The 72,089-nt window shown below is 49.3% G+C and overlaps 1 long non-coding RNA gene and 1 other non-coding gene across 3 annotated transcripts; both read right to left on the bottom strand.

Annotated features, from left to right (window-relative positions):
* Nucleotides 1-22,062: 22,062 nt before the first annotated feature.
* Nucleotides 22,063-23,769, bottom strand: LOC138581811 (uncharacterized). 2 transcript variants are annotated; one of them, XR_011304798.1, is made up of 5 exons: nucleotides 23,724-23,769; nucleotides 23,381-23,444; nucleotides 23,232-23,295; nucleotides 23,052-23,144; nucleotides 22,063-22,421 (listed from the first exon to the last, which is right to left on the bottom strand). It is a non-coding gene; the product is annotated as an uncharacterized lncRNA (long non-coding RNA). The 2 variants fall into 2 exon arrangements; XR_011304799.1 differs by having other exon boundaries at nucleotides 23,052-23,141.
* Nucleotides 23,770-52,357: 28,588 nt separating this feature from the next.
* Nucleotides 52,358-52,508, bottom strand: LOC138448127 (5.8S ribosomal RNA). The gene has a single exon (XR_011259987.1). It is a non-coding gene; the product is annotated as a 5.8S ribosomal RNA (ribosomal RNA).
* Nucleotides 52,509-72,089: the final 19,581 nt, after the last annotated feature.

Below are 72,089 nucleotides of genomic sequence, written 5' to 3'. Positions count from 1 at the left end.
GGGGAGGGGTGGTGGTGGAGATGGTACACAGGAGCGTGGGCAACCCATGTATTTATGGGATTCGGGAGCTGTGGTTAGACAGCCAAGGGGTGGGATGGGCAAAAGAAGGGGTTCTTTTAGATTCTTTTGCACTTTGTTCAAAACAGATTTCTGTACTACCAGATTCTCCACGCGCAAATGACGACATTTTATAATGTTGCACAGCAGCTCCACATTCTACCGTATTATACCGTGGAGAGGGGGGGACGGTCCAGACCTTATAAGATATCACCGTCATTTGGACAGATATGCCCCTCTCCCCCTGTTCAGGCTCTGAGAGGTGATGTTGGAGATCTTGATAATATTCCCCAAAGTGGCCTAGGAGTTGTGTTTGTGTGAACTATGACTGCACGCAACTCTCAGCATAAACCGGAAATGGGGCAAATGTGAAATACCAAAAGGTGGTTTACGTATACAGAATATATATTCATAATGTGCATGGATACATGCTTCTCCAGCCGTGCAGCATACATAAAAATGTCCCCTTTCAGCGCTAAATGCAGCTCCCCTCTCCCGCCCCCCACAACCACACAGGAGATAGCATGGAGCACCTGACATGGTCGTGCACGTTGTTGTACTGCTCACCACTGACACATTTCGCATGCAAGAACCCATCAAGTAAAATCAAGAAGCATGCTTTAACTACAATAGGAACATAAATTTGAAAAAAAAGGTGTACAAATTAGCGAAACTATACAGAGTGAAAAATAAAAATGTAAACATTGAGTATAATGGAAACTGGTAATGATGTGTTAAGTGGGCTTGCTAGAATCCTCCAATGATGTATCAACTAGGGAGAATATAAACTGGTTCTGGTGTGCTTACTATCTAGGGTCAAATATAAATATAGCAAAACATAGACAGAATAGTATGTATCCATTGTTTGGCGGCTTATAGTGGTATTGACATTATATACATTGGGCCTCATTATGGGTCTGGCGGTAACCGTACCGATAAAACCTGCAGGTAGCCGCCGGACCCGTAATGAATTACCAGTGCCTGACTTCCCGGTTCCACCAGGCTATTCCAAGTCCGGTGGCCGGGAAGTCAGGCGCTGGTTATTTTGTCAGTGCTTGGGGATAGGGGAGCACCGGCAACGTTAACAAAGGTGCTGGTGCTCCCGTCAGAACTCTGCGTGCGGGTGCCGTCCCGCCCAGCAGGTCTGACCCTGGCAGGTGGGACGGCACCTGCCCGCAGAGTTGTACTGTGCCGGTCCGATAACAATGGTGCCGGTAGGCTTACCAGCACCGTTCTTACCGGACCGGCACAGTTGTCATGAGGCCCATTGTCTGGGCGAGGACACAGTTGGGCCTAGTTCCCAAATAAGCCTGCCACTTGTCTCTGATGGCTCCAATCCTTGCTTGCAAAACACGCCCATAGAATATACTATGGGTACCTGAAAAGATCTGCAATTCAGGTGAGCAGATACATTTTCTTTAGTAGTGCATTACATGTAAACCCCACCGGATACTTCCAAGACTCCTTCTCAACTGACCAAGGATTATACATCAACACGTTCTTGTTTCATTCTACACTCTGCTTAACAATCCCCGCATTCTTACCCTAACATTCTACAATGGTAGGATGGTAAATATCTCCCTTTTCTACAATATAAAAACCAAAACCTAAAATGAAAATAATTAAAAGAACGCTCTATAAAACAAAATAAACTGTATATAGCACAAATGATGAAAAATAGGTAGGGGAAAATGCAAAGGAATAGGGAACAAATTATATACCACAATCAGTACTCAAAACAAAGTCAGAGAAAATACAAAGAAACAATGTACACATGGGATGCTCTACATTGAAACATGGTGTACGTTAAAACAAAATGTAGTCTTATTCCACATAATCTCTAAGATACAAAAGTCATCCACATCCCTGTACTGGGTGAGTACACCCTGATCCTTTTCTTTGTGGATCAAGCATCTTGACCGATACCTCTAGACATTTCAATCTTGCACAACCGCACCCTTCCTTTCACAAAGGATCACAGAACTCACTCCTCTCCTGATCTGCAATTCGGCAGGTTTTTCCACACACTTGCAAACTCTGTTGACATTCCAGACTCTCCCATCCGCTACCTTTACCACACCATATAACCTTTTAATGACCTCCATTGGCGTAGACCAGCTTATACCCCCTTCCATCCTGCTCTGAGGGAGTTTCACTCATACCCAATCTTTCTCTTGACCATACATTACTTTGTGGCATTTCTGAAGTCAGAACGGGCTGAATTATAAACCTGCTTCTTGCTAATGTTACCCTTGATCACATTCAAATCAATATTTTTCAAGCATGCTCTTCCTAACCAAGCTGGACAAACCCTGGTATTTGGCTTCCTCCCCCTTAAAACTTCAAAAGGGGATACTCCAGTGGTGGCATGAGGGGTAAACCTATAAGGTACAACTGTGTCCTCAGCAGCCTTCTTCCATTCACCACCTTCTGAATGGCAGACTTTTATTTTTTTATTTTTATTGGTTATTTATAACGTGCTTAATACCCAGAGGTTTCTAAGCACGGACGCAGGGATCGAACCTGTATTGCTCCGCATTGACTTGCTTCCTAGGCAAGCGCGAGACTTGATGCTCTCCTTGATAAACCTATTAAATTGATATATGGAACTGGTTTTGTGCTCAATGCCATTGTTTGTCAAAAACAATGCCATTTTCTCAGTGTCATGACCCACAGAACGCGCCCCTTCTGCACTTCCTGGTCCTTGTCACGGCAGGGCTTGCATTCATTGTTTCTCCCAACATGGCGGTATCACGTGACACGCCTCACACCAGCCATCACGGCAGACGTAGTACGTTCCATAAATATGCCACGCCCCCGCGGCCCTGCGCGTCTCAATCCTATTGCGAAGTAGCGACCAGACGTGTGCTCCGTAGCTCCCGGTATTGTTTCCCTTGCTTCTTCCACTCTAACCCAATTGTAGTCCCTTTCCTTCCTTTCTTGATTCCTGGACTCGTGTGCTAGTTGCGCACCCTGTTATTTCCTGGATTCCTGGACCCCTGCATCCCGGTACTTGAACGCACGCTGGAGTCGGAAGAGACTCGTGCAGCCTTATTCAAGACTCGAGCAGTACGCAAGAAGGCATCGATCAAGAAATCCAGCAAAGATCGAACTCAGGTGAGAAGGGGGGAACTCCTTGGACAGTTTGAGACGCCACCGACCGAACTCGATATGGACATGGAAGCGGCCGTCCAGGACCTGATGCGTGGCATGCAAGAGCTATCAACCGAGGTGCAGAATCTAAAGGCGGAAAACGCCGCTCTCAAACAACTAGTTCTATCCCGCTATTCTGCCACAAAAGAAAGTGTATTGCTGGGCGGTATAGTGGACACATATGATGGCTCACCAAAAACCCTTTGAGGATTCCTGGATTCATGTTTGGTTCACTTTACTTTTAAGCCATACTACTTTTCAACTCCCAGGGCTAAAGTGAGCTTCATAATTTCCCACCTTTCAGGAAACACCTTAACCTGGGCCACGCCCCTCGTTAATTCCGGCGACGTTCTTCTAGATGACTATGATGGCTTCATACAAGCCCTTAAGACCATGTTTGATCTCCAGAACAGGTCTATATTGCCCAGGAAAGCCTGTTAGATTTTCAGCAAGGATCCCAGGATATGCTCACCTATGTTACCCGATTCAAGCAGTTAGTCAAGGAAGCTGATTGGTCCTCGGGGCAAGTTTTACCCTTTTCAGGAGAGGACTGAATGAGGAGATTAAGGATGAGTTGGCCAGAGTGGCTCGCCCAAACTCATTCCAGGCACTAATGGACCTTGCCATGCAAATAGATTTTCGTATCCAGGAAAGAAAGGCAGAGAAGAAGAAATCCAAAGCTAATCCTCCGAAGCCATCCTTTGAGAGTACCACCAAGGCAGACACAAACCCAGGTTCAATCTCTGAACCAGAACCCATGCAGATAGGAGCATTCCGTGGACCTATATCCCCGCAAGAAAGAATGAGAAGGATTCATATGGGGTTGTGCGTGTATTGTGCCTCAGACAAACACCTAGTTAGGGAGTGTCCTCTGGCTCCTCCTCGGCGTTCGGGAAACGCCAGCTCCCGATCCTAGATGGAGCAGAGCTTCAGGAGAGAGATGTTTGCTCCACATCAATTCCATCCTTGAACTCTCCTGGAAAAACAATTTGGTGATACTACAAGCCTTCCTGTCGCCCTCCAAGAATAAGACCTATACCATTCTGGCCTTGGTGGACTGCGGAGCTATGGGAATTTTAATTGATCAAGACTGGGTTGTTAGTCATCAGATTCCGTACGAGACACGAAGCACCATGCAGCCGGTGGAAGCAATCGACGGAAGACCCCTCTCTTCAGGACCCATAAGCCTGCAAACAAAAGAGATCCAACTTTCCATAAACCATCACCAAGAGCGGATTACATTCGACATCATTAAGTCAGCCCATTACCCAATGGTATTGGGTATGCCCTGGTTACAGAAGCACAATCTGTATATCAATTGGACAGCAGGATCACTATTCCTAGGCTTAGAGTTTTGTATGTCCCACTGTCTAATCCTGGATCCCTCATCGACACCCCTTAAAGAACCACCAAGAGACCTGAAAACACCACTCATGGTTTCTAATATCATACAAGTCCCAGAGGCCTATCAGGGATATTCTGATGTATTTTCAACTGCCATAGTCCAGGCTTTACCCCCTCACAGACCTGAAGACTGTGCCATAGATACAGATCCCTCAGCAGTGATTTCTTTTGGCAGAATGTTCTTTCTTTCCGAACCTGAGAAAAAGGCCCTCAGAGAATACCTGGATGCCAACCTTGAAAACGGCAGCATAAGACCCTCAAAATCTCCAGCGGGCAATTCATTGTTCTTTGTTCCCAAGAAGGACACCAAGGAACTCAGACCTTGCCTCGACTATCGTGGCTTAAATCAATGCACCCTCAAAGATCGGTACCCAGTACCCCTGATCTCGGATATCCTGGAAGCTGTGAGAGGCGCTGTAGTATTCAAGACGTTGGATCTCCGGGGTGCCTATCATTTGATCTGTGTCCGGGAAGGAGACGAATGGAAAACAGCCTTTAGAACACCCTTTGGTCACTATGAATATCTAGTCATGCCCTTTGGACTAGTTAATGCCCCCGCGGTTTTTCAACGTTTTATGGACAGGGTGTTTTCTGACATGTTATTCATTTTTGTCATTGTCTATCTGGATGACATATTGATATTTTCCAAGTATCCTTTAAAGCATGAAGAGCATGTAAAGGCAGTACTGCAACGACTCCGTAAACACAAACTTTTAGCCAAACCCAAAAAATGCTTGTTTCACGTTACTTCTGTTCACTACCTGGGATTCATCCTCAGCCCAGAAGGAATTGGTATGGACCCTTCAAAGGTAAAGGCCATACTGGCATGGCCTACTCCCACCTCCGTGAAACAAGTTCAATCCTTCCTGGTGCTTGCCAACTTCTACCGGAAGTTCATTTCTACCTTTTCCGAGATTGTCCAGCCGATTGTTGCTCTCTTGAAGAAAGACACTCCCTTTATCTGGTCTACACCACAAGACAAAGCATTCCAACGATTGAAGACACAGTTCACGCAAGCCCCCATCCTGGCCCAACCAGACATAAATCGCCCATTCCTGGTGGAAACGGATGCCTCTAACTACGCCATAGGAGCGGTCTTGAAACAGGAACTTGAGGATAAACTGGAACACCCCATTGCTTACCTCTCACAAACCCTGATTCCCAGTGAGACACACTATTCTGTCCTGGAAAGGGGACTGTTAGCCATCTGCCAGGCCTTCACTGAATGGCAACATCTACTTCTGGGTGCTAGATATCCAGTTCAGGTCCGCACGGACCATCGGAGTCTTCAAATTCTACAATCATTGGAGTGCAGGAACAGTCGTCAGGCGCATTGGGCCTACTTCTTTGCCCAATACCAATTCCAAATAACTCATGTTCCCGGATCACAAAACATGATTGCTGACGCCTTATCACGATGTCCTGACTATGTAACTACTGAAGACAAGGCCTATCCTAAGATGTTTCCCCACACGATCTTTGTAGCTCAAGCAGTCAACCTCCTGGAAGAAATTCGAGTACAAACCCAATCCTCTGACCTCTGGAAGGATATTTCAAGGAGGAATCCATGGAATCTAAGACTTAAGGAAGGATACTTATTCAAGGACAATGCACTGGTCATTCCTACACAGAAATTACAACAAAGAATGATAAACCTCTATCATGATACCCTTCACTCCGGACATCGTGGAATAACCAACACCCTGCGTCTTATATAAAGACAGTTTTGGTGGCCTGGAATGAAGACCGACATACAGCAGTACATCAAAGCTTGTGCTGTCTGCAGTCAAAACAAACATGATAACAAGAGACCGGTGGGTCTTCTAATGCAACCATCGCTGCCAACAAGGCCATGGGAATTCATTGCTACAGTCTTCATTGTGGAATTACCACCTTCCCGAGGGTACACGACCATCATGGTAACCATGGATTTGTTCACTCATATGGCTCATTTTACACCCCTATGTAAGTTACCATCCTCGTCCGAACTTGCTGAAATCTTCCTGGAACACATATTTCGTTTCCATGGACTCCCTTCCAAGATCATATCTGATCGAGGACCTCAGTACGTCTCTCAATTCGGGAAACATCTCTGTCGCATTCTGGGAATCCAACGCGCCCTCTCATCTGGTTATCATCCCCAGACCAACAGGGCCACAGAACATGCTAATCAGACCCTGGAACAGTATCTTCGATGTTTCGCCACCAAGGTTCAGGATGACTGGTCGCTCCTGATACCCCTGGCTGAATTCGCCTACAACAATTCTGACCATTCAGCAATTAAGACCAGCACCTTTTATTGTAGCCAAGGTTTCCATCCATCAGTTCTACCCTCTGTTCTCCCTCATCCTACACCAGTACCTACTGTCGACTCCTGGATTGAAACCCTCATCAACGTACACCAAGAGGCCAAAGAAAATTTAGAGAAGGCCAGAACACAGACTAAGACGTATGCGGATTTAAAAAGGAGACCAGGTCCTTCTTATGCAATCAGTAATCAAGTCTGGTTGTCCTCGAAATTACTACCCCAGCACCTACAGCCAAAGAAGTTGGCCCCTCAGTATTATAGTCCATTTCCCATCAAGGAAATTATCAACCCAGTTTCATACCGGATTAGTCTACCAGACTCTTGGAAGAACATTCACCCAGTATTCCACACATCCTTATTAAAACCCTACCACCAATCCTCCCGGAAATCCCACCGACCTCCTCCTCTACTGGTCGACAACCAATTGGAATATGAAGTATCTCGAATATGTGACTCCAGGTATAAACGGGGTCAGCTTCAATACCTGGTTGAATGGAAAGGATATCCTCCTAGTGAAAGAACCTGGGAACCACTTTCTAATTGCAAGACCCCTCGACTACTCAGAAGATTTCACCTTATACACCCGGGCAAACCTGGTGGAACAGGTTTTCGGAGAAGGCATGCTGTCATGACCCACAGAACGCGCCCCTTTTGGACTTCCTGGTCCTTGTCACGGCAGGGTTTGCATTAATTGTTTCTCCCAACATGGCTATATTGCGTGACATGCCTCGCACCAGCCTTCACGGCGGACGTAGTACGTTCCATAAATATGCCATGCCCCCGTGGCCCCGTGCGTCTCAATGCTATTGCGAAGTAGAGACCAGACATGTGCTCCATAGCTCCCGGTATTGTTTCCCTTGCTTCTTCCACTCTAACCCAATTCTAGTCCCTTTCCTTCCTTTCTTGATTCCTGGACTCGTGTGCTAGTTGCGCACCCTGTTATTTCCTGGATTCCTGGACCTCTGCAACCCGGTATTTGAATGCACGCTGGAGTCGGAAGAGACTCGTGCAGCCTTATTCAAGACTCGAGCAGTACGCAAGAAGACATCGATCAAGAAATCCAGCAAAGATCAAACTCAGGTGAGAAGGGGGGAACTCCTTGACACTCAGAAATGAGCTGAACGCCATTGTCTGTAACAATATTAGTGGGATAACCTTCCCGCCTGAAAATCTCATCAAGAAATATAATTATGTCTTTAGTACAGACACTTTGCACCCCAGCAATTTCTGCCCAATGTGAGATCATGTCTACTAATATGATGTAATATTTAAGCAATCCATGAGATCTCACAGGTCCTATAATATCTAAACCTACTCCTTCCAAAAGGAAGGAAGGAAGGAATGGGCATGAGGGTCATGAGCTCTACCCTCGCGACGACACAACCTTTGGCTGTGATTTCACACTCTGTGCACTCCCGAATGAGCCTTTCAACCTGCACATCCATACCCGGCCACCAGTAATCCTGTTATTAGCTGCTTTATTTTTGATATGCCCTGATGTCTTTCATGTGCCACCTCTAAAAATCTTCCCCGAACTGCAACGGGAGGAAACAACTTGTCTCCCCTCAGTACCAAACCATCTTTTATTAGAAGCTCATCAAAGACATGTATGTTTGCATCCGGGACCAGACCTCTTTTAATTTGGTTACTCCTCACTTCACACCACCTTCAAGTCTTTAACATTAACCATCACTGTATCAGTTAATATGACTTTGCGCCACTCACTCTCCATCACCACATCAAGGTTGGCACTCAAAACTTGATCATCCTTATCACCTTCGTCACTCTCATTCTCCATCACATTCGTCAACCTTGAAAGACAATCCCCTGCCATGTTCTTTACACCTGGAAGATACTCCATCTCCCCGCAGTATTCTTGCAAACCTGCAACCCACTTGCAGATTACGATGACACCTTAGCCAAACCCTTCATGGTGACAATCTCCTTCAAAAGTTTGTGATCAGATCTCACAATAAATTTCACACCCCACAGAGAAGAACAAAACTTTTCAACTGCCACTTAATAGCTAATAGCTATTTTTCAATTGTGGAATAGTTATTTTCAGCACACCTCAATGCCTTAGATGCAAAAGCAACAGTACACTATCCTCCCTCACAATTCTGAAAGAGCACAGTGCCTACACCATGATTGCTGGCATCTGTTGTCAGTACACTTCTCCTGCTCGGATACGAAACTGCTCAACATGGAAATGTTTGCTATGGCTAATTTTAACTCCTGAAATTCGTGTTTACATTTTTCACTCCACTGAAACATGACCTCTTTCTTAACCAAACTTCTCATGTGACTGGATTTGCTCCCCAACCCTGGAATATGTTTGTGTTATATTGAGCCATACCAAGGAAAGAAACTATTTTCTATCTTCCTCTTGTCTGTTGGACTGGGAAAATTCACAATATTCAAATACATTTTCGGTTGAATACCTTGTTCAGAGATTTTGTGACCAAAGTATTGGATAACTGGTTTGCTAAACTTACATTTGTCCTTACTCAAAGTTAAAACTGCATTCTTGAATATGTCAAGCAGTTTTCTTAACCTGATATAATGCTCTTCCTAACTTCCAGCATAGACTAAAGCATCATCTTCAAAGCAAAGGGCTCCCTCCATGTCATGGAAAAGTTGGTGCATAATGATCTGAAAAACAGAGTCAGTGGACACTAAACCAAAGTGCATGTGCCTACATTTAAACAGACCCTCTGGAGTAATGAAGGCTGTAACATTTCTGGCAGAAAGGTGTAGAACAATCTGGTGATACGCAGACTTCAAATCCAAGGTACTCAACTTTCGTCCCTTTGATAGTTCCTAACATATCAGATATATTGGGTAAAGGATGCCTGTCTGGTATCACACATCGATTCACAGACCTAAGATCAACACATAACCATAGGTTTCTGGTTTATGCGCTTCCACCAAAGGAGAAACCCTCCCTAAGCCTCAATTCTCTTGATTACCCCTTGCTTTTCCATTATTTCCAGTTCCTCCTTTACAGCAGCTCTTACCGCAAATGGCACAGCCCTCATTTTTTGGACAACCAGGACTGAATTAGCCTTTACTCTATTTCTGTGCATGCAACCCTGCAGATTACCCAACTCTTCATGAAAGACTTTGTGCTGCCACAATTCATTCACACTTTCTATTGCGTAAACTGCCTCATCAGCATTGGGGTCAAGTTTTATCTTCAATCTTCTCTGGTGTGACCAACTAAGAAGTGGATTATTACCTTTCTTTGAAACATAAACTTTCCCTTTGGCAGACCTGTCCTTAAATTTCATAATCGCCCAAAACCAACCCTCAACCTCAATTCCTTTCCCTCTGTATGCTACTGGCCTAATGTCCACAGTATTGAGGAACATTTTTCCTTGTAACTTGGCCTTGAAAATGGACTTGGGTAAGTAGAGTATACTTTGCCCCAGAATCAATCACCATACTGAAATCTACTCCTTCAATCTCGATGGGGGACATGGGTTTCGCAATGTCAGCATCATCATCACCTATCATGGTGATATGATCAATTGTATTATCCACAAGGCATGTACATTCATCCATATCCTCACACAACTCATCAACACAATCAATATTTTCAGCCATGGTTCTGCAACAAGATGTAAAGTGGTCTCTACTGTTACATCTCTTGAATACAGCCTTGACAACTGGGCCCTTATCACGACCCATCAGATAAAACTGTCACAACAACAAAAATGTCTTCCTCTCATCTTTCCTGTCATCATCTTCCCTTCCTTCTTTGTGTTTTCCAAATCTCTTTTTGCCTCCATCCTTTTTCGTGTTCTGTTTCTTCTTGTCAGTTCTTTTGGATTGTACTGCAAATACTTCCATAGCTTCCTCAGTTCTCTTCACATCCGACTCAGTTCTTTTCTCTAGCTCATTCACACATTTGTGTGTGTGTTCTACTTCCTTTGCTACTCTGAGTATTTCATCAATTGTGGAATTACATTTGGACCACAAAGCCTCTCTCACCTTTTCATCACTTTAGTCCAACATAAATTGGTCCTGTGGTCTTTCATTCAGGGTACTGCCAAATTCACACGAGGCTGCCAATCCTCTAAGAGCCGTAATGTTTTGTTCCACTGATTCTCCATTCTGTTGCTTCCTTTTGCAAGTGGTATCATTCTTGTATAATGCTTACCGACGTTTCATAATGTTTGTGTAATATTTGTATGGACTTTTCATATTCTGTAAGACCTGTTGCTTCGTCCTGTGAGAGTGGAAGTAGGTTCGCAAATTGTTTTTGGCCATAGTTGCCTAAACAATGCATTAAAAGGCACTTCTTCACTCCCGGGATTCAAGATGGCCACGGTATACCAAAGACATGGTAGAATGAGCTCTGCGCCCCTAAGAAGTTTCATCCCATGGAATGCGCCCTTTAAAGCGTAAAACCTCTGCAAATAAAGCATCAGGGTGACAGAAGGTCCTGATCGTGTGAGGTCTACGAGAGGCAATCTCCCCTGAGAGGCGCTTTGCATACGCGAGACTCAGCAGTTAACTCTGAGGAGGGACGCTGTGCCTGATTGAGGGATAACACAGAGAGTATGACGGAGATCTGTGGGGGACAAGGGACACCCGATGGTCCTTCAGAAGGACTATTGAACATTGCCGCCAGGGGATGGTGTAGTTTGGACTCCGCTGAAGAATCGGCCCTAGGGAGAAATACTTTTGAGAAACGGTATAGGGGGATAGCTGGAAGCTGGAAATTGCTAACTTAAACCAATGAGCCGCAGGGGACTCCCTGTATGGCAACTATCAGATAACATGATTCCCCAAGCTGCAGAAAGTACACAGCGACTCTTCAAGCATAACATATCGGTGCAATCCAGACTTGGAGGGGTACTTGGTCAATGCCAGGGTCGAGGGGGGGGGGAGAAAGAGCGTACTCCCTTGCTCCCACATATTCCTAAAGAGAATCCAATTAGAAGCTGCTGGTTGAGGTCGAGCAGGGCTCAAACACACCCTGAGCAAGTCAAGCAGCCTCCAAGGAAGACGCAGAACAGTGTTTTCAAGTCTTTCAGGACAAACCTTCCACCTCCTTGCAACTTCAATTTGAAGCCTTTACTGCAGAATTTAATCAGCCCTATCAGATATACGGAAGGACATTTCTTCTTCTGAGGAAACAACAGATATAAACGAGAAGGCATTACAGGATCTGTCTCAGGACAACATAAAATCTGAAGAGCTCCTCGAGCAATTGGCCAGAACGACTCACAATCTGGAACTGCAAAGTGAGGACCTGGAGAATAGATCAAGAAGATCTAATATTCGAGTGTGAAATATTCCAGAATCAGTAAGTGAATCAGCTCTGAAAGAAGAAGTTATGGGATTGTTTATAGGTCTACTGAACACGGAAGCGGAGAGCACAATCCCAATTGATAGGATACATGGGGTAGGTCCAAAAATCCAGGAAGCGGGCGCTTATCTAGAGATATTCTGATGGCAATGGCTAATTACCCCCAGAAGGAACAAATCTTGCAAGAAGCTAGAAAAGCGACAACGAAATCCAACTATATCAGGATCTTTCTCCTCTGATGCTACAAAAAGGGGGGTTCCGGGTTATTTTGGGCGCATAGCGCATCTCCAGGGGCGTTTAAGGGGGCAGGGAAAGCTCGGGAGGAGGCAAAAGTTAGGGCGAGCGTTTGTCCAGGTCACCTGCTCCTGAGCCTTCCCTGCGCAGGGCCTGTTGTGTTGGTGGTGGTTAGGTGAGGAGAGTTAGCAGTTAGTGGTAGTTTCGGGGGGCGGGCAAGCATAGACAGTTTCTTTTCTAATTCACTTTCTTTTCTAATTGCAGGGTTACATAGCTGGGCGTACCGTAGATAAGGAATGCCCAACTGACCTCAGAGAGAGCAGTTTTCTGTTTAGGGCAGGGAGTTGGTGTCCGGCGAGGTAGCAGGTACAAGGTGCGTCTTTGGGTGAGGCGTGGTGCTGCAGGGAGCGGGAGTGGATTATGTGGAAAAAGGCTGCTGTGCCCGCCGGGGATTTTCAGGCGCTGTGTCCGCTAGTGCGGCCGCTTGACGCATCAGGGCATGTAGTAAGCGGTGGCCGCAGGTCTCGGCAGGCAGTGGACCCCCTTTGGAAGGAATTAGAGGAGGGAGCTGGGATCATCTTTTCGGCTTTCTTGCTGTGGGCGTTACCGCGCGCAGCTGCATCGCAGGTTGGGAGAGGCAGTGCTGATCCCTTGAAGGGGCTGCTCGTGTCTGTAGATGTTTGCAGAGCGTTCAGAGCAGTGACGCCTCCTCGCCAGCAGGGGGCAGGCCAAGTATAGTGAAGTGGTTCAGAGGTACCGGGCGAACTCACGGGGTGGGGGGCTTTGTTGGTTGTTCGGGGGTTGTTTAGTGGGGGCCAAAAAAAAAAAATATTTAATTGAAGTAACATATACGGCCTCAGTCTGGTTTGGGTAGTTTGTTGGTGGTTCCTCCCCCTTCTAAATTCATGGGTCTTTGATTTGGTCAGCGGCGTATAAGTGGCCACCAATATTAGTGAGGTAATTTAGCTTAGGTTGGGGATTTTTTGGGGTGTCTACTATGTCTGGTACGCCCTCTCGTGGCTGTTTGGTTCCCCCGGGTAGGTTTTGGCTCAGGGGCTAGTTATTTAGGGGAAGGACAGCAGGGGTTTATTTAGGAAAAGGCAGGAAATTAAAATAAAATAATGTATAGATTAGCACAGGATTAGTGACTGAGGGACAGATAATTGCTGTTATTTGCAGATGCTAGGTGTATACATTTATTTAGGGCCAATTTTGTAGGTTTATAGTTGCACAGGGAATTGCCAGGCTCAATAAGAGGCTTTTCTTCCCCTGTTTGGCAGCGCGCTAGTGAATAAGTGGCTAAGGTGCTGTGCACAAGTTGAAGCGGCACGTCTGCATATATTTTTAGGGCCAGAACTGAAGAGGGGATATATTTGCACCCAGTTAGAGTACTACTGGGCACCATGGTGGGGTAAGGGGCCAAGAGGAAGGGATTGGTGGATGCCAAGGCACTGAGGGAAGCCTTAGAGATCATTAGCAGGGCATCCAAAGCCTAGCTTGAGGGGGTTGTGGGGGAGGTTACGGGCGAAGGGGGGATGGTGGAGGAAGGCCGCAGCGGAGAGCAGTGGCAGATGGGGCTCTCGCGGTAGTGGTGGCATGTAGCCCCACGGCAGGTAGAGGGGAGGTCTGGGAGTTTAGGGGTAGGAAGATGAGGAGGGAGATTGACAGGAGAGCGGCCAGGGGGGGAGTGCTGTTAGGAGAGGGGTCAGGAAGGGGTTTGGGGGAAAATGACCTGGCGGATGAAGGGGACGTTAGGAGTTTGCAAAAAGGTGCAGGGCGGGTGGGGGGTGAAGGTGGGGGTGACGGGGTGCAGAAAGGAGCGACAGGGCAGAGGGGCAAGGGAGGAAAATACCTGCAGAAGAGTGCAGGTGGGAGGAGGAGAGAGCGGTCCCCTTTGATTAGTGAGGTAAGGGAGGGGCATGGAACGCCCCCCCCCAGCTAGGAGGATTTCGGGTGGAGGGCACAGAGCAGCCCCAGCTATTTCAGAGGTGGAATATGGAGAGGGTTTAAGAACAGCCCTGCCACAAAATTCGAGAGGACAGTCTATAGGGCACAGCACGGCCCCTAGCGAGGAGGACCACAGGGTGGAGGAGAGGACCCCTCGCCCGAGAGAAGAGGACCAGGAAGGGGTTTATGCGGCCTCGCTGAGAAGACGCTGATGGAGTGGTGGGGTGGACGCCCCGGGCTCACAAGAGGAGGATCTGCCCGGCCAGAGCATGTGCTCGCAACAGCAATGGTATTACATGGGCGATGATGAAGGGGTGGAAGAATACGTGGGGCAGTGGGAGGATGAAGGGTACATTGCTGTAGGGAGGAGGGAGAGGGCGAGAAGTGGCCTAAGATGGGAAGGCGAAAGACAGGAGCAAGGAGGCTCGGGGGAAAGAGGTTGGTGGGATAACTGGCTGGGTGACTGTTGACATGTTTTGTCCCCGCAGCAGGAGCCCAGTAAGGAAGGAGATGAGGAGCGTCGGAGGGGAGGCCACGCTGCAGAGGGGCGATGGCAGGGCAGAAAGAGGTGAGAGGGAAGGGGACTGGTCAGCGGCATGGCAGAGGGGGGACACAAGGTTGGGGCCAAGAAGGGAAGAGACAGGGTTGCAAGGGGTGAGGAGAGAGATTGGCGTGCATGCTATGGGAGCCTAGGTGGGGGAGAAGGAGATTTCTTCGGTGGAGGTGCAGACAGACAGGGTGATTGAGCCCTTGGCACCCCAGGTACAGGTTACAAAGAAGAAAGATACAGAGGGAAAGGGCAAGGAGAAAAAGCTGCCATACATGGGCATTATAAAACCCCTGGGAGCACATTTGATGGCAACGACAAAGGATAAGATATGGGCAGGGGAATTTGTGGACGTGTTCAAGCTGCTTCATAGGGAGGTGAGAGCCAAAGAGGCTTCTAAAGAGGAGAGGGAGCTGGCCTCCCGTCCAAAGGTACTGGTGACGATTGAGAATTGGACATCAGCTTTTATTGTCTATGCGAGTGAGAAATTTCCAGAAAGATGTGTGGCTCTGTTAAAGTACATGGATGTGATTAGAAAGGCATTCTCGAGTTTCGGGGGCTTTGCTTGGGTGCGTTATGATGAGAAGTTTAGAGCAAGGTTGGTGGAGGACAGTCAGGCAGTTTGGGGGGAGATAGATATGGATCTCTAGTTGCAATGGATGGCGCTGACCAGGCCTGCTCCAACGGTACAAACGGCAAGCGGCTTACCCGTGCCTTACCAGACCTTTCTTGGTCGCCCTGCCATAGAAGGGGTGGGAGGAGGAGGCAGAGGTCAGCCCTCAGCAGCATTTTGGGCATTCAATAAAGAAAGCTGCACAAGGATGATGTGCAAATTTAAACACGAGTGTGGCAGGTGTGCGGCACCCGATTACACATTGTTTTCAGGCAGGGGTTAGAGGGAAAGGGCGAGGAGCGGGGCAGGGAGGTGGGGGTGAAGGACCGTATGCCAGTTAAAGTGGGGGGTTCCTGTAGGTGGGGCATCAGTTTATCGGAAAGGGAGGGGGCGCAAAGATTGGGTAGAGGATTTGGGGGTGATCCCAAGGGTGTAGGAGAGGGGTGAGTAGGAAAACGTTTAGGTAGGGCACGGGAGGGCCGAGGGGGAAGATGTAACTGAAAAATGTTAGGGGGTGGTGGCCGTCATTGGGAGCACGTGGACGATGGTGATGAAGCCCTCACGCTTGCCGCACAACAAGGTGAGCAAGCTTTGGGGGGACGTGAGAGGGTTATAGGAGCACAGAGTCAATACGGAGAGACTCACAGAGGTTAAGAGGATATCGCAACTTCCTAGCGTACGGTAGTAGCCCCGGTTTGCAGAAGGGGCAGGAGACAGGACACATGCTAGGGTGGGAATTGAGTATGCACAGCATGGGAGGAACTTAGCTTGTTTGGCCCTTGGTGCAGTTGGGGGAATGAGGAGAGGTGACTGCATGGACGGGGGTGTGGGAGCGCCCCTGGTGCAGCCGGGGAAGTGATGAGATGTGACTGCATGGACGGGGTGCACGAGGGCCCCTGGTGCAGGTGGGAAACATGGTGTAATGGACGCAAGGTGCTGGAAGAGTAAGTTATATGGATTGGACTTCATGGACGGGGGTGCAGGTTTGGCCCCTGGTGCAGTGGTAGAGAGGAGTAATGAGGAAAAGGCCCTCATAGACACGGGTGCACGTGGGCCCCTGGTGCAGGGTGGGCAACACGGGGCAAACGTAGGAAGGTGATGGAGGGTGGGGGGCAAGGGTGAACAGGAGGGTAGTAGGATAGAGGAGGAAGGGGGTCTAAGTGGGGATAGGTGCATTGTTTAAAGGATAGGTGATAAAGATGCGAATTATAGGGGGCCAGGTAGGAAAGGACCGGGGGGTGTTTCCGTAGTGGGAATAAGGAGGTGGTCAGGTGAGGATGGGTTGTCTGAGGAATGCGTTGGTAGCGGTGGGAGCAAAGGTGTAGGAGTGTGGAACTCATTAGTTTAGGATGGGTGTGGCATCTGAAGGTAGTCGGTTGGGTTTATCTGAAGATAAGGTGAAAAGTTGGGGTCGGTGGAGGTCCGGGAAGGTCAAAGGGTATATTAGGGACTTCGGTAAAGGGGCTGTTTGAAATATGGATGGGGCGCAGCGAAGGGCTGATTGTTGTGGGGTGGTCATGACTGAAAAGTGACATTGTAATTTATTTTTTAGATGCAGTGCGGAGGCCGGGGGAGATGCCACAGATTTGGATTTTGGGCCACTCCATTGTTAAGTGGGTGGTGAAGGAGGCGGAGAAAAGGGTTTTTTGGCACCCAATTGGGGTGTAGCTACAAAGTGGGGCTGGTAAGGTGGTCATGTTTAGGGGGGCTTCGTTGGGATCAGCTGCTGCCTATGTTGGTGGGGTTGAAGGAGCGCTATGGGTGTCCAGAGGAGGTGATCATTGATGCAGGGGAGAATGACCTAGTAAGAGAGACAGGTGTGGCTCTGCTGAGAAAAATGAAGAGGGATTTGGTATGGGTCTGGGGTATATGGCCCAAGGCTAGTGTAGTGTGGACAAAACTGTTGCCAAGGAGAGTATGGAGGGGAGCGGTAAGTGAGGGTCCAATAGAGCGGACGAGGAAGGGTATCAATAGAGAGATGGTAAAATGTTGTGGCTTGGCGAAAGTGTTGGTTTTGGAGCACAAAGAAATAGTATATGAGGACTTCAAGATTTTTCGGGAGGATAATGTTCACCTGTCAATTTATGGGAACAGTTACTACCTTGTGGATTTGACCTTGCAGGTGCAAGAGATAATAAGGAGTTGGAATTAGAAGGAAGTTGGTAGGAGTGGGGCAGAAGGAACACCTCAGTGGAGGGTTTTTCTGTTGCTGGGGGCATGGCCCATTTTAGAGGCGGGAGGAGTGAAGCACAATGGGGAATAGCACAGGAAATTATGGGGGTGGTGCTGTTTGCACAAATGAACTACCCCGGGAGAACAGGTGTTGAAGATGGAGGGGCATGGCCCTGGGGAGAAAGCGGGACGCCTTGAGAAGATGGTAAGGAGACAGTGGGGGCCAAGGGACAGGAAGGGAGGAAGTGGAACTGATTTAATTATTTAATTGTTGGGGGGAATTGAAAGTGTTTAATTATTACATTTAGTTTTGTTGTTAAAACATCTTGTGTTAGTCTGTAAGGCAGGGAGCCAGGTTAGCGGTTATTTGTGAGCTTTGGCCTGTCACATTAAAGCAAACTTTTCCACTACAAGCGAGTCTGGGTGTTTCTGTGCAGTAAGCCCAAAAGGGGAGAGATGCTTGAAATCCTGCAACAACTGCAAACACACAAGATATTGTATAGGTATTATATAGGTGGACTTTACCTTTTGCACTTTTATTCACCTGGGAGGGCAAACAGTATCAAGTGACAACAAAGGAGGAGGGAGCACAAATTTTGCCTCTGAATCAGGAAGGTCAATGGGATTCAAATACTAGGGTTCGGGAACATGTTCCCCAAGGCCCACAATACTGAGAATGGACAGCGCTCCAGGACAAGAAAAGCGAGAAAGCCTCCTGCCCCTTGAACAAGCAGAGTTTTAACTCGTCGAGAGGAAGTTGATGCGGAGAAGCAAGGTACATTTTACAGAGCATGAATATCCTAATGTACATTTGGGGCTACGTAGAGGCTCATCCTGGATCCTATAAGAGAAACATAAAGAGGGTTTTAGTATACCTGCATTTGTCAATGGTTTGGGAGGTAGGCCATCTCCAAGGACAGAGTCCGAGAAGAGTTTAGCAATGATGGTTTACGCCAGGGAACGGGAAAAGATGTTGGTGAACTGTTGGGGGAGGGAGGGAATGGGTACAAGTTGGGAGTTAAAATGTAAATTTGGGGGGGGTGGGTTGGTACACAGAACGGGAATCTGAAGGTCAGAGGGTGGTCCTTGGAGGTGCATCCCAGAGGTTGTGACGCTGTTAAACTATTATACCATCCAGTGTTTGACTCTAAATATAAGGGGACGAATACCCCTGTTAAGAGAAGGAAATTGGAGCGATTGCTACACACGCATCAGCCTGATCTTGTTGCTTTACAAGAAACTCACATTAGATACCAGGATTGGCACAAGCTGAAGCTTAAGCAATATCCAATAACTAGGCAGGCTAATGCAAATGGGAAGACAGCGGGGTACTGATTGCCTTTAAAGCAGGGGTGCAGGTCTCTATTACCTGGGTAAAAGCTGATAGGTAAGGCTGCTATTTGTATCTACTGGTACAACTAGGATCGATGACTACCGCTTTAGCTTCTGTATATGCCCCTAATACAGGGCAGGAGGGGTTTCTGAAAACAATGTTGTCTAATTTGGAACAATGCGGTCAGGGAGAAATAATTTAATGGGGAATCTAAACATTGCATGGGACCCTGTATGGGAAAGGAGCTCTAGCACCATGCGGGCACGTCCCCTGGCCTCCTCTAGGGCTCCTACACAATAATTTGAGCAAATGACCCTTAAAAATATCTGGCCAACGTTGAAGGGAGAGGAGAGAGCGTACACTTATCATTCTCATGTTCACAAGTCCTTGTCAAGGATAGATTATTTTTGGGCCACGGTCCGATTGATAGGTAGAGTAACATGCATAGACACACACAATCACCATCTCAGATCATACCCCTTTGTCCATAGACGTTAAGCTTCCCAATATTGTTCCCGCACTCTGGAGTTGGAAATTCCCAAAAGGAATGTTAGCAGATCAGGTTCTCTGTGATGAAATAGACGCTAAAATCAAGGATTATTTTAACACTAACATGGGTGGGGAAATAAGCTTAGACATGGGGGGACATTCCGAGTCTGGAGGTAAGGGAAAAACGATGCCGGTAAAGGATTACCGGCATCGCTAACCGCTCCGGGCTATTCCGACCTGAGACCCCGCTATTAGCGGCACTGTTAATAACGGCATGGGCGCGAGCACGCGGCCCATCAAACCGGCAATACCGACATGCCGCTAATGGGAGGAAATCACAAGTCAGGCGGACAAGCAAATACCGGCATCATGAAGGCGCTATTAGGGGATACCGGCATCTCGAACCAACCGTAAAATGCAATGTGCTGTGTACCCAACTGCCACAGATGCACACAATCAGCACAGGTGGAGGCAATGGAGTCTGGGCCAGTACAAAAGGAGCATACCCACACACCACACCCCTTCCCACACCAAGATGATTCCAATAGTAGTAGCAATACTGGAGCTGGAGGACATGCCTGCATTGCAACACCAGCAACAACAACAGCAACAGCAGGCACCACAGAGGGGACGCAAGAGGAGAAGGAGGATGAGACAGGCCCAGCATGCCCCACCAGTGGAGCCAGCAGTACCATGCAGGCAGCCCCCAATCCCTCGCATTAGAGTCAGTCCTTTCAACCTAACCCCGGAGCAGACCCACACCCTTTACCGACTGGACCGGGACACCATCACCACCATTGTGGACATGATACACAACGACATTGTCAGCCTCATTGAAATACGCACCGCCATCCCCCCTCTGCTGAAGATAGTGTTGGTGCTCCACTTCCTTGCCACAGAAACCTACCAGCACACAGTGGGGCACATGCATGGCATATCACAACCCTTATTTTCTCACATTCTGAAGCAATTGCTGGATGCCCTCCTCAAGCACACAAGGGACTACATATCCCTACCACGGACTCCCCAGGAGATTCTTGATACCAAAGTTGGCTTCCATGCACTGGCAGGCATGCCAAATTGTATAGGTGCCCTCGACTATACCCACGTGGAGTTGGTGGTCCCGCATGCCATGGAGGTGGTGTACCACTCCATCAATGTGCAGATGGTATGCGACTCCAGCAAGATCATAACACATTGTTGTGCCCAATATCCTGGATTAACTCATGACTCTTTGGTCCTGCGAAACTCCACGCTACCCTGATACATGGAACGACATGCTGGACAACATGCCTGGCTGCTTGGTAAGTTGCATGACAGGTATATGGCACTGATTTGGGAGGAGAGATACAGACACCACCATGGTGCACATCACTAAACACTATGCCAAAAGCATCCCAAACAGAACATGACATCCAGATCCATTGGGACAGAAGAAAGGTCAACACCTATCACAACATGACAAACAGTAAACCCCACCCCACATCCCACTAAACATGCACCACTCATCAGCGGACCTCACCTTCCGTAACACCATCCAGCAACATGCAGTGAATATGCACTATGTAGCTGTCTCCAGCAAATCACCACACAGGACAAGCATCCATGGGAGTGCATTGAACCAAACCACAAGGGAATCCACTGTCTGTCACAGGGCCGCCACAACCACAGGAACGCAGCATGTCACCATGGCAAAAATCAGCGCTGAATGCCTAATATAGCAGAGCCTACTACCAACGCTCCCAGTCAGCAATTCCAACAGAAGACAACACATCACAAATTAGACATGAACACAGCTGTATGCGTGCACGATGCATGTGCAACAAGACGGCAGTGCACACCATGTATCATCTTGAAGATGCAACCCACACCATTAGTGCATGGCACAGGACACATTGTGGGCCTGAAAAGGGCGTGCACACAACCAGGGACATGTGCATGTGACCAATGATAATCTACAGGCATGTGTGACTAGTACAGCTGTCCATCATGATTCGACTGACATGTACCTTATGTGGCCTCCCATGCAGGTGACAGTGGCTATCCCTTGAAGCTGTGGCTCCTCACCCCTGTCCGAAACCCACAGAACAGGCATGAAGAGAACTACAATCGTTTCCACACCCGTACCCATGTGGTCATTGAGCAGACCTTTGGCCTGTTGAAGGCACGCTGCCTTAGCCGGTCGGGTGGGGCACTCCTCTACAGGCATGAGAAGGTGGCCAAGTTCATCATGGTATGTGTAATGCTGCATATATAATGAAATGGTAAATACCCAAATTTTTGTTATCGGGGAAACAATTCTCACAAGGGTAAATATATATGAAGCAAAAGGGTGCCGAAGCACAGAGAATTGATTACCCCTCTCTTAATCGAAAAAGGGAGTTGTAAGAGGAGAGTATTAGTCACACCAAGAAACAAAAACCAACAGATATATACAAATTCTTTAGCTTATGCAACAGTGACTGACACGAAAGGACAAAAGCAATGATTGTAGCTAAAAGACATTTCTTTTTAATATGATCCAAAAAATTCTATTAAAAAAATATGGTGAATTCATACATATTTGTTATTAAAAAAAACAACATATAGTGAAAAGGGGTATGTCAAAATAGAAATGACAAGGAGAAAGATTCTTTTGACAAATTAGTTAAAGAGACGACTAAATTTAGACGTCCCTTGAGAGATTGAGTGTCGACATGTTTCGGCCATCTAACGCATTGGACATCCTCTCTGTTGTCCATTAGGAAAAGGGTGTCAAGGCCATCTTCAGGACAAAGGATTTCTTCCCACATGTCTTCACGTACAAGGTATTACCCCAACAGGTGATGTATATTCAACATCAATGATCTAAAAAATATATATATATATATTTACAATTAGTTCATCCGACAAGTAGTTGGCATGTTTTTGAAACATCACTCATGTTCTCTACTGTGCTGCTGGTTGGTGCAGTCAATCAATCTTAAAGTTTCTAAACATTTTAACCAAATACCACATGCCCAAATGACATTGCACATTGTTATATTTAACCAAAAGAAATATTGTGTCAACCAGACGATCTATCTACATAAAGGTTAAAACATGACATATACATACAATAGTGTGACATGTAACTCTTGAAAATTCTCTTACTTTTTTCTCCAGTTCGAATGAGAAAGTGGGGACGATGATAAATAACGTCGCTCGAGTGGATGATTTATTTTCACCCTGCTGCCCAGGTCTAAATTGAAGTGATAGTACCATGTGGCAAAAGAACACCTTATTCTAAATTCAAAATTTAAGTGATTCAGACGACATTTTCTGTCCGTTTATGCTTTCCTCAACTATTTAAGTTTAAGCCATGGCCTATTCATTCTGAACAATGGACACAGTATTGAGTCCATTTATAAGGCTACTTCGTTGCCAGAAAGCGTTTACTATTACAGCTACAAGTTAGTTCGACATGTCAGTCACTGGACACTGCATGGTAATACTTACATTCAGGTCGTGGTCTTGATTCCACAGGACAAAGAAAACACCAGAGGCAAACGTGTTTGTTGGCACAAATCCAGTGGCAAAATTGTTGTCCTACTGGGATACATAAAGACTGGTAGTGAGGATTCATGTTTATTAAAAAAACAGGGATGTATATTAGAAAGCTCTATGCACGTGATTTACCTGTCTAGGATGAATTATATTTACGGAGGGTACCCTGTTTAGTTTATAAATTCCTGGTCCCCATCTAAATAAAGGTGGAGACGTTCATTAGCTGCAAGTGTACACAGTAACAGAGATAATTGTAGAAGCATCCTCATATGGATACATACCGATGACTGCTGAAGTAAATCAAGTATTGGCTGATCACAGGCTTCACAATGAAATGGTCCGGTGCTGAAAAACACAATGGATGTGCACAGCTGAGTAGTGCAGCGGTTGCTGTAAGGCTAACCTGACAAACACAACAAAACGACAGAAAGATGAAAAAGGTATGTGTGTTCCTCCGTCGTGAGTAACGGAATGGGGGAAATACATCAGAGTAGTCTGCACAGAGGTACGTCGTCATAACACGCTCGCTATTTAAACGATTTCCTAGTTTAAAAAAGACCCCGAGCTAAGAAATGACTAAAAACGTGGTTGCAAAAGACAATGTGCAGCCATAAAAGAATTTACTAGTTTCCTGCTGTGTTCTTGAGTGAAGCCGCCAGCCGAGTCAGACTCGATCTGGGGGAAGAGGTATTTATACGGTTGATACTAGTTCCCATCCGAGAAACGGACCATCGGTTGTTAGGGCCATTTCTCAGATGGGAAATAGCTGCTTCAGTGTGAGTGAGCTAGTTCCCATTAGAGAAATGGCCCTTTTTTGCCCCCTAGTGGCTAAGTCCTGAATAATAACGGGAACTAGCCCACTCACACAGAGAAGGCTAGTTCCCATTAGAGAAATGGCCCTTTTGCCCCTAGTGGCCAAGTCCTGCATAATAATGGGAACTAGCCTACTCAAACTGAGAAGGCTAGTTCCCATTAGAGAAATGGCCCTTTTTGCTCCCCTAGTGGCCAAGTCCTGCATAATAATGGGAACTAGCCTACTCACACTGAGAAGGCTAGTTCCCATTAGAGAAATGGCCCTTTTTGCCCCTAGTGGCCAAGTCCTGCATAATAATGGGAACTAGCCCACTCACACAGAGAAAGCTAGTTCCCATTAGACAAATGGCCCTTTTTGCTCCCCTAGTGGCCATGTCCTGCATAATAATGGGAACTAGCCCTCTCACACAGAGAAGGCTAGTTCCCATTAGAGAAATGGCCCTTTTTGCCCCTAGTGGCCAAGTCCTGCTATTTCCCATTAGAGAAGTGGCCCTTTTTGGCCCTAGTGGCCAAGTCCTGCATAATAATGGGAACTAGCCTACGCACACTAAGAAGGCTAGTTACCATTAGAAAAATTGCCCTTTTTGCCCCTAATGGCCAAGTCCTGCATAATAGTGGGAACTAGCCCACTCACACTGAAACAGCTATTTCCCATTAGAGAAAGTGCCCTCCGACCTGGAAAGGCAGAAAGGTCCTCTTGTCTAATGGGAACTAGCCCACTCACACTGAAGCAGCTATTTCCCATTAGAGAAACGGCCCTCCGACCTGGAGAGGCAGAAAGGTCCTCTCGTCTAATGGGAACTAGCCCACTCACACTGAAGCAGCTATTTCCCATTAGAGAAGCGGCCCTCCGACCTGCAGAGGCAGAAAGGTCTTCTCTTCTAATGGGAACTAGTCCACTCACACTGAAGCAGCTATTTTCCATCCCTCCGACCTGGAAAGGCAGAAAGGTCCTCTCGTCTAATGGGAACTAGCCCACTCAGACTGAAGCAGCTATTTCCCATTAGAGAAGCGGCCCTCCGACCTCCAGAGGCAGAAAGGTCCTCTCGTCTAATGGGAACTAGCCCACTCAGACTGAAGCAGCTATTTCCCATTAGAGAAAGGGCCCTCCGACCTGGAAAGGCAGAAAGGTCCTCTCGGCTAATGGGAACTAGCCCACTCACACTGAAGCAGCTATTTCCCATTAGAGAAACGGCACTCCGACCTGGAAAGGCAGAAAGGTCCTCTCGTCTAATGGGAACTAGCCCATTCACACTGAAGCAGCTATTTCCCATTAGAGAAACGGCCCTCCGACCTGGAAAGGCAGAAAGGTCCTCTCGGCTAATGGGAACTAGCCCACTCACACTGAAGCAGCTATTTCCCATTAGAGAAACGGCCCTCCGACCTGGAAAGGCAGAAAGGTCCTCTCGGCTAATGGGAACTAGCCCACTCACACTGAAGCAGCTATTTCCCATTAGAGAAGCGGCCCTCCGACCTGCAGAGGCAGAAAGGTCTTCTCTTCTAATGGGAACTAGTCCACTCACACTGAAGCAGCTATTTTCCATCCCTCCGACCTGGAAAGGCAGAAAGGTCCTCTCGTCTAATGGGAACTAGCCCACTCAGACTGAAGCAGCTATTTCCCATTAGAGAAGCGGCCCTCCGACCTCCAGAGGCAGAAAGGTCCTCTCGTCTAATGGGAACTAGCCCACTCAGACTGAAGCAGCTATTTCCCATTAGAGAAAGGGCCCTCCGACCTGGAAAGGCAGAAAGGTCCTCTCGGCTAATGGGAACTAGCCCACTCACACTGAAGCAGCTATTTCCCATTAGAGAAACGGCACTTCGACCTGGAAAGGCAGAAAGGTCCTCTCGTCTAATGGGAACTAGCCCATTCACACTGAAGCAGCTATTTCCCATTAGAGAAACGGCCCTCCGACCTGGAAAGGCAGAAAGGTCCTCTCGGCTAATGGGAACTAGCCCACTCACACTGAAGCAGCTATTTCCCATTAGAGAAACGGCCCTCCGACCTGGAAAGGCAGAAAGGTCCTCTCGGCTAATGGGAACTAGCCCACTCACACTGAAGCAGCTATTTCCCATTAGAGAAACGGCCCTCCGACCTGTAAAGGCAGAAAGGTCCTCTCGTCTAATGGGAACTAGCCCATTCACACTGAAGCAGCTATTTCCCATTAGAGAAGCGGCCCCCCGACCTGCAGAGGCAGAAAGGTCTTCTCTTCTAATGGGAACTAGCCCACTCACACTGAAGCAGCTATTTCCCATTAGAGAAACGGCCCTCCGACTTTTCTGCCTCTCCAGGTCAGAGGGCCGTTTCTCTAATGGGAAATAGCTACTTCAGTGTGAGTGGGCTAGTTCCCATTAGACGAGGGGACCAATTGATCTCCTGTTGATCATCAACTTGTCCCGAATGTCCTCTTTCTGATAATGTTCAAAGCAACACTTTATAGCCAACCCTCACAGTGCTGTAACAAACTCCTCAATGGTCTCACAACATTTCTGTTGTCTGATGGAAAATTGATAACAAGCCAAAATGTTATTCCCCTTCACCTCGTAATGCTTGTCCATCTTGGCTATGCATACATCAAGCTGGTTGCCCATCTTGATGCATTCAGCTAGTTTTAAGAAATTGTTGTCCAGCCCGACCTCGACAAAGAAACAGTGCCTCTTTCTTTTTACTCAAATAATTAGGACCATATACTGCTAACATATGCTTCTGGAATCTTTCTTTCGATTTAATAACCTAGGAATAACCCAGTGCCTGCTATATTTCCCATAATCTTTGAATTCATTTCTGTTGCTTCCCTATTTTTGTGCTCTTGGTATTTGTCACCTTGTTCACAGGGACAAATGTCTGTAATCTCCCTTTTAAAGTGCAATGAAAAAACACCTCTCAGAGTAACAGCCAATTGTGCTACGGCATGCTCCCTTCTTTATGTGTGCAAGTGTTTCTTTCGGTCTCTACAGTGCACGTGGGACAGGCACAGCACGGAGCGCAGTGTCCGCAGGCAGTGGAGGCCTTCAGCTTGTTACATAGCCAAGCAACAGACATGTCAACTCCTTATCATGTCTAAAATTGCCAGGTAACAACTTGCAACACCGGACAATGCGTCCTTGGATCACGTGTTCTGTCGTCTGCATGCACGGCTATGCTGCTAGGGTGCTTCCTGTGTCCTCATAGGCTCATGCACAGCCCAGATAATCCCCAATACATGCCTGGAGAGTCCCACTGAGCTACCATTTTGACTGTGGGATGCATCGGCAGGGCCAGAAACCGAAGACAGGCCCACTCAGCTTGGTATTAAGAGTTAAACCACAGTCAAGTTGGTTTACCCAGGGTACTGCACTTCTCCTAATCTTTCCAATACCCCTCTCTACTTTTGATGGGCTAGGTATTAGGTTAAGATGTACAACCAGGCACCAGCTAGCATAATACTTAATGGACACAGGCTTTCGTCCACAGCATTTACCTTATTTTCAGGGTCCACCTTCTGCACTTCTTCCTTCCTCCACCTTCCTTTTCTTCCTCAGTACCTTTCCAAAAATGTTCCTCCATCGGTGGCCCTCTTCCTACACCGATTTTGTCTGTACCTTTTAAACTGTTCTCCAAGTAATTTCTTCCTTTCTCTTGTGTCTCACCTTCCATCTCTGCTTTTCCCCCATTGCTAGTTTTCCCCTTTTTACGCTGCTCTCCACTTTCCCTTCTTTTGTCGCATCTTCACCTTCCTCTCCCATCCACCTCAAGTCTTACTCGCCTTCAACTCCCTTCACCTTCCTTCTTCCTCTTTTACTCCGCTCTTTACTGCAACGCTTGTTTCTAAACTCCCATACTAGGCCTTCTACCAAAGCCTCCCTGTATAGTCCTGCCCCTTTTTATACTGTAAAAGGAAAGGTGTTAATTAATGTGCCCAACTCCTTGTGTGTACGTGACAAAGTGATTGGCTCTTCTGAGTAACTCGCCATCTTCAGATCTAGTGATTCTTATCAGTTATAAATTGTCAGCTGCCACCTTGAAGTCAAGCAGCGCTGTGATGGTAGCTGCCTGACCCCACCATGGTGCCTCCTGCAGGCAGCTGCGCAATAACTCTGCCAACCTTGAACCTCCTCATATGCCAACTTCATTGCATACCCAAGCTCAAGTAGGTCTTTTCCACAGTCCATCCTGAAGACTGTGTACTCAAATGTACTTTTAGTGGGATCAAAGACGATACCCACAAAACTTTTGACCTTCTAATGCAGAGTTGTTCATTCTTCAAAACTCTACCAGGTCTTGAATTACAGACTGGTACCTGGCAAAGGATAAAGTGTATAGGGTATACGCCTTGGGAATACCTTATATACTGGCTATTATCTTTCTGAAAGTACAGGCCCCTCCAGGGTCTCGTAGCTCCATTCCCATATGTCCACCTAGAAACATGGTCACAGTTCTCTCCTTTTTTATGCTGTCACTCAGTTCAATGTTGTACTTAATATGTAATTCTTTTCATTGACAGTTTCATATTTTAAGTCGTTTATATTCCATGAAAGTATTTATATTGTTAAAGTAGGCCTTATTTTCATTTATTTTATTACTCGAGTTATTAGTTCATGGTTCTTACATATTTATCACATTCAACATTTATTATAACCATTTAATTGGACCGAAGTGTGAAATATCTTAGCCGTTGGCATAATTATGGATCTATGTGTTTAAATTGAACCTGAAGTAGTTGCATTTTTTCCAAATGTTTTGTACCCATTTTTTTAAATATCAGATTTTGGGGTAGGTCGCTCTCACTGCACTTGAGGATGGTGGACTCACATGGGAGACAGATGGCGAAGGCCGGGGACATCACCTCCAGCCGTCCTTGAGTTTTGGCTGGGCTACATTACAGCTTTTCCCTTCGTGGAGGTTTTGGCACACTGCCGGGGCTCCCTGGTGGGGGAAAGCTGTAACATAGGCCAGCCAGAGCTCCAAGATGGTTGCAGGTAAAGTGCCCGGCCTTGGGCGGCTGTCTCCCATATGGGTTGTCCATCCCGCAGCCCAGCAGCGGTTCCAGGAAGCACCAGAAGGGTGCCACTCCCTCAGGGTAGGAGAACCCTGTCAGTGCTCCCTGGGACAGCCGCTGCACTGCATGGTCACTCCATATGGGAAACAGCTGCCCAAGGCCAGGAACAAACTATCCTGGAGTTCTGGCTGGCCTGTGTTACAGCTTCCCCCTCTGGGAAAGGTCGGGGAACCTGCTGGGGCTCCCTGGGAGTCCTGCTGCACTTGGGGATGGTGGACCCACATGGTAGAGTCATCCAAGGCCGGTGACATCACCGCAGACCATCCTGGAGCTCTGGGTAGGCAGCATTACAGAATTTCCCCTCAGGGAACGGATGGAGACCCTGCTGGTGCTCCTTGGGAGTGCCGTTGGACTTGGAGATGGTTAACACTTTTTCACCCAGGTAGGTACACCCGCACGAGGTACTGTTTTCATCGAGACACCTTTGGGAAGGTAGGCCATGTGTTGGCGGTATGTTTCAGTAGTTTCCAGGTTGGAAATGTCTGAAAATTGTGTTTATTTTCCCTACATTTCAGACTTTGCCGGGCTTTTGGGGAATACATTCTAGGGCAATTGGCACAAGTCAGACCTCTGTGGGTTCCTACGGGAGTCTGCTCTCCTGAAACACGTGGGTTACCAGTGGTTTAGCCCTTTCCATTTGCACCCAGGTAGTTGCACTGACACATGAGGTACAGTTTTCGTCAGGACATGTGTGGGTATGTAGGATAGTAGGACATTTGTTGTTTTCTCTTGGTTTAACATTTTCATACATTTGCTATTAAACTTTGTTACACAACCCTTTAATTTTCCAAATGTGAACAACATGTAGTTGCCGATTTAAGCACTGTATGCTTTTGTAACCTGCTCAAGTCACCTACCCTTCAAAAGGGCTGCCTATGCTCTTTCAAAAATGGTATGCTTGCCATTCCTCACATTTATTTTCCTTATTTACACACGCTACGTATGTCTGTTTAGGCCGTCAGCATAAAATTCCTGTGTACTATGGCTCCGTTTTTGGCTTATGGTACATGCGATTTCCTAACTGGAAAAGTCAGGGGAATGTAGCGGGGCACTGCTTTTCTAAATATTCATAGAAGTCATTACCTTACAAGTCCAACCATGTCCAGCACATACCTTTTTTAACTGTAATTTTTCAAATCTTTCCCCAAACTATGGGCATTTTCCCTACATAGATGTTGCCTCACCTGCACAAATCACCCTTTCCTAAACTTGGAATTTTGTCTACTTTTCAGAAATGTATGCCTTGGTCTTCCCTTTCAGCTTTCCTACCCTCCTCTTCCATTCCGTCCCCGCATGGACTATTGGGGTGGGGTAGTGGGGGGGTAAACCTGCATAGCTCTCACAAAATTGATGGTAACCTTATTTTTTTGGTTTTCACTCAACCTGTTCTTGAAAGCCTGGAAAATGGCAAATTCAGCACAGCAAATCATTTGTTCCTAGCTCTTACAAGGAAACACCCACAGGCTTCTTTGTACATAATTTTATTGGCATTGTCTGAAAAAACACGAAATGTGCTCGTTTTCGGTTATTTTCTCTCACCCCCATACAGCAAACTAGGATTCCTAGGTGGCGTTATGATCACCTACATGTGGGAAGAAAGGGGGCCAAATTTGAGGGAGATATCACATGTAAATAAAGCATTACAAGGGATTGAATGGTGACATACCGAAACCACCAAAAAAGGGCTTGGCGCGCGGGGGGTGGGAGGCATTGGCAGTTAAGGGGTTAAAAACAAATAACACATTAGCTTAAAGAAATAGACAATTGGGTAACTGAAGTGTTTTTATTATGACAAGTGCTTACACTGTAAAGCAACAAATAATACATATACATGTGTAAACCAAAGATCAAATTGGTGGAGCCATATGGAGTGAACCTGCTTTACCTGGGGGATTGGAAGGAAAAAGAAGCCGAATAGTGAAACATTTATGGAAAAACAGTTCTCATAACTGCACATGAGTCGCTGCAAGAATTGGATAAAACAAAAAGTAAACTTTATTATTGCAAATGTTCACAATCTTTTGTCACAATATTTCCTGTAAGGGCTCAACAGATATTACGACTTCACACCTTCAGCAGGGGAACGATGATACACAGTACCGGAGGTTTGTGACGCAATTATCGATCTATAAATTATTTGCTTTTCATAATGGTGCTGTAGTGTGAATAAGTACAGGTAAACTATAGACAACTAAAGGTCTCAGAATATTTGCAAGTAAAAAATGTCACTCGAAATATGGATTTATAGGACAGTGGGCCTCATTACAAGGTGGGCGGAATGGGTTTAACAGCGCCGGTAAACCCAATCCACCCTATTACGAGGTTCCCTTGCGGGACCCCCCTCGGAACGTCTGGTCAGACCAGACGTCCTTTGCGGGTCCCGCAAGGGGACCATTCCCATTGAGCCCTGTGGGGGCTCAAATGGAAATGGGGATGGGTTTTTTGAATGAGGAATTACCGGATCCTCCAAGGTTGGAATGGCCTGGTAATTCCTCATTCAAGGAACCCGGACCAGAGTTTGGAGGCAGCCATGGCGCTAATAGCACCATGGCTACCTCCAAACTCGTAATGCGGCTCACTGAGTTAAAATAACATGAAAAGCAACTCACACTGCCTAAAATTAAAAATTCGATTAGAGTGGAAGGAACTCAGAAACACTTGACACGTTTCTCAAGCGCACCTGGCACTTTTTGAATCCGTTATACTCTTGGCACTTTAGTCAAGCATTTGCAATAGTTACGATTTGCCTTGAAGTAATATGCTTCTGCTTGGACTTTATGACGCATTTGCACACAGCACTTTTATATGGATGTATAATGGATTTATATGTACAAGGCAGTTTGTCAGTATTTAATATCAGGCATTCCAAGCAGAGTGGCCGAGCACGAATGTACAAACAGAATTTATCCTGTAGACATTCTGCCCCAGTTCCATAAAAGGCATGATGTACTATACATTAGCCCTTGACCTGAATGGGCTTGGCCATGGGTAGCCAATGAAGATGGTGCACACATGGAGTAATGTGAGCACAACTAGGTGTGTAAGTGGCTACTCTGGCTGCAGAGTTCTGCAGGACCTGAAGGTGCCATAAGAAGTAACCAGTTTGTGCCAGAAATGGGGCGTTGCAGTGTTCCATGGAGGACATAACAAGTAAGGCAACACAGGGGCACGTAACTGAGAAAGGAGTAAACAAAGAAACTTACTATGGGGTTTTCAGTTGAAGATGGCCCCTTTGACATACTAGACTTAGCTTTTCTGTCTGCGGAATCTCAGATGACATATTTACCCCTAAAGATGGCCAAAAAGAGGGGGTCCAAAAGGCAGTAGAGGAAGGAGGGCCCACCAGCAACACCTCATTTTTTCCCCTTGAAGCAGCTATTACACATCCATGCACTCACAGCTTCGAGACAGGTCCTAAATCTGGTCGCTGTCTCGACAAGAGAGAGATCTAAACGGAGCAGGATCTGTTAAGAATAACAGTGGAAGCCGTGAGAGCAGATAAGCTTGGTAAGAGGTTACATGTACATGTTAAACAAAACCTGGAAGATGGAGGAAACCTGAGGGAATCCACATCTCAAGGCAGACGGTACAGAGTGAAAAGGGGGGGATGGAAATTGACTGTTCGGTTAGAGGAAAGCAAAGAAAACCAGGAAAGTACGGCACCAGAAAGGCCGGCCCAGACGAGCAAGGCGGCATGGTCAACGGTATCAAAGGCGGCAGATAAGTCTAGTAATAAGCACCGACGCTGCCAGAGTTGTGCATCCAAGCCGCATCATCAGCGTTGGAGACCAGCACCCCCTCTGTGCCACATCCTGGACGAAAAATGGATTGAGAAGTGTGGAAGAAAGATTACTCAAGAAAGGGCAGACGAAGGTTCAAAAAGCTTCATAAGAAGATTCCAAAAGGGCCCCCGCGACCACCCCACCGTGAGGAGCGCGCTCCTCCCCGGCCATCCGAAAAAGGAGCAATAAGCGGCGTTACAAGACCCCAGGGCAGCAAAAGCAAAGGGGACGACCCGTGAAGCGAGCGGTCCCCAAGAAAACTTGAACTGCAGCGTTTGGGGGCAGAGTTAGTGGACCTGAGACCGCCAGCAGCGATGCCTGTGTGGGGACCGGCAGTCAAGCCGGAGGAGATCAGAGAACCCACGCGGGTGGTGCAGAAGACGCAGGGTGCCCATTCAGCCAAGGCAACATAGGCGAGACTGGGGAGTGTGAGCAGACCACCGCGAATCCACTGGCAATACAGCAGAGCCGGCGCAGCCCGGACACCCAGCTACAAATGAGAGGGAGCGAGTAGTATTCCCCTGAAATCCTGCGCCTGCCTCTGCCCCATACAGCAAGCCTGGCTCCACGCAGCACAGGGCCTCCACGAACCACGCGGCACAGGGCCCCCATGAGCTGTGATGCGCCCCAGCTGGCGCAGGGTAAGTAGGCATAATTAAGGGAGTTGGCAGCCATGAAGCAGGCGCACGCAAGACGCTCCTCTCACAAACAACGGACATGGAGGCTTATGAAAGCATCTGCCCCAGCGCACCATAAACTACACTTGGAAGGAGACCCCCCCTATGGCAGGAGACCCGCAGCATACCCGGACCCCAGCAAAGGCCCATGCCCATACCATTCAGCAACATCAGAGGCAAACTGCAGTAATAGAAGGGTGACAGCACTAAGTCTCCTGCAGCATCCCCCCCGCTAACGGCCAGGGAAGGAACCCGGGGCGAGGGGTGGGGACGGCACGTGCCCCCAACCCTCAGCATTTGACTCTGCAGGAGAGCGCTGCTTCGCTCCACCACCCACCCTTATGAAAACTAACCCTGCCATGCAAGATTAGCCGAGAAGGAACCTCCATGGGTTCAAGAGCATACTTAGAGGCTCAGGAGTGGTGGGAGCACGGGGGCCCCCCGGGAAGAAATTCAAGAAGCTCCTGGGCTCCAGGCCAGTGTGACACTGCGACCATAACCACTTTCACCTTTGAGCGTATTAGCCCCACAGCCCCCAGGGGGCAACCAACCCAGGCTCTAAAGGGGAGCTAGACCCCCGCTGCGCACAGGAGGGAGAGAAAAGCATCCCCTTCCTACAGAACAAATGGCCAATACCCCGGGGTCAAGAGGAACCTCAGAGGCCTGGGAAGAAGCCCCCTACAGTAAGGTGCAGGCAGGCACTCGCCATCAGCAGGCAATGTTGCGCAACAAGGCCAAGGAGGCCAAAAAAGGCCCCTCAAGGACCAAGATCTCAAGAAAACAGAAGGGACCCTCCAAAAGCTATGTAGAAATGAGGGGGAAGCCCCGGAGGAAGAGGATCCATGGGTGACAGAGAGGCAGCAGTTGGAGGAGCCCCCGACGCTACCACAGGGGCAAGAGGTCACGAGCAAGGGGCTGCAACAGTGCTTTAAGGCATTCAGTGACCAAATGACTGCTACCCTTCAGACACAATTAAGCCTAATACGCACAGAACTTGCACAATCCCTGCAGGAAATCAAAGGCGACAGTTGAATTGATACAAATGAAACGCAATTCAAGAACTCACTTAAAACACCCGGAAGATAGATGTATTAGCGAAGCTGCAGGTGATAGCGACACAACCTGGAGCTCCTAGCCAAGGACTTGGAGAACCGCTCGGAAAGGTCCAACATCAGGGTGAAGGGGCTGCCAGAAAGTGTGAGCGATGCCGACCTCAGGGAAACAATGCAGCATGTGTTCAAAGATTTGCTGGGCATGGGTGGGGGAGAAATTCTCAGAGGTCCGCAGCGAGAAGAACCCGGGGCCAGGCCAAGAGAAGTGGCGATGGCTTTACAGCGATACGACCGAAACAAATGGATCCTCCAAGCGGCAAGGAAAGCAACCCTGATAAAAGTGAACAGCGCCGTCAGAACTTTTCCAGGACCTGGCCAAATCCATACTATCAATGAGGAGGCAAATGGGCCCGGTGACCAAAGCCCTTACCAAAGCCCAGATAAGATCCAGGTGGACATTCCCCTTTAGAATAGTCTTCATGTGGGAAGGGTGCCAACACCACATCACTACTTTGGATGAGGGACCCAAGATCCTGAATATTGAAGAAGAAGGGGATGCAGGGGGAGGAACTAATAGGAGGCCAGAACATGAAAGCCACCAAGAGAAGCCATGGGAGTGAAGAAGAGTAAAGAGGTCAGAGCCGAGACACAAACAATTGCAGGGGCCGGGGGGGATAGCAACCGAAGCCCCAGGCTGAATAGGCTGTCCACTTAACAGCAGCAGGTAGGGGGGAAATCACGAGACAAGGGTTAAGACCCGGTGGGGTTACACAGGGAATGTCAGCCTAAGGGTCGGCTCCGGGAGACGGGGGGTTAGGGGGTGACGGATCTTGGAAACAGGGGAGAGCAGAGGAATGGCTCTCCCCGCACAGTTATTCTCTGGGATGGGAACGAGATCAAGCAACCTAGGACGACGTTACGGCTTGGGGAAGTTGAGCCAAGTCCAGCCGGAGGGGGATCGTTTCGACATGGTTACTCTCAGAACGTAACGGGGTATGGGTAGGGATCCAAGTACTAAAACTCAATGTTAGAGGACTAAACACACTGACTAAAGAGACAGAAACTGGAGAACCTCCTCCAGGATACCAAGCCGGACATTGTGACGCTCCAGGGGACCGATATCCGTAAGCAAGACAGATACAGAATGAAGTTGAGGATAACCCCAGGTTCTGCAGGCCAACGACAAGAGCAAAGCTTGAGGGGTCCTCATAGCATTTAGACACCTACCTGACATCGAAATAATAGGCACAAAAGTCGACAAGGAAGGTAGATTCCTCTTTGTCCAGCTACAATGGGGGGTGGCCTCTCACAATCGCCACAGTGTACGCCCCCAACTCAGGGCAGGAAGAATACTTGCAGGGGGTTTTGGAGAAGCTAAACCAGTTAACAACGAGCCAGCTAATACTGACGGGATTTTAACTTGGCGTGGCTCCCATCCACGGACAGAAGCGCAGACAGGACACCCACAGCTGAAGGCCCATCTAGTAAACTACAGGCTAGCATAACAGAATAGCATTAGCAGATACATGGCATGAACTTAAACGGGACTCCAAGGGGTATACTACTCACATGTGCACCGAACATTCTCAAGAATTGATTACATATTGATTTCGGAGACACTGCTCTGCCAAGTACGGATCATAGAAAGGGAAACCATAGCCCTGCCCGACCACACTCCCCTGCAGCTAGAAATCCAGTGGGAGGGGGGGGGGCTCTGGAAGTGGCGGTTCCCCTGACATCTGCTGATGCAGTAATTTGCGACGAGATACACAAGTCCATCCGCAACTTCTTTGGGGAAAATAAGACCCCGGAGGTGCAGGAACATGTAGTATGGGACGCCTCTAAGGCAACCATGCGGGGGGTGCTCATAGCAAAGCAGGCATCTCGAGCCAAACAGGAGAAGGCCCTCCAGGTGGACCTAGAACCGGGGTTAATGGAGACAGATAGGGGGGTAATGATCAGGAGGGAGTATAGGCATATCAAAGGGCAAATCAATATCCTTCTAGCTAAACAAGCAGTAAAATCGCTCCGATTCTTGAGGCAGAAGTATTACCTCCAGCAAACAAGACAGGCCGGCTCTTAGCCAGGTAGGTTAAGCAGAAGGAGGCGGCAGGTACAATACGCCACATTCAGATGGTGGAGGGACAGGAAACCACACGTACAGAAGAGATCCTTCAGGCGTTCAGAGAGTTCTATACAAGCCTCTACTCTGCGGAGGCACCGGAGAGTGACCTCCAAAAGGCCTTCTTAAAATCTTGCTGGCTAAAAAGATTAGAACAGAGCCAGCGTGATGCTTTAGAATGGACGATTACCTAAGACGAGGTGCGTGCAGCGATCCAATCGCTACAACCAAATAAAGCCCTAGGGCCGGACGGGTACCCCGCCACATTCTGTAAAGCATTCCATACCACATTAGTCCCGTTAATGGCATCCCTGTTCAACTCCTTCTCCGATACGGGCCGCATCTCCCAGTCCATGGAGGAGGCCAAGGTAATCCTCTCCCCTAAGCCAAACAAGAAACAAACCCTCTGTAGCCTACAGCCCTACTGCCCTAATAAACCTTGATGCCAAAATCTTTACAAAAAATTCTAACATCTAGAATGGATAAAGTAATCACTGACCTGATCCACCCGGATCAAGCATGCTTTGTCAAGGGGCGACAAACGTTTGTCAACATTAGGCGAATATCCCACCTGATAGAGAAGTCAAACAGGGCAGTCCTGAGGGCAGGGAGTGTTAGCACTAGATGCAGAGAAGGCATTTGGCCGAGTGAAATGGTCATTCTTGTTTGCTACGATGATGGTTATGGGGTTTGGCCCAGGACTTGTCCACCTGGTCAAAGTCAACTATGGAGCACCACTTATCAGGCTGGCTATCAATAGGCATGTCTCCCAGGCAATAAGGATCACTAGGGGTACTAAGCAGGGCTGCCCATGTCACCATTCCTGTACGCAGACTTTCTCGAACCCTTCCTAGCTAGAATTAGACAGGAGAGGGGAATAAAAGAGATTACATTCGGTGGGGAAGACCATAAGGCAAGGGCCTTTGCCGATGACCTCCTAGTCGTGCTAACAGACATGGACACTTCCCTTGGCAGAGTGGCAGACCTGAAGACCAACAACCAAAAACAACAGTAGATTAATGAAAACATTATTGGCTAATGCTTTCACTTTGGTTCGTCTTGCGCTGGTCCAAGAATGTTACCTCTAGCGGCACAATACGAATGCCCCCGGCCGTCCCTCTTAATCACGGCCCCAGTTCCGAAAAACAACAAAATAGAACCAGTGTCCTATTACATTATTCGTAGCTTAAGTATTCAGGTGACCAGCCTGCTTTGAACACTGTACTTTTTTCAAAGTAAACGATTCAGACCCCCAGGACGCTCAGGCAGGGGCTGGGACAGGCAGTGGTAGCTCGCCTCACGGCGGACCGCCAGCTCAATCCCAAAATCCAACTACAAGCTTTTTAACTGCAGCAACTTTAATATATGCTATTGGAGCTGGAGTTATCGTGGCTGCTGGCACCAGACTTGCCCTCCAATGGGTACTCGTTAAAGGATTTAAACATTGTACTCATTCCAATTACAGTGCCTCGAAAGAGTCCTGTACTGTTATTTTTCGTCACTAACTCCCGGAGTCGGGATTGGGTAATTTCGGCGCCTGCTGCATTCCTTGATGTGGTAGCCGTTTCTCAGGCTCCCTCTCCAGAATCAAACCCCGATTCCCCATTGCCCGTGGTCACCAAAGTACCATCAAAAGTTGATCTGAATGCATCGTCACGGTCACATGGATGTGCGATCGGCCTGAGGTTATTTAGAGTCACCAAAGAGGCCAGGCGAGCCCGGATTGGTCTTGGTCTGATAAATGCATGCATCCCGGGAGGTCCGCGCTCGTCGGCATGTATTAGCTCTAGAATTACCAGTTAACCAAGTAACAGATGGCACGATCAATGGAACCATAACTGATTTAATGAGCCATTTGCAGTTTCACTGTACCAGTCGTTTGTACTTACACGTGCATGGCTTAATCTTTCAGACACGCATATGCTACTGGCAGGATCAATGAGGTAGCCGCACCTGATGGAGGGTGGCAACGGGGGGAGCCGCGCGACTGCCTCAGAGCCAACCTGCGCACCCTCTTGGGCTGTCTGCAGGACCCGAACGCCAAAGAGCATCCCTAGACGTGTGCGTGTCGGGTGGACAGGTTGGTCACGCAGGCGCCGGCGGCCGGGCCTGCTCAGCCATGCCACAGGGTGGGTGGGAGGGAGAGGCCTGGCACAACTTGAACCGGTAGTGGGGTTTGCCAGCACGCTGCCACTGGTATGGCGACAGAGGGGGTCAGCAGCCAACGTGTGTTCCGAACTGCTGGAGAAACGTGCTTGGTAGAGGAGGGGCCGCGTCGTGGCTTGCGAGGGGAACCCCTTCTGATCTGACCACTGGGGAGCTGCCGGCTGCTTAGCCTTCGCTCTAGAGCTGCCCAAACGAGGGGGCCCTCCCCGAGGGAAGCAAACCCTTGACACGGTCCCAAGGCGGGTGGAAGCAAATTGCTTGAAACAGCCGAGGATGGCCAAGCAGTCCAACCCTAGACAGACCAAGTGCACCAAATCGATCCCATGGAGTGCTCGGAAGAGCACCCCCAGCAGGCCAGTCTCTGCTGGGGCATTGTGTGGGGCACGCCCCCCCGGCTGGCCCAGGTTTTCACCATAGAGCCCGGGTTGGCCAACGAGAACCAAGAGGAGCGCAGACAGGTCCCTCTCACCCAGTCTATAGTAATCCGGAGGAAGGAGACTAAGTTTCGTCATCTGTGTACCCAGAGTGACAGAGCGGGACCTCTCGGCAAAAGCCTCGGGCTCCTTAGAGACCCAACTGGAGAAACATTTTAAACTGACGCCCATCAGAACTTCCAGAGCAGCCAAGCCGCCTGGTCCCTGCAGACATTCCTCTGGCCAATAACCAGATGGCCGGGCCCGGAGAGCGGCCATCTGGTAGGTCAAAGCATTCCAATGGGCCTGGATGGGAAGGGCCTTTGGCCCCCCCACCTGACAAAGGACAGGGCACCGGAAGGTGCCCAAAGGCATGGGCCAGCACCAATCGTCATCCTCGAGCTCTGGCAAGGCCACCTTAGAGTTTTTCTCCCCCCCCTCCACATAAGAGGTTTTTGATCCACCCTGGAGCTTATCCCTCTGGGGAGGGACAGTCGCCCCACATGTGAGACAGGTACCCAAGGCTGGGTGCTTGGGGGGACCAGCACCCCCCCCCCCCAGCCATCCTGGAGCTTTAGCAGGGCCCATTTAGAGCTTCCCCTTCCAGGGCTCCCCGCAACTACCGCAAGGCTTGGGGACTCCACCCACACGCACAAGGCTGGCACCCAAGGCCAGTGGGGGCAGCAGCCCCAGCCACCGTGGAGCTCTGGCCCGGGCCGCCTTAGAGCTTCGCCCGCCACATTAGAGCTTTACCCTCCAGAGAGGGACAGGGCTCCCCACAATCACCACCAGGCTTGGGGACAGTCAACCCAGACGTCAGACAGGCACCCAAGGCCAGGACACCCCCACCGCCAGCCACCCCGGAGCTTTAGCAGGGCCCCTTTAGAGCTTTTCCCTGTGGGGAGCGATGCGACTACCACTGGGTCCGGGGGCTTTCACCCTGGAACTCTGGCCTGAGCTGCTCCCCCAACATTAGAGCCTTTCCCGCCAGGACTAACCCACAAACACTGTGGAACTCAGGGCCGGCCACTGCGAGAGCATTTACCCCCACGCGGAGGAAAGGGACCCGCTCAGGGCGCCCCTTGACACACGCACCTCGTCTTGGACCTGACCACAACTGGTTGATACTTGCCAGAGGACTGGGAGCAACCCACGAACGCCATTGAACTAAAGCTGGTAATTGCGCCAAGGCCGCCCTGAAGGCCGCAAGGTGGCACTTCCATGCCAACCGTAGACAAATGCAGGAGTCAGCCGTGGCAACCACAACTCGGGCCATCTGGGCCTACTCCCCGGGCCAGATGGCCCAGCGGCCGTACCTGCCCCCACCGCCCAGGGGCACAGGCTTAAGGGACCACCCCGCGTGCTCTGGGGTGGGTGCTTAAGCTGCTGCCTCTCTTCCCAGCCCTGGGTTTAAGGCACCAACTCAGCGCTCTCGGGCCGGGGAGACACTTCCACGCCGACTATTAAGCTTACGGAACCCGACCGGAGACAAATGCAGGAGTCAGCCGCAACTCGGGCATCTGGTCCACCAGCCACAACTTGGGTCATCTGGGCCTACTACCAGGCCAGGTGGTCCAGTGGCCAGCCGGGCCTGCCCCAACCCCACTTTCCAGGGGCACAGGCTTTAGCTACAACCCCGCGCCCTGGGGTGGCTGCACCCTCTCTTCCCCTGCCCTGTTCGGGGGCTTAAGGCACCACCTCGAAGGCCCGGGCCCAAGGCCATCTGGTCTGCCAGGCTGACCAGGAAAGGTGAGAAGAGTGCTCCCCGCCCAGCCCGCACACCCCCGCAGGTGCGCCCCTATGGTGGGTGGTATTTTCCTGTGCACCCTGCATGCCCCAGGAGGAAGGATGGAGAACCTTGGCAGTGCAGCCGCCTTGCAACAAAAGCTTGGCTCAGAGGATGACTTCCAATAGATCGCAGCGACGTAGCTGCTCTGCTACTTATGAAACCCTGAACCAGAATCAGGTTGTCGATGAATGATTTAGCACCAGATTCCCACAAACATGCGGTGCACTATGGGTGAGAGAGGTGGCCCCCATTCTGTCCACACTCAAGTCCTGAGGCAAGCGGCTCTACACACCGGCCCCAAGGCCGGCTGTCCTAAGCTAACTGATGCTCGACAGCGCTGCAGTATCACAGTCTGGGGTGGAGGGGGGATTTTGGACGTAGAGGCGTTCAGTCATAATCCCACAGATGGTAGCTTCACCCCATTGGCTCCTCAGCCAAGCATGCACACCAAATGCCTGAACCTGCGGTTCCTCTCGTACTGAACAGGATTACTATTGCAACAACACATCATCAGTAGGGTAAAACTAACCTGTCTCACAAAGGTCTAAATCCACCTCACGTTCCCTATTAGTGGGTAAACAATCCGATGCTTGGTGAAATCTGTTTCACAATGATAGGAAGAGTCGTCATTGAAGGATCAAAAAGCGACGTCGCTATGAAGGCTTGGCCGCCACAAGCCAGTTATCCCTGTGGTAACTTTTCTGATACCTCCTGCTTGAAACCCAAAAAGTCAGCAGGATCGTGAAGCCCTGCTTTCACCGTCTATATTCATACTGAAAAATCGAGATCAAGCTAGCTTTTGCCCGTCTGCTCCGCGGGAGGTTTCTGTCCTCCTTGAACCTGCGTTATCCTTTGACAGGGTGTACCACCCCAGTCAAACTCCCCACCTGCCACTGTCCCCGGAGCGGGTCGTGCCCGGCAGGTGCCGGGTGCTTGGAGCCAGAAGCGAGAGCCCCATGGGGCTCGCCCCCCGCCTCACCGGGTAAGTGGAAAAACAATAAGAGTAGTGGTATTTCACCAGCGGCCCGAGGGCCTCCCACTTATCCTACCTCATGTCTCTTCACAGTGCCAGACTAGAGGCAAACTCAACCGGGTCTTCTTTCCCCGACGATTCTGCCAAGCTTGTTCCCTTGGCTGTGGTTTCGCTAGATAGTAGATAGGGACAGTGGGAATCTCATTCATCCACTCATGCACATCACTAATTAGATGACGAGGCATGTGGCTACCTTAAAGGTCATAGTTACCCCATCCGTTTACCCACGCTTCATTGAATTTCTTCACTTTGACATTCAGAGCACTTGGCAGAAATCACATTGCGTCAACACACTCCACAGGCCTTTGCAATGCTTTGTTTTAATTAAACAGTCTGATTCCCCTGGTCCGCACCAGTTCCAAGTCAGCTGCTAGGTGTCGGCCGAGGCAGAATGCCGGCCCTGAACCCCCAGAGGAAGAACAAGATTGGCGAACCCTGCAGCTGGGGTGATCCCCAGGAAGGGACCGGCTCGCATCTAGAGGCTGACTTCCCGTACCTACATTGTTCTGACATGCCAGAGGTTGTCCGCCTTGGAGACATGCTGCGGATATGGGTACGGCCTGGCGCGAGATTTACAAAATCTCACCCAGATTTTTAAGGACCAGCGGGAACTCACCGGACGCTGCAAGAACAGCGACGCTTTGCAAAGCTCGGGCCCCTTTCTCGGGGCAAACCCATTCCAGGGTGCCCTGCCCCTCACAAAGAAAAGAACTCTCTGTGCAGCTGGGGGCGTGGCTACAGAGCCATGTAGGAGGACGCGTTTCCAAGGAGGCTCCTGATGATCTGAGAAAATGTGACACATTGAAACCATCCTGGTCTGAATACATCATTTGCCCGAGTTCATGAACTAACACTGCCCAACTGGAGCTGGAGATGGTGAGGATCGGCGCTATGATGCAAGCGAAATCAGCCGGAAGAATTTTGTGGCGGTGCGCTTGTGAGGAATCTAAAATGGCGATCCGCCAACAACAAAGAGATGTGGAGGACAGCTGACTCGCGAGCAGCCCGTTGTAGGAGAGAGAGCTGCGCTCAGATCGGGTCTGCCAGAAGGGGCCGCGAGTAGAGCAGAGCTGTGAAGACCCCCTGTGACCACAGCGCGGGACCCGGGGGAGAAGCCCGACGTCGGAGTAAAACGGCAAAAGAACAGTGCCGTGATTGAAAAGCGCATGCCCGGTGCGCGACGAAACAGGACTGGAACCCCAAGCAGTCCGCGTGTATGCGTGATAGACTACAAGGCTGCTCACCCATGAATAAGTGACAGTACAATATACACTGCAATACTCGGCAGTGTATGCGCAACACATACGAGGCACCGGCGTGCCCACAAGCAGCTGTAGCGAAGTGACGGCATGTGAGCCGTCCAAGCATTATGGGCGGTTTCGCTTGCAGCCGCAGTGGAGACTTGGCCATTAGACAGGCCTTTGACGGGGCAGCCTTTCGGGTCGTGCATGGTGTCCATGGCTGCAGGCTCCGTGTTGCGGCCATCCGGACCGAAGGTAACGCAATAACACGGATGTACAGGGCCAGCTTAGTATACGGAGTGCCACACAGGAAGACCCTGAAACGGATGCAATCAAGTTTCACTGATAATAAAGCCGAGCACAGCCTAAGGGTTGCCTGAGACCTGACGGAGGCACACAGGGGGACCCTGATTAGATGTGATAGCAGCTCCTAGCAAAACAGATGCCAGCTTAATCATATTACCCTTTGCAATGTGTATAACTTCATACATCCACCGGGGACAAGGGAGTTGATCTTGCAATTGCAGCACAGGGCAGGGTCATGCAGAGCGCTGACCCTGCAAACATGGAACTATTGCATGGTGGAATGTGGAACCAGTAACTAGAATGAACCGGTGGCGACCAGAGCACTACTGACTTATATTGACCTAACTATCACGTTGCCAAGCAATTCTTTGAATGGGCTACGATGCGGAGCTTGGATAGTGCATTCAAAATGGCGCCAATGCGCGCGTGTATATAGATGCAGGGAGCTGCCCGGTACGCTGTGCACCAAGCGGATCGATCAGAGGGAGGCGACGCTGGGAGCGTCCGTCTCCTTTAACGAGGTGACGGGAGGAGAGAAAAGAGCACCGTTGCCGCTCACAGACCGCTGATGATAAGCTGAAATGCCCATGAAACAATAAACCCAGCGCCGCACCGTGAGACGAAGAGGCGCAGGCACACATCGGCAACCCAACCTGCAACAAACTCCACCAAACCATACTGTGGAGTCTAGTAAACACAATAGCACAACGAAGAACAAGACATGCCTATGATTGATTTAGGAATGCTGATCCAGCCACCCGAGGGGCACAGACAGGCTTAGACAGAAACACAGAGACTTGCAGCCACCTGAAGTGGGAACAAAGCGACGCAGACAACGTGCCCGAGGTGGCCGCAAGAGGTAACTGCAGATGAAGGTGTACGGGGTTGCCCCATGAAAGTGGGGACCAGCAACAGTGGCCACCGGAGCCCGCAGAGCCACACCAGCGCCAGGCAGACAGCCCGGGGAGCTAGATCGACTGGGGCAGGGTCCTTAGTCCTGTGAAGGCTGAATGAACCCACGTGGGTACGTGGGAGGACACAGTCCATTCTAGAAATAGGGGAGGTCGCTGGAGGACACCCCTGAAACGATCATGCCGGGCCTAGACATTTTGGGCAACTTAGCACGTTCTAAAAGAGGACAGCACGTTTTGGGGCCGACTCACTTTACCCTGACGCAGCAAGATGTCCAACAAACTCATTAGACAGAAAGGCAAGCAGCCCACACTGGACGTTTTTGCCAAAACACCACCAGGTGCAGAAGGGGCCAGGAAGAAAGCTGGGGGCCGAGACATTATGGGCAACCAGGAGGTACTTGCGGCGATTGCTGACCTGAAAGTGGCCTTGGAGACCAAAGTGGGCCTGGCAATCAGTGAATTGAAAGCTGCACTTGAGCTCAAAGTTGGAGCGGTGCAGGAGGACGTAAATCTTCTCCGGCAAGACGTACGATTGTTGGCTGAGCGCACGGAGGACCTGGAAAAAGAGGTGGCCCCGAACACAGCAGCCTGTGCTGCCCATAAATCTGAACTTCACGCCTTGGTACAACGTGTGGGCAATCTGGAGAGCAGGTCGGAAGAGGCGGAGGGACGCACCCGAAGGAACAATATTCCCATTGTCGGAAGGAGCTGAGGGAACTAACCCTACGAATACATCTATTCTATGCTATTACAGGAGATAACCGGGGGAGCCCTGCCCTAGGGGTTCGCTGTAGAGAGGGCACACAGGGCCCTGATGAGGAAGCCCCACACCCCCCCAGGCCGGTGATAGCAAAGATCCTAAACTACCGGGATAAAATCTTTGAACACTTTCGGAAGGGCGGCACGATACAAAGAGGTGCTGCGAACATAACGGCATACCCGGATTATACCTTGCAAGTACAGCGCAGCCGCATGAACTTTGGGTCCGTGAAAAGAAGATTGCGGGATGCAGGCCATAGGTACATGCTGCTTTATCCAGCTAAACTGAAGGTTTTCTACAAGAGCAGAACCTTGTTTTTTGACACCCCAGAGGATGCCATGGGACGGTTAGATGCGCAGAGCTGTCCCCAGGAACCGGACATCCAGGAAGCAGAAGGTGGAGATAAGTAACATGCGTCGGTAAAGCGCCCTAGGTGCTGCAGCTCATGACAATGGGACGTGAATTTAGCATTGCATATACCGGCAGAGGAGTGTGCTCAGAGCTACATTTATAAATATGAGACGGTGGCACTGGAAACCTTGATATAGATATAGGAGCTATACGGAGCAGGACCTCACACTCCCATAGCAAATAGTTTAGTTAGGTCACTGGTAGTTCGGTGACACCCTGTTGGGTTCTGGGCTGGGGCCTTTTAGGGCAGAACCAAACGCAGGGGGGCCTGAGATCCAGGGATGGAGCTGGGCACTTGTTGGGGTTGGGGTAGACGAAGAGGGGGAGGTGGGAGGGTGAGAGGGGTGTGCAGTGGTTTGAAGTTGGGGAATGGGGAGTTGGGAAGGGGGTTGGAGGGAAGTTTGATGGGAGGGAAGTTTGATGGGAGGGAAAGGGTATTGAGCCAAAATGTGACCCTTAAGAGGCGTGATATCATGGTGATGGCGCCAGGGTGCCTTACAGTGGTTACCTGGAATGTCAGGGGCCTCAACAGCTATCTGAAACGTAACAAGGTGATGATGTATCTGAAAAGGATGAGGACCGACATAGCATTATTGCAAGAGACCCACCTCACTAGGGAGAAATTGGAGGTGGTTAAGAAGAAGTGGAGGGGGTGCCTGGTGGGATCCACATACTCGGCCTACGCTAGAGGAGTTATCATCTGGGTGGCGCCGCAGGTGCCATTTCAGCTGCTTCAGGTCACGGGTGACCCAGATGGCAGATTGACTGTTGTGAAGGGTATATTGGAAAACCGAGAAGTGTGTATTGTAAATTTATATGCCCCTAACCAGGACACAGCGGCTTACTTTAGGACCCTGTACGGTAGATTCGGCCCTCTGCTGGGTGTTGGGATTATTTGGGGAGGTGATTTTAACTGTGTACTTAACCCTAATGTTGACAGATCGGATAGTAAGATAGACAAACCAACCCCAGCAGCAAAGGTGCTACAGGCCCTCCCGAGGGACTTCGACCTAGTGGATGTCTGGAGGCAGTTGCATCCAGTGGATAGACAATACTCTCACTATACGGCACCACACGCCCTTCACACAAGATTAGACTGCGTTCGCCTCCACAGAGTTGGCAGGAGAGATGGAAGGTGCGGAATACAAAGCTAGGGTGCTTTTGGACCACTCCCCCCTGGTCCTGGAGTGGCGGCATCAACCTCCCAGGGCACGGATTCCCACTTGGAAACTCAGAGCCGAGGCTCTGCAGGACCTGGGATTCAGGGAGGATTTAAGAGAGGCGATCACTGAGTACTTCGAGATAAATACTGGTAGTGTAAGCTCTATGGGAACTGTTTGGGAGACGTTTAAGGTGGTTTTGCGGGGGGGTTGCCATTTTGAAGTCTAGGGGTAACCAGGGGGGCATAGAGCAGAGTGGAAGGGAATTGAGGAGGAGTTGGAGGGCAGTATGCGTACGGAAGGCACCGCTGATGAGGACAGAGACAGGATAAGGCAATTACAACAGGCCAGTGGGGACTGCTGGGACAGGTTATGTAAACTAAGCTATAAGAAATACGTGGAGAGACAGCACGCAGGGGGAGATAAGCTGGGCAGGTTGCTGGCCTGGCTATACAAGAGTGAGACGCCGCGAACGGTGATCAGGGAAATTAAAGGCAAGGGAGGGTGGGCTCAGAATACCCAGGAGGGGGTGAATGAGGAGTTCCTGAGATTCTATAAACATCTTTATGAGGACCCAGGTGGCCCTAGAGACCACGAAATTCGGGTAAGATTGGAGGACATGGGCCTACCCACCTTAGATGAGGCAGAACGCGCAGACGTAGATGCCCCTATTACGATGGAAGAACTCGAACTAGTGGTTCGCTACTTGCCCACCTGTAAGGCCCCCGGGTCCGATGGGCTTCCAAGTGAATTTTATAAAACCTATGAACAAGAGTTGCTTCCCCCGCTGCTCGCCATGCTTAACCAGTCGAATGAGCAAGACAGGCTACCAGAGACCCTGTGAGAGGTGGTGAGTATCCCGCTTCTGAAGCCGGGCAAGCCTATCACTGATTGTGGGTCGTACAGGCCCTTATCGATGCTCAATCAGGGTAGTAAAATCCTCACTGCTATACTGGCAAATAGGCTTAAGGCTGTCATTCGTAAACTGATACACACCGACCAAACGGGCTATGTCCCGGGCAGGAACATAACTGATAATCTCAGAAGACTGCATCACATCCTTGACCAGACAAAAAATGACCCAGGTGAACTGGCAATAGTTTCACTAGACGTGGTCAAGGCCTTCGAGCCAGTGAAAAGGCCCTAGTTGAACGCGACCTTTAAGGGCTATGGAATGGGACCGGGGTACCTCAGGTGGGTGACAATGTTATACAGCTCCCCGATCGCCAGGGTCAAAACGGGTGCTATCATTTCGGACAAATGGTAACTAAGCAGAGGCACTAGACAGGGCTGCCCGTGGTCGCCCATGTTATACATATGGGCACTGGAGCCATTGGCCACCTGCCTGAGACAGCAATACGAGGAGATAGGTATTCACACTGCGGATGGCATGCACCTTGTTTCTTTATATGCGGACGACATACTGTTATATTTACGCTACCCAGAAGAGAACATGCAATATATTCTAGACATGATGGAGCGATTTGCCGTTCTCTCTGGCATAGCGGTTAACCCCAAAAAGTCTAGCGTGTTCCCTCTGGGGAGATACAAGCTTGTCTTGCCCAGGAGTCTGCCAGTGTTGCCGATTACCCTGGCACACAAAGTCGTTCCGATATACCATATAGCAGAAGAACATGCACGCAACACGGTTAAAGCAGTAGAAGGAATTAAGAACAGCATGAGATTCTGGTCCAGGTTACCCCTGGCTATGGTGGGGAGGGCTGCTCTGCTAAAAATGGTAGTTTTGCCTAGACTGTTGCATTTCTTTGTTAACATCCCGCATGGGATCCTGAGGCGCTTTTTCGCTAGCCTCCATAGCATGTGTAGGAGCTTCATCTGGGGCAACTCCAGGAAAAGGGTGGCCCTCTGGAAACTACAGAACTCGTGTGATAGGGGAGGGATCAACCTGCCAAATTCTGAGCTATACTATCTGGCAGGGCCGCTGCAGTATGTAGCAAGTTGGCTGTCTGGCGAGAAGACGGCAGAAACCAGGCTGCTGTGCAGGGAACTGCTCCCCTTCTTTCACAAAGAAGTGGTGTGGCTGTCCAAGTCGAGGGCCCGTGGGATGGCGGGGCTGCTGGTACTGGGATGGGAGATATGGAACAGAACGTGGCAGATTGCGGGACACCCGGTTCCGTACTCTATGCAGGTGCCGCTTGCAGCACTATGTGGAGAGGATCCCCAGCTGATACAAGGGGTCCGCAAGTACTGGGAACCAGTGGGCCTGGCCACCCTGGGAGACATATGGCTGGAAGGGGAGGCATTAGAGTTCCCGAACCTGATCGAAGATACTGGGGTGCATAAAGGGCAGTACATAACTTACACCAGAATTGTCAAGAGAGTACGAGCGACGTGGCCAACAGAGGTGCTCACCGGACAACCGGATGCCACCATGGAGGCTATATATGATATTTCAGAGGGTGGGCATGAGATTTCCCGCATATACGAGCTGTTGGGGTCCAAGGTGGGGAAGGACTTGACCCAACAGACAACTTTGGGAGGATGAGGTGGGAGAGCCCATATCGGATGGGCTCTGGAAAAGAGCCCAAAGATATAAAAAAGTGTCCCGGAACGCAAGGCTCCAGCAGATCCAACTATATGTCACACATAGAGCATAGCTCACCCCCAGTAAGATCGCTAGGTTTGGTGGCCATACGACTCAGAAATGCCCTACGTGTGGGGTGGAGGAGGCTGGGCTACTCCACATGTTTTGGACCTGCCCTGAGGTGGGGCGGTTTTGGCAAGAAGTGAAGGCATGCTTAGCAGGAAACGGTATTACACTGGAGGTGGAGTCGGCCTCGGCATGCATGCTGGGGGGATTCCCTAGGCCACGTAACTTAAAGCACATAAGCAAAATGAAAGATCTAGCATATGTCCTGGCCAAACGAAGGATAGCAATGTGCTGGAAGGCAGCCCAGAGGCCGAGGATAGAGTTGTGGTGGGCTGACCTCTTAAAATGGGCAGAGGCAGAAACGGCTGTTTGGTGGGACACGGTTTGTAGGGGAGGGGAGGAGGAGGTAGGACCCCTAATTGAATGGAGGCAGCTGGTGGCTACCATGAGTGCCCCCCCAGTCTGATCAGAGCGATGATAAAACGGATAAAGAGACGACGATAAACCCACCTGAAAAATCACAGGATGATGAAATGGACATATTTGCTCAAGTTAGGGGGGAGGGAGGGAATGGGACTGGACAATGCTGATTGTAACACTCCGACGCTGAATCTGATGGTGGAAGTCCCAAGAATTGTGTGTTGTATAAAATAAAAATTGTTTAAAAAAAACAAAAAACAAAAAAAACTCTGTGCGGCTCCCGCCGGCTTCTCTGAGATCATTTGCATTACCGCACTGGACGCCGCAAGGCCCTGCCACTCTGGATTTGGGGATCTGAACCCGACTTCCAATGGAGGCCCTCAGCCGAACGGCGCTCGCCCATCTCTTAGGACTGACTGACCCATGTTCAACTTCTGTTCACATGGAACCGTTCTCCACTTTATTCTTCAAAGTTCTCGTTTTAATATTTGTTACTACAACCAACATCTGCACCTGCGGCGGCTCCACCCGGGCCCTCGCCCCGGGCTTCTGTGCATACTGCAGCAGCCCTCCTACTTGCCTGACTTAGCCCCCGCGGCTCTCAACGCCGGCCTGGTATGGGCCTGATGCTCCAGGGCCATCCATTTTCAGGGCTAGTTGAGCGGATTCCGACTACCATGGCCACCATCATGCTGTCTATATCAACCAACACCGTTACTGGGGACTTATGAGCATCTGCATCATGTGCCTTAACCCCGGGTGCGGTTCATCCCGCAGCGCCTGTTCTGCTTACCAAAAGTTGCCCACTGAGCACTTTCATACAATACCCGGCTCCACGCCAGCAAGCCGGGCTTCATACCCATTTAAAGTTTGAGAGCAGGTTGAGATAATTTTGGCCCCAAGACCTCTAATCATTCACTTTGCTAGATAAAACTGGGATTTCCGTGCGCCGGCTACCTTGAGTGAAACTACGGAGAGAACCAGCTACTATATCATTCGATTAGTCTTTTGCCACTATACCCAGGTCGGATGACCGATTTACACATCAGGACCACTACGGACCTCCACCAGGCCGAGTTCACCATCTTTCGGGTCCTATCACACACGCCTATGCATCATCTCTGACAGAGCGGGGAAGACGGGTCGGTGGAGAGCCCACCGCGACAGGATGCCACTGCAATCGCCGGCACCGGCCCTCAACATCATTACATCACAGGGTTTCATTCATCCCTCTGACTCGGGCAGGCGTTATATTGTTAGTCAGTGTTTCCAGACAGGTCGGGTGGTTAACCGACCCCTGGCGCCCTTTGTGGGCCTCCCCGCCTGGCAGCACGATGTGGTTGGGGTGTATTGAGGGCAGTCCACCACAGTCACATCGGGAGCCCCGTCTCCCATGGCCACTCTAGCAACCCCAAAGAAGGGCCAGGACAGTTGCCGGATAAGGGCCCGGTGGTGGTCTATCTCCCTCAGCCCCGTGGACACAGCAAAACTGCTGTCAGGGGGCTGTAGCACTCTCTGCTAGAGCAGAGAGCCACCTGCCTTCCCAAATGCACCCTGCTGGGGCTGGATGTGCCCGGGCCGCAGACCCGCAAGGGCCTCCACCGTTCCAGGTGACCAACCTGCCTGCCATGTTGAATCCTGTGGGTGGACTGCACAGACCCCACCAGTTTACCGCTCAACCGTTTCACACCCTCTTGAACTCTCTTCAACTTTCCCTTGCGGTACTTGTTGGTCACCAGTCTTGCGCCCGTATTTAGCCTTAGGCAGAGTTTACCACATGCTTTGGGCTGCATTCCCAAGCAACCTGACTCCAAGAAGACCTGATCCCGGTGTGCAAGAGACCGCTATCGGCCTAACACCATCCGCGTGGGGAGACTCAATCAGAAGGACTTGAGCCCCCTGAGCGATGCCGGGGAGTCGGTCTTCTGTACGCCACATTTCCCACGCCTGCTGCTGAATGGGGATTCGGCGCTGGGCTCTTCCCTTTTCACTGGCCGTTACTGAGGGAATCTTGGTTAGTTCCTTTTCCTCTGCTTAGTAATATGCTTAAATTCAGCAGGTCACCATGTCTGATCTGAGGCCGTGGTCGGGGAGCACAAAGCTCAGGGCAGCTGGCCTCGGGCCCGTATGGGGGGTTGCCCCAGCCCTTGGCGCAGGCGAGTGTATTCTGTCCCAATCTGTGACCGAAGCCCACATGGTCACAAGGTCCGTGCTCCATGGTCATCCTGCGCCCGCAGCCGTGGGACACCAAAGACAGCCACGCACAGCATGGCCAGGTGCCCCGGGGTAGGGTGAAGGTGCGCCAGGCTTTTTTAAAGCCTGCTGCCGCCACCACATCCGGGGCGCGTCGCCACCCGGCCCTCCCGAAACCAGCATGAGGTGGGGAAACTGGGGATACCAGGACGCGTCGGCAATGAGCTTGCACGCCAGATCCAAGGATCCAGCGACGGTGCTGATCGGGGTCTGACCTTAGGGGGATGAAGGGAATGGGGTCCCTGCGACAGCCCCAGCCACGCCCCTGGGAGTGAACCACGGGGCGACTGATGTACAAGCGACCCTCAGACAGGCATAGTCCCGGGAAAAACCCAGGGCCACATGGTGCGTTCGAAGTGTTGATCAATGTGTCCTGCAATTCACACTAATTCTCGCAGCTAGCTGCGTTCTTCATCGATGCACAAGTCGAGTGATCCACCGCCAAGAGCCACAGGCACCTTTTTTTGTCCTAGACGTCGGCCTGACCCTGCCGGTTCAGGAGAGGTTGGGGGAGGCAGCGCTGGCTGTGGCAGGACAGCCCAGCTCCTTGTCTAGCTCGGCCGAAACCATTGTGGTTTCAAAAGAAAATAATAATAATAATCCAGGTGCTCAGCCTGACCGCCAGCTGCAGCAGCACAGTGCTTCCCAGGGGGATGGAGGTAGGCCGCTCCGCCACCTGCCCACACGGCCCGGTCCACTCATCCTTCCCTGACCCCTTCCGCTTCCCTTTTGGGAGGGGGGGCTGGGAGATGGACAACGAGGCAGGCCAGAGACAGCACAGACAGGGGGTCGGGTGGGACCACTAGAGTCTTCAAACCCCAGCCCGGCCGCATAGGACCCAGCTCCAGGTACCTGGGCAAGAGGGAAGGTCACCCACTGTGCCAGCGGGCTTGGCCATTGCTCACACACAGATGTGGGCGGCTGGAACCTTGGCGCCCACCGTCAAGTGAGCCAGCTGCACCATGGCTCATGCCTGCCTTGCCCGGGTGCCTCTCTGCCTGGGGAGGCACCCCTAGAGAGCTGTCAGGTTTCCCTCGGCTCCCGGCTGCCCCCAGTCAGGGCTTCCCTGGTGACCGGGGTGTGCCCACCAATGCCCAGCCGCTGGCAGGTCAGAGAGAGGAGTGTGTGCCCCCGGCCAGCGCAGATGCGGGCTCAGTGAGGAGAGGGGGCTGGTTGACCACGCACACCGGACCGCTCTGCGAGAGGTGCCCCGGGCTGTGGGTGTGCACGTCTGGGATGCAAACAAGGTCGGGCCCACGGCTCTCCCTCCCGCTGCTCCGCTGTTAATGATCCTTTGTGCCCCCACCCACAAGCAGAAACCATTCACACTCAAATGCCCCATTTCTCCTTCCAAACACGTTCCAGATTCAAATGCCACCTCCCTCCTGACCTACATGCCACCATCCCTCCATCCGAACCCAAACAAAGACACCAACATCCATCCCTCCATATCTACACCAAGATGCTCCACCCCTCAGAGCCACACCCATATGCTTCATCTCTACCTCCACACTCAGATGGCGCCATTCGCCCTCTCTCTATACCCACACCCGATTACCCCATCCCTTCGACACACACATGCTCCCACCACTCCAATAAACCAACATCCTTCTCTCCCGATAAACATACCCCATCCCTCCATTCACACCCAGATGCCCCCTTCCTTCCCACCAGAGCGCTCCAGCCCTGACCCACATGCTCCACCATTCCCTGACATGCTCCCATCATATGCCCATTCCAGATCAACAATGCCCCCACCGATCCAGCCTCCACGATGCACAATCCCTTCCTCAAGACCCATACCATGATGGCCCATGCTCCCTCCACACAGAAAGATGCCCCTATCCGTCCTCCGACCAATAAGCCCCAATCCTTCCCTCCAGACCAACACCAATGTGCCCCATCCCTCCCTCCAGATGCACACCAATGTGTCCTATGCCTCCCTTCATACCCAAAGCAATGTCCCCATCCTTCCCTACCCATGTGCACCATCCCTTCCTCTCAGAACCACACCAAGATGCCCCATCCCTCCCTCTAGACCAATACCATAATGCACCATCCTCCCTCCACATAGCAAGATGCCCCTTGCATCAGATGCCCATGTGCCGATCCTGAATCACATACAGATAGCCCCAGCCAACCCCCTCTAAAACCACCCATCCTAGTATGCCCCATCCGCCCAGACCCACACCAATGTGCCCCGTCCCCTCCTTCCAGACCCACACCAATATGCGGTCATCCCTCCCCAGACCAATGTCCCCATCCCTCCCATCACACCCACACCAATGTGCCCCCAACACCTCCCTACAGAGCCACACCAAGATGCCCAGTCCAACTTCCCAACCCACACCTAGATGACCCATGCCACCCTCCAGAACCACTGTGCCCCGTCTCTCCCTCCAGAAACACACCCATGTGCACCATCCCCCCACCCAAATCCACACCAATGTACCCCCACCACCTCCATCCAGAGCCACAACAAGATGCCCGTCCAACTTCCCAACCCACACCTAAATGACCTATGCTACCCTCCAGACCCACTGTGCCACATCTCTCCCTCCAGAAACACGCCCATGTGCCCCATCCACCTCCCTTCAGAGCCACACCAAATGTGCCCCACCACCTCCCTCCAGAGCCACACCAGGAAATCCTGTCCAACTTCCTAACCCACACCTAGATGACCCATGCTACCCACCAGACCCACTGTGCCCCATCTCTCCCTCCAGAAACACACCCATGTGCACCATCCCTCCGCCAAGATCCACACCAATGTGCCCCACCACCTCCCTCCAGAGCCACACCAAAATGCCCTGTCCCACTTCCCAACCCACACCTAGATGACCCATGCCACCCTCCAGACACACGGTGCCCCATCTCTCCCTCCAGAAACACACCCATGTGCACCATACCTCCACCCAGATCCACACCAATGTGCCCCCACCACCTCCCTCCAGAGCCACACCAAGATGCCCCATCCAACGTCCCAACCCACACCTAGATGACCCATGCCACCCTCCATACCCACTGTGCCCCATCTCTCCCTCCAGAAAAACGCCCATGGGCCCCATCCACCTCCCTCCAGAGCCATACCAATGTGCCCCACCACCTCCTTCCAGAAACACACCAATGTGCCCCCACCACCTCCCTCCAGAGCCACACCAATGGGCCCCACCACCTCCCTCCAGAGCCACACCAAGATGCCCGTCCCACTTCCCAACCCACACCTAGATGACCCATACCACCCTCCAGACCCACTGTGCCCCATTTCTCCCTCTGGAAACACACCCATGTGCCACATCCCTCCCCCAAGACCCACACCAATGTGCCTCACCCCTCCCATCAAACCCACACCTGCATATCAAACCGCACCAATGTGCCCCCTGACCAACACCAATGTGCCCCTATGCATTGGAGAACCCACCAAGATGCCACCATCCCTCCATCCATACAGCAAGATGCCCCCAACCCGCCCTCCAGACCCCCATCTAGATGAACCATCCCTCCCCCAGTCCCACAATGTGCCCCCATCACCTCCCTCCAAAGCCACACCAAGATGCCCCGTCCCACCCCACACCTAGGTGACCCATGCCACCCTCCAGACCCACTGTGCCCCATCTCTCCCTCCGGAAACACACCCATGTGCCCCATTCCTCCCCTAGACCCACACCAATGTGGTCCCACCCCCTCCCTCCAGAGCCACACCAAGATGCCCCATCCCACCCTCCCAACCCACACCTAGATGACCCATGCCACCCTCCAGATCCACTGTGCCCCATCTTTCCCTCCGGCAACACACCCATGTGCCCCATCCCTCCCCTAGACCCACACCAATGTGGTCCCACACCCTCCCTCCAGAGCCACACCAAGATGCCCCATCCCACCCTCCCAACCCACACCTAGATCACCCATGCCGCCCTCCAGACCCACTGTGCCCCATCTCTCCCTCCAGAAACACACCCATGTGCCACATCCCTCCCCCTAAACCCACACCAATGTGCCCCATCCCTCCCATCAAACCCACACCAATGTGCCCCACCCCCTCCCTCCAGAGCCACACCAAGATGCCCCATCGCACCCTCCCAACCCTCACCTAGATGACTCATGCCACATCCAGACCTACTGTGGCCCATCTCTCCGTTCTGAAACCCGCCCATGTGCCCCATCCCTCCCCCCAGACCCACACCAATGTGCCCCATCCCCCCCATCAAACCCACACGAATGTGCCCCCACCAACTCCCTCCAGAGCCACACCAATATGCCCCATCCTACCCTACCAACCCAAACCTAGATGACCCATGACACCCTCCAGACACACTGAGCCCCGTCTCTCCCTCCAGACCCACACCCATGTCCCCCATCCCTCCCCCAGACCCACACCAATGTACCCCAAACCCACACTACTGTCCCTATCCCTCCGCTGAGACCCACGCCATGTTCCTATCCCTCCCTCCAGCCCTACACCAATGTGCCCCTTACGCTAGACCCACACCAATGTGCCGCTCCCTGCCGGACCCAAACCAGCGTGCCCCTATCCATCAATTCAGACCCCACCAAGATGCCCCATCCCTCCCTCTATACCAATACCATAATGCCCCATCCTCCCTACACATAGCAAGATGCCCCTTCCCCTTGCAACAGATGCCCATGTGCCGATACTGAATCACAGGCAGATAGCCCCAGCCAATCCCCTCTAAACCACCCATCCTAGTATGCCCCAGACCCAGACCAATGTGCCCCATCCTCTCGTTCCAGACCCACACCAATATGCGGCCATCCCTCCCCAAACCAATGTCCCAGTCCCTCCCATCAAACCCAAACCAATGGGCCCAGCCCCCACATCAAACCCACACCAATCTGCCACAAGACCAACGTGCCCCTATGCATTGCAGACCCCACCAAGATGCCACCAACCCTCCATTCACACAGCAAGATGCCCCCATCCTGCCCTCCAGACCTACACCTAGATGAACCACCCCCCCAGTCCCACAATGTGCCCCCATCCAAAGCCACACCAAGATGCCCCATCCAACCCACACCTAGATGACCCATTCCACCCTCCAGACCCACCGTGCCCCATCTCTCCCTCGGAAACATACCCATGGCCCCATCCCTACCCCCAGACCCAGACCAATGTCCATCATCCCTCCCATCAAACCCACACCAATGTGCCCCCACCCCCCTCCAGAGCCACACCAAGATGCCCCATCAAACACCTAGATGACCCATGCCACCCTCCAGACCCACTGTGCCCCATCTCTCCCTCCGGAAACACACCCAGGTGCCCAGTCCCTACCCCCAGACCCACACCAATGTGCTCCATCCCTCCCATCAAACCCATACCAATGTGCACCCACCCCCTCTCTCTAGAGCCACACCAAGATGCCCCATGCCACCCTCCCAACCCACACCTAGATGACCCATGCCACCCTCCTGACCCACTGAGCCCCATCTCTCCCTTCTGAAACACGCATGTGCACCATCCCTCCGCCCAGATCCACACCAATGTGCCCCCACCACCTCCCCCCAGAGCCACACCAAGATGCCCCATCCAACTTCCCAACCCACACCTAGATGACCCATGCCGCCCTCCAGACCCACTGTGCCCCATCTCTCCCTCCAGAAAAACGCCCATGTGCCCCATCCACCTCCCTCCAGAGCCATACCAATGTGCCCCACCACCTCCCTTCAGAAACACACCAATGTGCCCCACCACCTCCCTCCAGAGCCACACCAATGGGCCCCACCACCTCCCTCCAGAGCCACACCAAGATGCCCGTCCCACTTCCCAACCCACACCTAGATGACCCATCTCTCCCTCCAGAAACACACCCATGTGCACCATCCCTCTGCCAAGATCCACACCAATGTGCCCCACCACCTTCCTCCAGAGCCACACCAAAGTACCCCACCACCTCCCTCCAGAGCCACACCAGGATTCCCCGTTCCATTTCCCAACCCACACCTAGATGACCCATGCCACCCTCCAGACCCACTGTGCCCCATCTCTCCCTCCAGAAACACACCCATGTCCTCCACCCCTCCCCAGACCCACACCAATGTACCCCAACCCACACCAGTGTCCCTATCCCTCACCCAGACCCACACCACTATGTCCTATCCATCCCTCCAGACCCACACCAATGTGCCCCCTTTCTCCAGAGCCACGCAAAAGTGCCTCATCCCACCAGACCTACACCAGCATGCCCCTATCCAACCATTCAGACCCCAGCAAGATGCCCAATTCCTCCCTCTAGTCCAATAACATAATGCCTGATCCTTCTTCCAAATAGCAACAGATGCCTGTGTGCCATCCCGAATCGCACGCAGATAGCCCCAGCCAACGCCCTCTAAAACCACGCATCCTAATAATCACACCCTCATAAAACATTAAATCACTCTATTAACCCCCGTTGATCAGTTAAACACAAGCATACACTGTCTCCCTGTTCCTTTTCTTAGCCCTCCATACCTTTCATGTTGAATAGCTGAGCATGATTTTTAAAGTAAATGTAATTTCCTGCTCTCCCGTCTAAATCGGGTGTCTTGCAGGAACGCTCACGGTATCCGGAAGAAAATTCCAATTTACAGCCAGCCAAAAGCACACGGGTTGCTGCTGTTCCTGCAGCCTGGCAGCCAGAGCCTTGCCACTCAGGACGCTCCAGGGCCTCCTAGAAATGTTCCCGGTGTTGAAATGCCAACCCCAAACGCTGCAAGCCAAAGGCTGGCAGGGTCCGGTTGCACTTGCACCAGCGGCAGCCAGAGCGTTCAAAATTCCGCTCAGCCCCAGCCCACTTACTGAACGTGCTCCGGAACCGCTTCTCTGCTCCGGAAAGCACAAGGGTGACATCAGAGGTCACGTGACAATGAGGGGGCGGGCCGTTGCTATGGTCCTTTTCTCGGATGGAAACTAGTCGCTACCGTATTTATACAGCACTGTTCGATGCCGCTCAATGATGACAGCTTGATTGAATAGACACGTGGTTAACGTGCGGCTGTCAACAAATCTCTTAAAGAGACAGAAGGCCTGATCCAGAGAACGCGCTCGAAAGACATAGAAGTCACAGAGGGAATGGTTCTAAGCGCCGAGGCTGGGAAAAATTATTTGCAACTAGCCAAGCGAGACTGATGGTGTGTATTTGAGGATTGATACCAGTGTGTATAGTCCGAAGAAATACGCTTTAGTTAATGTGGAGGAAAAGCCTACCCCTGTGTCGGAATATCTGTAAAGCCTCCCATTTGTGTCAGACAAAAGTACTAAAAATTATATATAGATGGATCCCGTCTCAGAAGAGCGGCATACACATGTGGGAGGAGTCAAAAGGGTAGCGAGGATTGCACAGAACAAATCCCAAAAAAAGCAGGAGATTGGGGAATGGTGCCACAGTAGCCATTAAATGTACATGGAATGAGTAGATGTTATTAAAGGCATGTGACGGCCGAAGGGGAGGCAGAAAAAAGTGTACCCTGTTGGAACATTAGCCTAAAAGGCTGTTCCACTTGACTGATATATTTAAACCATGGTTGACTGTATTAAGGGTGTAAATCCACCGTTGTTTAGCGACACTGAGTGTCAAAGATCTATTCCCGCCTCTAATTGAGGACAGAATGTTTTGAATCACAAACCACTGGATGTCAGTGTGTTTGTGTTTGGCTATTGTGTAGTGGGCAACCAATGGTTTATTATCTATCTTATTTTTAAGGCACGACCTATGCTCGCATATTCGCTGTCTAATCGGTCTGCTGGTTTTACCTACACGGACATCTAATGCCGTAAACGACCCAATCTGACAGACAGTTAGAAAAATGTTTCAATGTCCAAATAGTACCATTTAAGTCATGGGTTTTGACATTGTTGGTAAGAGGACACACTGAGCGTTGGACACATTTAAAATGGCCAACGACAGGGAGTAGGTTCCAGAGTGTGGTTTGAGACAGCGATTTTCGTTCGATGGGATAGGTGTGTACTAAGATAGCCCTGAAGTTTCTTTGGCGCCTAAAGGCAAATCTCGGCTGAACCGGGCAAAAGTCTTCGGTAGATAACATATGCCAATGTTTTTTAATTGTTCTTCTAAGTCCATGGCTAATAGGGCTAAATGTGCTGACGCAGGTAAGTCTATCTTCCTTAGTTTTGGCTTTGGGGTGGAGACATCGTTCTCTATTGGCGTATTTGGCCCTTCTATATGCTATGTTGATAGATTTCAGAGGGTATCCTTGTGCTTTTAAACATAGTTTTAGATCTTTACCCTCTTTGGCATAATCATGGAGGTTTGAGCAGTTCCTTCTGATTCTCAGAAATTGTCCTATGGGTAAGTTTTCCCTTAAACTTAGCGGATGGAAACTATTAAATTTAAGAAGTGTGTTTTTATCGGTTGGTTTTCGATACAAGTTTGTTTGTAATAGTCCAGTCTCTGTTTTATAGATGACTAGGTCAAGGAAAGGGATGCTTTGTAAGTCATACGTCATGGTAAATGAAATGTGTCTGTTATGATTATTGAGCCATGATACAAAAGACTCAAGAAGAGTACGGTCCCCTTTCCATATTAATAAAACATCATCTATATAACGAAACCATTTTGTGATGTTATTCTTAAATGTATTCATAGGTTGATAAATAGAGGTGGACTCCAGATTGTCCATGAAAATGTTTGACAGGTCAGGGGCAAACGTTGCCCCCATACTTGTACCATGGATTTGTTTATAGAGCACACCTTCGTACAGGAAAAAATTCTCCGTCAGGGCTATTCTGATGCATTCCATGATAAACGAAGTAGGGACTTTCTCAATGGTTTCTGTTTGTTTGTTCAAGTAAGTACTCATGATGGCCAAGCATTCGTTTTGCGGGATGCTTGTGTACCGAGAAGTCACGACTAAGGTGACCGACATATCTTGTGAGTCAATCTGCAAGGAATCAAGTAAATTGATTATGCTGGTGGTGTCTTTTACAAAGGAACGCATTGATCTAACGAACGGTCTAAAAAAACAATCGGCATAGATGGAAAGGGGTTCCAAAATCGAGTTAATCGCCGAAACTATGGGTCGGCCCGGTGGTATGGAAGAATTTTTATGGACCTTGGGAAGAAGATAGAAAGCCGTAATGGTGGGAGAGGTTTTTATCAGAAAATGATATTCATCCATATTGATCCAGTTTTCCCAAAGGGCATGGTCCATTAGACTTTTAATTTCTTCACGTAGAGAGTCCGAAGAGTCTCTATTTAGTTTGCGATAAAAAAGTGGATTCTCTAGTTGTACGGAAGCTTTAGTTTTGTATAGATTAATGTCCCATTAAACTATCCCTCTGCCTTTATCGGCTGGTTTAATGAGAAAAGAGGGATTGTTCTGTAAGGATACTAGGGCTGTTCTTTCATCCCTGGTCAGGTTGTCCTTGTGACGGTTTTTAGCTTTAAACAGATGTTTAGTGTCTTCTAGGATTTTATTTTCAAAGGCCAAAATGGCTGGATTTACCATAGAATTGAGAGGAGTAAAGGTAGAAGGTGGTTTTAAATCTGTAGTGCTAGGTTCTTTGGTCGATGGATTACCGTCTTTGAAAAAATATTTCAGGCGTATGAGACGAAATAATTTATGCAGCTCTACTTGCGTGTCAAAATCTTTAGCTTTAGTGACAGGTACGAAACTGAGACAATTTTTCAGGACTTGAGTTTCGAATTCTGTCAAAACATGGCTAGAAAGATTGAAAACTGGAATCACCAGTTTTGAGGCAGACCCCTCCAATTACAACTCCCTTTTTCGATTAAGAGAGGGGTAATCAATTCTCTGTGCTTCGGCACCCTTTTGCTTCATGTGTAATGCTGCACAATATGTGTATCCGATGGAACGTGCCCCTGCCCCCTGACATTGAACTGCTACCACCTGGTGATGATGAAGGGGATGAAGAAGATGTGGCTGCACATCATCGCAGTGCCGATGCACAGGAGGGACGCGCTGTGCGTCAGTCAGTGATAGCACAATATTTCTGACACACATGGCTGGAGAGGGTGACATGACAGTTTGACAGAGGGCACTGGGTGTGGGAGTACATGTACACTATGCACTGTATATGAATAAATGACACATGCGCAATGATGAATGTCCACTCAAGATGTTTTTTTTCACACAACGGGTGTATTGAAATTTACAATGAAGAAGAAAGTGCACCAACCCCCCACAACCCACACCCCCCTCCCCCCAAAACTCCCCAACACACACTCACCCCCTCCCCTTCCCCCAAAACTCCCCAACACACCCTCACCCCTCTCCAGCTCCCCCCAAAACTCCCCCACACATGTCCAAACAAGTATCCATTGGCTTCATCAGGCTTGCCAGTCTACTTCCTGCCACTCACTGCATCTGATGGTGCCATGTCCGGGCGGCGCAGGGTCTGCGCCAACCTGCGCAGTGGGCTGGTCTGTGTTGAGCTGGAGGATGATGGTGTGGCCGCCTGCTCCATCTGGGGTGCTGGACGTTCAGCCTCCATAGCATCAGTGATGCAGCTGAGGACCTGCCGCAGGGCAGATACCTCCTCGCACAGTCTACTTGTATTTTTGGCTAAGATCTTGTCCATGGAGGCAGTGTTATCGGCAATTATCTTGCCCAGAGAGGTAGTGTTTTTACATCACTCCTGCCTTGCTTGGGCATTGTCATTCACAAATTGACGCACAAGGGCAGTCAGCTCCTCATGCCGCTGCGGCCCCGCCGGTACCCCTGTGGAGGTGGAGGGTGCTTGGGTGTCATGTTCGACTTCAATGGGCTCCACTATGGGACTTGTGGCCCCTTGGTTAGATTCCCCCCCAGACTGCTGTGGAGTGGTGGCGTGGTCAGACTCTAAAGATGTGATCAGGGGGGATGGTGCTGGACTTGGTGTGCGGGGCAGTTCAGAGGAATCGTCCTCCAAGTGCACCCACACCTCTTCCTGCGCTTCCTCCTCAGCCAGGGGTGCTGTGGCTGCCACCTCCCCGACTGAACTGGACTCTGCTGATTGTGGAGCTTCAGCTGTGTCCTGTGGCAGTGTGATAGGGGTTGCGGCTTTCGTCTCGACGGCCCTTGACGGCACCAGTGCCATGGCATCTGGAGGTGGTTTCCTTGGTGGTGCATGGCGGGCCTTGTGTTGGGCCTTTGAGGTCGAAGGCCTGTTAGCCTCATCCTGGGCCCTCTTCCAGGATGTGGTTGGCTGTGGGGGTGTGTCCCGCACCTCGCTGTCATGGTCTGAGCCTGTGGGGGTCGAAGAGAGGGACGGCATGAGTGATGGTTTGATAGGCATCATGCATACATTTGTATAATTGCTCATCTACACAATAGGGGGTACTAGGCATTTGAGTTTGGATGATCACGTTGCTTGCTACATGGGTGGGTAATGCAGGCATACGTCAGGGTCACTCATGTTGGGGCAGACGTATGGTATGTGACATGTATATTTGTTGGGGCCTGCATGCAATGTGACTTATGCCATTTACATCTTAGTGTGGTTTGTGTAAGGTATGGCATTGCCTTGCTGCAGGCATCTGTATGTGTCTGTGCTGCGTCCGACAACTTTGCTGGGAATGTGTGTGTATTGGGCCATGGCTTGCCTCTTTGGACAGAGATATTGGTGGACTTTCATCAAACTCTGCATTACATTGTTTTCTTAGGACACTCACCTCCGTCCGCCGATGTCGTGGCGCCACACTCCATGTCTCCCACCCCTTCTATGGCCTCCATGTCGATCAGACTCGCACATGTGTCCTCCCACCGGGACAGCTTTATGGGAGAGTTTGCTCCTCCGCCAGTTGACATGGCCTGGCTCCTGTTGGCCGAGAGGATATTGCAGACTCTCAGGCGCAAGTCATCCCACCTCTTCCTGCAGTCCTTGATTTTGCGGGGGGTGTTACCGACCGCGCTTACTTTTTGCGCAACTAGTGCCCAGATATCCTTCTTTCTAATTATGGCCTCCATCTTGAGGCTCTGGGCAAACACAACATCTGCATTTTCTTCAAGGGTCTCTGCGAGCATGGTCAACTCATCTTCATTAAAGCGCTCCTTGCGCTGGCAGGAGGCGCCCTTCTTCACAGCCTTGGGCATTGTGGTGTTGTAGTGGTTTAGACTTCACACACAGCAGTATCCTACAGGTACTGGCTGTTAAGGATGACAATGGATTGTGTTTTTAAAGATGGCCACCGTGCTCTTTCCCATTCCTGTGCGATGACGCTACTTCTGGTTCCGCTTATTTACGGTGACCGTTATTAGTGGTCACCACTGACAGTGGTGACCGCTAATAGCGGTGGCCACTAATGCCGTCTTGAATCATGCCGGTAGTGCAATCTGCGCTTTACATGGTGCCGCTAACGGCCTTTTTCGGGACTTTTACAGCATGCCGGTAATGTTGTTACTGGCATGTCGCAAAGCTTGTGGCCGCGAAGTCGTAATAGCCCTCTATTAGTGGGCTGTTACCTACACGGACACAGTATTTGCTCCATGACGGTAAGGACAGTTACTTACCTCCAAACTCGGAATGACCCCCATGGTCTGGGACACGTTTAAAGCGACCCTTACGGGAGAGCTTATCATGACGCAGGTGTATAGGGAGAAACGTAGGCGTAAAATAGAGATAGATTTGGAGGGGGAGGTAAAGGACACGCTAAAACAGATGGAGACGGATACTTCACGGAACCTTCAGAGGCAATACCGCAATGCTAAAGGCAGATTAGAACTAATACGCACTAAACAGGCAGCGGAAAGCCTATTGTTTTTAAGGCATAAAGTGCACATAAAGGCAAATAAAGCAGATAGAATGTTGGGCAGACAATTAAAACAGAAAAAAGCGGCCCAATATTATACAGGCAGTGGAAGTTAGTTTAGGGAATAGGGTAACGACAATGGAAGTAATTACAACCCACTTCCATGCATTTTACACGGCACTATACAAATCTAATTATTCAGACCAGGGGACTCAAGAGAAATATTTGCAGTCAATACAATTAGGGAAAATCTCAGAGATGGATAAAGAAAGATTGGAAAAAGATATAACTCAGGAGGAAGTATTGTTTGTGATAGCTAACCTCCCAATTGACAAAGCGCCGGGACAAGATGGCTATGTGGCTGTGTTTTATAAAAGGTTTCATACGACGTTAGCTCCAAAGCTAACCAACCTCTTCAATTCTTCTATTAAAAGGGGTAAAATATCTACTTCAATGGAACAGAGCAAAATGATCCTCATTCCGAAACCAGGGAAAGACACAGCTACCGACCGATAGCCCTCATGAATATTGATGCAAAAATATTTACAAAGATCCTCGCAATTCACCTACAAGACCTTATGCATAACCTTATCCATCCAGATCAGACAGGATTCATAAAGGGAAGAAAAACTCATGACAATATCCGGCGTATCTGTCATCTTCTCAAAAAAGTTGCCAAAAAGGGAGATGCCGCTTTACTGGTTTCGTTGGATACTGAAGATGCTTTTGATCGTGTGGAGTGGTTCTTTTTATTTGCTACTTTACGATGTATGGGTTTTGGACCAAAACATCTAGCGATGATACAAGCTAATTATGTGAACCCATCGGCCAGATTTCTCATATAATAAACGGCCACCTATCCCCACAGGTTCTTCTTCAGAGGGGCATGAATCAGGGCTGCCCCCTATCTCCCCTTCTCTACGCAATACACTTAGAACCATTGCTATCGCAGCTCTATAAAGCAGAGGACATTCAAAGAACACCATTTGGAGGACAAAGTCATGAGTAGATGGCATATGCAGACAATAACCTTCTTACGATCACTGACCCTAGAATTTCATTACTCAATTAAAAGTGTTTGGTGGGGTCGCTGGCCTTAAAATTAATATTATAAAATCTGAAAATTCTAAATCTCGGCCTTAAACAAGGGGAACTATCTAAAGCAAAGGAAACGACACAGCTTTGTTGGCTTCCAAAAGAAATACTGGTGTTGGGTATAAATATTATACGTGCCCTAGGGGAACTATACTCAGCCAACTTCCGCCCACTCTTGGCAAAGATACAGAAGCTGACTCAGACTTGTAACCCTTTGATGGTATCATGGCTTGGTCGGATTAATTTGGTCAAGATGGTGATCCTACCTAAGGTATGTATTTATTTCAGGCCCTCCCGATTTTAATCACAGCACTTTTATTTCGGCACACTGCATAAAATAATCTCTAATTTTGTATGGAATAATAAACCCCCTCTGTTGCATTGAAAACTGGAATGCTCCCTTTCATTGAGTGAGGGGTGGGCCTTGCCAATTTAAGAGACTACTATAGAGCAGCGCAGTTACAAGTGATAAAATAATTGTTCGGGGAAGGCACAATTAGGAGATGGAAGCAGATGGAAGGGACTATAGTGGGACCTAGAATAGGAGACAAATTATGGTTACCTAGAATAGATAGACCTCGGAACATACATCAGAGTGAGATCACAGGCTTGGTGGAGGATATATGGAACCAAGCTGTTCGGCAGCACAACATCACTTAATTTCCCTCTCCCTTTAACCCCCTATCTGCGAACCCACAATTCACTCCAGGTATGATCGCTAGTTCCTTTCTCAAATGGAAAGCACAGGAATGTACAAAGTTTCGAGATATGTTTCTGGGGCAGAATATTAAATCATTTATTCTATGTAAAGAGAAGCTAGCTCTGCAAGAGAGTCAACGCTTTCAATACTTTCAGGTCCGTGACTGGATGATGGCCCCATCTAATAAATCAGTGGTCACAAGGATATTAACAGCATTTGAGCAGTTTATAACATCTAGCTCGGGAGATAAATATTTGATCTCCAAACTTTACAAACTTTTAAATGATGAGCCCTTGATAAGGCCCCTCACATATCAGCAAGCCTGGGCAAAAACTTTAGAACTCACACCAACGGAAGAAGCATGGTCCCGTTTATGGTCAGATATACTTAAAATGACTAGGTTCATACAGATTAGGGAATTTTGGATCAAAGTAATGTTCCAATGGCATTATACCCCCGAGCGCCTGCATAAAATAACTCCATCGGTTTCAGACTCATTTTGGAGGGAATGCGGGGGAGAGGGGATTGGTTGCATGTTTGGTGGTCGTGTCCCAAGCTATCCCATTTCTGGAAAGAGATCCAAGAAAATATGAGAACGATGTTTGCTTTCAAGACGGAGAGGTCCCTAGGTGAAAGCATCTTGGGTCTGGCACAACAAGACAATGTTCATTGGATGAAGTATAAAAGGAAAGCTTTCTTTATCCTCCAATTGGCAGCTCTGCTAGTAGTGGCACAAAAATGGAAATCCGTACATCCTCCACATATAAGAGACTGGTAAAAGAAATTGTGGAATTTTGTTTCATTAGAAAGGATCACCTATAAGATTCAAGGTGCGCAGACTGAATTTTAAACGGAATGGGCACCGATTCTGAACTTTTTTCATGGGGATTATATATGGGGCAATATTGCCCGCAGAATCTATGCATACTGGACATACTTTAATACATTAAAAAAGATTGCCTTTATGTGTACTAGGGGGGGAAGGGACAGGGGTGGTGGAGAAGATTTGGGGTTGGGGTTAAGTGGGGAGGCATGTTAAGTTAACTTTGTTTTATTTATTGTATGTGAAAATTTAATAAAAATACATTTAAACAAAGGCACTTCTTCCTTTCATCAGAAAAGTTCAACCCATGTACAGCAAGCACATAGTGGTCAAAGCATTTTTTCCACCTCTTCCAGGGTATGCTGGGTTCCCCTTGGACTTCCATGAAATCATTTGGAGGAGGTATGCCTTGTAAAGTCATATTGTGTGCAACAGAATTAAGAATACTTAATCAGCCCCCTTTTTTTATTTGCAGTCACTTTGGTCACTGTGATTGAGTTCAAATGGCTTTGGCAGGTTTAATGTGTATGGGGTGAACAACAGTGTTTCTTCTCTCACACACACCTATTCCCTTTTCCTTTTAAATTATATTGGAGGAGTCAGCAGTGAGAGAAAATAGCGTAGCGTTGTGAAAACAATGTTGCAGCGCATAGCCCATCGAATTGTTGATGGAGGTTGCCATGACAACCAAATGAGGCACATGGACGTGCATGTAGAAACCTTCAACACTGTTGGGGTGCACAAGCCGTTGACTTGTTGATGGAGGTTGCCACGACAACCAAGAGGAAGGCACATCAACTTACGTACCAGGGTCCTTTCCTCTGAAGTAGAGGTATTCCATTGTTCGTGGGACCATAAATCCTGCGCACACGTGTCCTTGCGGTGCTGTCGCTAGGCTCGCTCTTGCCCTGCCGGCAATCCCGCTCCTGCTGGCCTCCAAATAAATTGTTTTCCTTCTTGAGAGGATTGTAGCGAAAGAACAACAAGACAAAGAATCCAGAATACAGAGGTGGTTCAAATAAAGTTCATGGGAAAATTTGGGCTAAGAATGAACCTCGCACGCAACATGATCACAAATATCAGAATTACCAGCCAAGGGATGGAAATAGATGCTACAGCTGTGGCAGATTTCGACATTACGCAAATGCAAAACAGTGTCCTGCTCTAGGCCAGAAATGTGGAAATTGTGGCATGAAGGGCCATTTTGCAGTCGTATGTAAGAAGAAGAAAAGGGTTTCTGTCATCGTAGACGAAGAAGAAGAGTCAGACGAAGAAAGAGTATTTTTCATATGGGAACCGCCAGAAGGAGAATTTAAGTGCCCAAGTTGCGGGGTGATTCTAGATAACTGGAAGCTCAGGGTGAAGGTGGATAGTTGTTCGCCTTGGACAATAATCACCAAGAAGACGTGGCAGAACCTGGTGGCATGTGGTCTGCGAAGCGAGTTGAAGGTATCGGACATAAAAAATCCGGGAGGATTTGAAGGGTCAAGGTTAAAATTGATTGGTTGGTTTCCCAGTATCATACAATTTAAAGACAGACGAGCCCAAGTCAAAGTTTATGTAGCAGAGAAAGTAGTTAACATCATAGGATGGAGAGATCAAGCTGGTTTGAGAATCAGGTTGGACCCATGTACGGAAGAACAGATTTTGTTGGTCAATAGCAGTCAGCAACAGCAGATAAATGATGTGTCAGCAGAAAGGAATGAAGTCAAATCAGAGTTAGGTTTGTTAAAGGATTTTGCACACAGGATTCGCCTGAAGGAAGGGGCTGTACTGGTTAGACACAGGAAGTCAAGACCAGTTCCATTTGCCATTGCTGACAAAGTAGAGCAGGAGTTGACATTGTTAGAATCTGAAGGAGTCATAGAAAAAATAGAATCTTCGGAGTGGGTGAGTCCCATCGTGGTGGCACTAAAGAAGAATGGCAAACCAAGGATTTGCGTGGACTTAAGAGACGTCAATAAGAACATAGTAGTTGATATATTTCCCCTTCTGATTATTTCTGAAATGTTGAATTGTATTGGTGATGCAGATGTGTTTTCAACATTAGATCCCTCAAAAGCATATCATCAAATTGCACTAACTGAAGATTGCAGAAATATTACGGCCTTCATTACGCCACATGGTTTATATAGATACAAACGCATGCCTTTTGGTTTAGCCTCTGCGGCGGCTGTATTTCAAAGGGTAATGATGCATGTCCTTAGAGGAGTGAAAGGAATTTTTGTATATCAGGATGATATTATTGTATTTGGTAAAGGAATTGTAGAACATGATGACAGGTTGAAAAAAGTGTTAAAAAGATTACAGGATGTAGGTTTGAAAGTTGAACAAAGCAAGTGCAAAATTGGAGTAAATTAGGTGGAATATTTAGGGCATACTGTAAATGGCAAAGGGTACAAACCAAAAAAGGATGCCATGGAAGCAATCAGAGAGTCACCTAATCCTAAAAACAAGGATGAATTGAGGTCGTTTTTGGGATTATGCGAGTATTACAATAGGTTTGTGAGAAACTTCGCGAGTGTCACGGATCCTTTGAGGAAGTTGATGAAAAAGGATGCCAAGTTTGTGTGGGATGATGATTGCAACAAGGCAGTACAATACATAAAAAGTGAAATTTGCAATTCATTGGAGCTAGGAGGTTTTGAGTTTGGTAGAATGACAAAAATTACAGTGGATGCCAGTGGTAACGGTTTGGGAGCAGTTTTATCACAGGTAGATGAAGATGCTAACGAGAGGATAATCAGTCATGCATCGAGGGCCATTTCAGACACTGAAAATAGATACTCAGTGATCGAAAAGGAGTTATTGGCTTGTTCCTGGGCAGTAAATTATTTCAGGAAATATGTGTGGGGAAATAAATTTGTTATTCAGACAGATCATAAACCGTTAATTGAGGTTCTTACAGTCAAAGGAATGTGTAGAGCCTCGCCGAGATTAGCAAGACTTAGTCTTAAAATGCAGGATTACAATTTTTCTGTGAAATATGTGCCTGGAAAAAGAAATGTTGTGGCTGATTTTTTGTCGAGGTTACCATTAGGAAGTAAACAGATGGTGCTGGAAATGGATGATGAAATGGTAGCTGTTGTATTTGAAGTTACTTCCAAGGATGTTTGGATTGAGGAGTTAGGCAAGGATGATGAGCTTCAACAAATTGGCGAATACATAAAATCTGGATGGCCTGAAAGAAAAGCAGTTCAGGAAACATGTTTGAGATTTTGGGAGGTAAGGGATGAATTGTCTATGGAAGATGGATTTTTGGTAAGAGGAGACAAATTGATTCCCCCACGTAAACTATATGATGAACTTATTAAAAAGCACACCAGGGCCATCCTGGTATTACAGGCACGAAGATTAACATAAGATCGAAATATTGGTGGCCACGTATGGATCTTATGGTAGAAAGAATGGTTAGGAATTGTTGGCCGTGTCAAAACAGCGATAAAAGTTGTAGAATTGTAAAGTCAAAGCCTATTGACATTCACAAAGGTGAAGCACCATGGGAAATGGTGGGTGTTCATATTGTTGGACCATATGGGAAATTGATCAATGAGAAGAAGTTCTTTATAGTATTAGTTGATTACTATTCAGGGTGGCTGGAAGTTAAAGCAGTGAATAAGATCGATAGTCATGAGATAGTAAAATTCATAATGCAAATATGCAGGAGGGAAGGATTCCCCAAAGTGATAATGAGTGACAATGGAGTCCAATTCAAAAGCAAGGAGATAAGAGAATTTGTCAAGAGATCAGGAATTGAATGGAGGTTTTCAGCTTTATATCATCCCCAAACCAACGGGTTAGTGGAGAGATGTAATCGTGTAATTATAGAAGCAGTAAAATTAGCTTTGAGTAATAACTTGTCAGTGGATGAAGTATTAAAAGAGAAGGTGTGGTGTAGTAGGATGGCTGTTAAGAGAGGAATGAATATTTCACCTTTTGAATTGATGAGAGGTAGAGCTCCAAATACTTTACTTAATCCGTACTGGGTTAATCATAGGAAAATGGTGCATGCTGAAAAAGAAAGATTGTTCAAATGTCAAAATAAATATGACGTATCTGGTGGAGAACCGCCTATTAGAGAACCCAAGTTGAGAATCTCAGCAGGGGATTATGTGCGGATTAAGTTTGGTCGTAGTGTAAGAAAGGGCGACTCTAAGTACAGCAGTCCGGTTAAAGTGATACAGGTGTTCAGAAGAGCAGTTAGAGTTGCTGGGGGAGCAGTATGGAACTTAGATAGAGTAAGTAAATGGAGATGGGAAGGCAAACAGGTGGAATGTAGGCGTAAGGGTGAAAGGAGAAGAGCAGATGAAGTGTTTGGAGATGAAACTCTATTAAGAAGGGAAAATGCAAATGAAGTAGACAATGGTCATAGAGATGCAGTGAGACAAGGTGAACAAGTGGATGGAAATGTGCGACAAACTAATGATGCATCTGGACGAAATTTTATGCGAAGTCCGAGAGAAAGAAGGTTACTATATTGGTCCAGAGATTATGTTATGCATAGTTAAATCTATATTGTACGTTATTTAATGTTATCATATTGCATTCACATACTAATTCATGCTATGCAGTTCTATATGTAAATACACTTATTGGTCTAAATATCCACTCGTGGATTAGAGTATACTAAGAATTTTTTTTGTTTAGAGTGTAATTAAGAATGTTTTGTTTCTATTATCTTATTCCATTTAAAGGTTTTCATTCAA

Source organism: Ambystoma mexicanum, chromosome 3q (genome assembly GCF_040938575.1).
Source record: "Ambystoma mexicanum isolate Mex_15411 chromosome 3q, UKY_AmexF1_1, whole genome shotgun sequence".
NCBI lineage: Eukaryota > Metazoa > Chordata > Amphibia > Caudata > Ambystomatidae > Ambystoma > Ambystoma mexicanum.
The sequence above is the reverse complement of the archived record's forward strand: the minus strand, read 5'-3'. Positions and strand labels throughout refer to the sequence as shown.